A 72,089-nucleotide genomic window follows, 5' to 3' on the forward strand; every position below is an offset into this window, starting at 1 on the left:
TCGAAGTGCATCAAACTACATAAATACAGTAAGAACGTCCGGATACTGTCTTCCTGTACTGCCATACCCCTATGCAGGTCTCCTTTGACTCCAGAAATTCCTTAATTTCATTACTCAAGACAGTATATCCTAGCAAGAACTTCCAAGCAGATATTTTTCCCTGCGAAGCTAGCTCAATCCACTTCCCTCTTCCTGTATTGGCCAGCGTCAACTAGATGGTTTTTAAATACAAAAATACAAAACAAAAACAAAACCCTCCCTAAAGGTCCTGGGTTCATTATGAGAATAAAAATGTAAATTTATCACTGGAGAATTACGTTCCTTTCTATTGCAAAGCCCCAAGTCAAGCTATAAACTATTTCTATGTTGCTAGTGTAGACAACAAACTAGGCACTGGGAAATAACCCATCAGCAAGTGGGGGGACAGAAGAGCAGGATGGTTCCTGCCCGTGGGTCCTTATGCAAACATAAGAGAAGACCCAGAGGCAACAGTCAATTAAATCAGTCATCACAACTCACTCTAAAGGTCTTGAGAAAAGTCAAATATTTATGGGCAACCTAGCACAGACCACCATGTTTACGCTTGGAACAAATCACACAAAGGAAAGGATTCCTGTAACGTGGTTAAAGCAAAATCGTAAGACAGTGGGAAGATTCTGTGAGTCCCATCTTCAGAAAAGGACAAAATACCTTTGAGGCTCCCTTTCCCCAACCCTGAGAGACCTTAAATCTATATCCAAGGGATCAAGACAATAAGGACTTTGTAAGATGAGGAGCTATTTAAGGCTTCTTCAACTTTGCTATGTTTCTCATGTTCTGTTTTCTCTTTGTGATCGCACTGGATGCCTTAAAACAGAAAGGTCTTCTATGTTTGTCTTTGGAGAGTGTGAAGGGGACAAACTTCCAAGGATGGTGGCAGCTTCTGAAGGAAACGAAGATGGATTGACTTCCTAGAGGCTGCTACAGAAGGTCAAGAGACTGGGTAGGAGTTCAGGAGAAACCCCAGAACTCTCCAGGAAAATACATCTTGAAGCCCCACCAACACTGGCCACAGAGCTCTTGGTGCCATATCTCTTATGCCACAGTGCAAAGAAGAGTATCACATTCCCCTTGGGTCTGGCCACTTCGCCGACGAGAACTGCCTTTGGCTTGTAGATTGTCTGAAGTCAGCTTTCTTCTGGGGCAACTTTCCAGGAAGAGGTGCCCCTTGATCTGAGCTTGAAGAAAGCATCGAGCACATAGAAATAAAGAGTGAGGCAGGAGGGCTCCAGCCCAAGGCACAGTCAAGTTTAGGGTCAGAGACGGACAGGCGCCTCCTGGACTCACATGGCTCCTGTGACCTCAAATTGACCACAGAGAGCTCTAGCTATGGAAGTTGTACCCATGCCTCTTACATGGGCTCAGAGATTTCTTCCCCCCAGGACCCAAGGTGGCTCACAGACAAAGAAGGAAATGCTTAGGGAGAAGACTGATGAGCAGATGAATATCCTCGCCCTTTGAGTCCCACTTTCTTTCATCAGGTGTTCCCTGAGCACCCTTGGGAGATGGCAGAGCTCAGAACAATTGGAAGGACAGTCCTGGCTCGAATCCTGCTGTGCCACAGATCTAACTTCTTTCCTGCAAGCGTCAGTGTCCCTAGAGACCCACCTGATTCTCCAACAACACCATGCGGCCCATGTACCCAAGCGTCTCCAGTTCTCTGTACCTCCTCAGACAAATTCGTCTCTCCCACTGCCTTGCCGTGGTGAATGCTGTATTGTGGAGCCGGAATTTGAATCCAGGTCTGTTTGATGGCACAGCCTGAGCCCCGACTCTCCCCCTTAGAGGGCCGGGCGCATCGCTGAAGGTCAACACACACAGAACAACGCACCTGAGCTACTCTTCTGAAACCTGGGCACGCATCTTGTGCACACACACAACTCAAATCCATACCAGCAAATTGCAGGCCAGTTTTCCAAAGGACCAGAAACTGCTCCCAACATCTTGAGGAGAGGCTGATAATTGTGCCCAGAAGCTCCTGCTCACACACACACAATTACCCGGTTTTCACATGCAAATATCCATCTGCACATGGTTTCTTTGGTAAATGCCAACTTCATAGGTGCAATCCAGGTGCCCAAATTTGAGAACTTGGCATACAGAGGTGCACTCAAGCTCTGAGTCAGTTATGGACGGGTATCATTATTATAATTAGTCCCAATGGATACGTCTGTCACTCAATAACAATGGCGGATGATTCTGTCTCACTCCCTCATCTCTTTACCACCCTCCCCCCATTAACCCCCCTTCTAAGAAAGCCAGCCACATCTTGCTTAACTGTCCTCCCCACCCCCACCCTGCCTTTTAAAATGAAAAGCCCAGATGTGGGTGACCCATCTGTAGTGTGTGTCACGTTTTTAGCATCTTCCTTTATTTAGAGCAGGGGAGAAAGGGACTCATTAGACAGGAAGTCCACAATGAAATTAGGGAACGTTTGATCAGACCATTGTCCCAACACAATATGGGCAATGAGGGAGATGCTGGAGTTGGCTGCAAACCCTCACTGCATTGCAGTCTCGGTGGCTTGCTCTTCACTGGCTTCCCCGAGCCGACCACGGAAGGGAGCCCAACAGCTCTCTAGGGGGGATCCCGGCTTCTAAAAGTAGGGCTGCCATTAGCGCAGGCAAATTCTCCCTCTTTCTTTATTATGAAGACTTCATATTTTCAGAGCAATTTTAGAGCACAGAAAAAATTGAGAGGAAGGTGCAGACGTCTCCCATTTACCCTCTGCCCCCACACTTGTACAGCCTCCCCCATGGCCAACCTCTCCCACCTCCCAGAATGGTCATTTGTTAGGACCCATGAACCGACATTGGCATATCATCATTGCCATCGTCCAGATGACCAAATTGACACCACAGTTCACTCTCGGTGTTCATCCTAAGGGCTTAGGCAAAGGGTCATGATGTGTGCCCATCATTCTAGTATCATACAGAGTATAGTCCCTGCCCTAAACATCCTCTGTGCTTCCGCCCCCAACCCCCTGGCAACCGCTGATGTTTGTACTTCCTTTATTATTTTTACCTTTTTATTGATATCATAGAGTTGGAATTCTATGGGATGTAGCCTTTTCAGATCAGCTTAGTAATATGCACTTAGTAATATGCAATTAAGTTTCCTCCATGTCTTTTCATGGTTTGATTGCTCATTTCTTTTTAGTGCTGAATAATGTTCCATTGTCTGGAAGGACCACAGTTTATTTGGCAAATTTTCTCTTCTCTTGTGGCTTCACCCTGCCATAGCAGCTGGGGCATCCGAAGTCCCTGGGAGTGAGGACACCCTGGGCCTTCCCCTGCCTCAGGCTGTTCAGTAATCAGTTGGGGGGAGAAATAAACTCCTTCCCAAGCATCAAGCTTGGCAACAGGCTCTTACTTCGTCTTCCTGGCATGTGAAGGGCAGAGGTTTGCTGCCAGGGACCTACGCCAAGGGCTTGATGCATAAAAGCCATTCTTATATCTCAGTTCCATTTCTGGTATCTCAACTCTTTTATTAAGCAGAACAGAGGTCAGGAATAGACAAGGTCCACAACAGAGACACTAACAATACATTCAAGCTCTGGGGAGGCCATTTGGCTATGAGAATGTCTAGTCACATCTCCAAATACTTAATCCACGATGCATCAACATCAACCAATACTACAGGTGAGCCGAAATGAAGGCACAAAGAGGTGACATCTACAGCCCTGATTTAAGAGATAAAAGACTAGATTTCATAGAATGAAGATGGGATCTCACATCGACTTGTTCACTAGCTTGGGGCTTCAGTAACATTTAACCTCACCTGTGCCAGAGCTGAGAGAGGTTGTCCTACATCCCTGCAGGTTATTGTGAAAGTAGAGCATGGAGGTAGTTTTTGAGAAATCAGGAAAATTAAAACATCGCCTTAAAGTGAAGTGTTTAGTTTTATCACCAACGAAACTCTCTGCCATTGTGACATTAGAATTCATTCCTCATCTGGCGCTAAATCCATTGCTTCTTCATCTAAGTGGCATACAAGATTTGCTGTTATCAAAAAGGCATGGAAAATTCATTTCTTGGTCTAAGTTACAGAGCACAGCGTTGAGGATCAAGCACAGGAACTTGAATATGAGGGGCTGACGATGAAAGTCAATCCACGCCATCGTCAACTGGTCCATGCTCAGCTTCTCGCACATAGTAGGCATTCAACTCACTCCTGCTGAATCAACTAATGAATGAAAAATATGTATGCAGAGAAAAGTCTCCTCACTCAACAAGCACTCAGTGACCAACTTGTGTACACACCCCTTCTGTTTACCCAACACCCAACTTTAATCAGAACTCCCCTGCCCTAAGTCAGTTCTCCCTCAGCTTGCCCTGGAGAACTTTGGTGAGCAACCAAAGGAAAAACAAAACAAAACAAAACATCATAGTCTTACTTAAGCTCCTATAATTCACAGTCCCAGCAAGCTTGTCTCCCCACCAATTACCAGTAAAGAAAGGGGATAAAATATAGAAGCATACAGAAAACAGGGATAGGTGACCACTGACAACACAGCAACCAAAAGAGGTGTCAGGAAAATGAGAAGTGTCTTTATGAGAATCATGAGTTTGAGGTAAAGACCCCCATATGTCACAAACCTTGGGGACATGGATATAGTTTGTTTTTTTAATACACTGTAGTATACAAGTCCAAGTTTCCTATGTTACTGGCTAATAATTAATCCCATTATTACATTAATGCATGACAACTCTGAAACGAATTTGACCCTTTCTTGGTAACTCACCCTGCATTGTTTAAAAGGCAGGAAATGCCTGTGATAAATTTCAGGGAAGCCTTATAGTAAGTCCAGAGCATGCGTGAAGGGTAGTTCATCATAAGAGCTTCTTTCTTGTCTTTTCCATTATCCCTCTAAATCTGTTCTGTGGGGTAATGGTTTCATTTTTCCTGGATGAAACTTCAGGAAATCTCCATGGCTTTTCTGGTTCTCTTAGGTAAAACCTTAGAGTCCAGGGCCAGGAACCATTTCCTTGGTAAGCCTGCAGAAGACACTTACCAACCCTGAGTGATTTCACTGACATTCTTCCTTACTTTGGGAACATTGGTTGCCTTACTCTATAGTCTTCCTTCTAAGATCCCCCTTGACTTAGCCACAGCCTGATGAAGGACCAGGAAGAAGGCCACAGAATGTGCGCAATAATGTTATAGACATTTTCTCTCAACACTTGCATCTCAGGTCCTGTCTCACACCTCTCTGCTATCTGATATCTGTGCTATCTCATTGCCTCGGTCCAAATTTCCAATTTAACATTTGATTACATTGGAAACTTTCCATATAGAATAATATACACTGGGGAGGGCAGTGAAGTCTTTACCAGGATAGTCATTCAGCAGGCAGAATTACTCATATACCAAAGGGTTTGGATAGCTCTTTTATTTTTCCTATATTTGGAAATATCCGAATTTTTCACAAAATACTTCCAATTTAAATCCAGCTGTTTGAGAGCATGTAACTAGCCAAAAGATGAAAAAGTAAAGTTCAGAATAGCTAAAGAGCCCTGTTTTTGCTATCATTACACAGATGCAATGGGACCACATGTGGAATTGTACATCACAAAATCGGATCCAAGGCCAGATTTGAATCCTGAATTTTTCTGTACCTGGAAGAAGCTACTTATGCCTCTGAACTCAATTTCTCCATAAGCAATAAAGAAATTTATGTACTGTATCCTGGGAATCTAATAATGTAAATAACTACCCCTCTTGTGAAAAACTTATATTTTATTTGGAATATAAACAATTTAAAAATGCAACGTATGCCAAAGAACTTGTGTTGGTTTTACAATATGTTCACAAAGTTCTTTGATACACCTTCCTTCAGAAAGTAAACTCTAATTCTCTCTCCCTTAATTTCCCTGTATTTGTAACTTATTTTAGCAAGTAGAATGTGGACAAAATAATAGTGTATGACCTCCAAGATTAGGACATAAATGGCACTGTGGTTTCTTTCTTCCTCTCTCTTAGATAACTCTTTCTGGGAGAAGCTAGACACCATGTCATGAGGACATTTGGGCAGCCCTACGGAAAAGTCCACACTGTGGGAACCTGAGGCTTCCTCCTTACAGTACATGAGGGCGCCATCTTGGAAACAGACCCTTCAGCCCCAGTTAAGCCTTCATATGTAGACACCCCAGCTTATAGCACAACTGCAATCTCATAAGAGACTCCAACCCAGAACCACCCAGCTTAGCCAACCCCATATGCCTGACTCACAAGTACCGTGTGAGTTAACAAATGTCCACTGTTTTAACCCAGTACGTTTTAGAGTGATTTGTTGCACAACAGAGAATTAATAGAATTGACCAGATTTTCTATTTTGTCTGTTCTGAGAATCAACAATATTCATGTGATCAGGGATTTCAGAAAAACAAAAACAGGAAACAGAAAACCCATAAATCTCACTTTTTGAATTGAAAGAATACCATTTCCAGGTTTTTATCATTGAGATAAATGATCTGTATCATTAAGACACAATTCTCAAATCTGGCCTCTTTAAATCAAGAGCTCATTGAAGGTGCTATGTATACCCAGCAAATCCACAGGGAAGTTAAATTATTTTTTAATGAATGGTAAAAGCACAGATTTTCACTACTATAAACTGTGCTATGTACAGGACTGTCAATAAAAACCTTAACAAGGCATCTAGTGCTACTTCTATTCATGCCTTATGTTGGCTCCCTTTTATAAGGCCATCAGTTTGCTTTTTATTTATTTTGGAACCCCGCCTCCCCTTTTTTTTTTAAGTAGGCTTCACTCCCAGCTTGGAGCCCAACACAGGCTTGAACTCAACGACCCTGAGACCAAGATCTGAGCAGAGATCACGAGTGGGATACTTAACGAAATGAGCCATCCTAGGCCCATAGAACTTGTTTCTTAGAAGGGAAAGCAGATACAGGGTTATTGTGAAGATAAAACTTACCTTTTGTGAGAATGAGATCAAAATTGCACTTAAAACACTAATGGATGTTTACATAGCACACAGAATAATGACATCATCTGTCTGTGGGGAGTTGACGATTACATGGCCATATTTCATTTAGTCATGTCAACAATCCTGGGGAGAAGGAACTATTTTTCTCCTTTGGCATATGTGATGGTGCAAAATCAACTCATGTGAGAATTATCTACCACTTACTTCCTCTTCCAAAACTCCAAAGAAAACCCTCTATACGTGAGCCCAGTTTCTCTTTTGCTCTCCCCTCCTAAAGGTGTAGAATCCTTTCTGGAAGGAAGCACAAACAGAAAAGCTGAGGATGGACAAAGTGGGGTGACTGAAAGTTTCACCAGCTACAGTTAAGAGAGTATAAGACAAGTCCTTGGGAGACAGGATGTTGAGGACAGAGGGACATTGGAACAACTGCAGGGTGTCAAGAAAGAGATATTTTTTAAAAATTTGTTTAAATCAGTGTAATTAACATATAGTGTATTGTTATTTTCTGAGGCAGAATTTAGTGATTCATCATTTGCATACAACACAGAGTGCTCATTCTATCATGTGCCTTCCTTAATACCCATCACCTATCCCCACCCCACCCCTGCCTACCTTCCCTCCTGCAACCTTTAGTTTCTTTCCTATAGTTTAGAGTCTCTTACGGTTTGTCTCCCTCTCTGATTTCATCTTATTTTACTTTTCTTCCGAAAGGAAGAGAGGCTTTAATGATTTTACGGACAGTGTATTTGCATCTCCTTTAACTTCATCTGAGACATGTGAGAAATTCAGAGAATTTGTTTTCATTATTTTTCCCTGTTGATTTGCTTCTTCAACACATCATTTTAATTCCTGGGTTTTCAGATGGCATATTTGAGAATGTTCAGGTGCAGAGAGTATATAAATGACCTTCCCAAGAATCCAGATCTTCTAATTAAATCAAGTGTTTTTTCCACTTTGTCACTTGACCTTCTTGTTCACTCACTCAGGCAACAGACAGTAACTGATCACATAATAGAACAGCACTATCTTAGGCCTTGAGGAATAAACTTAGCTGTAGAATCTGTCATTTTGAAACTCCCCAGAAGAGGAGGAGACCTAAATCCAGGCAACTTTGGTTCTGATTGTTCCATGTTTGTCTTAAGCCACCTGGGTGGACCCTTTAATTACCCAGATGCAAAGCACACACCCACCTGTTATTCGGAGCTAAAGCCGGGAAACGACAGTTATACTATGTTTTAGAATGAGAACAAAAACCTTGCCTAATTGTAAATTTTTACCTAGGGTTGAGCCAAAGCTTTTGTTATTTCTTTTGTTGTTGTTCTTTTTATTTTTTGAGTGATTGAGTGGCAGGAATATGCCTTTTCTCTATGTGGATCTTGTGTACCGGTGCCAGTAAACCTTTGTTTCTCCTGAGGAGAGGAGGACGTTTGGGCGTGATCCTCACGTTAGGATAAAAGAAGGCTCTTTTTTCCTCCCTAGGATGTGGGTGTCCTGCACATTACGTTATTTAAGACCCAATAAAACACACTTTGGGAAATTCATCAGTGCTGGAACACCGTTTTCCACTGGGCTAGCCCTCTATGGGCTATTCCCACTGCCTTAGAGGACAAAACAAGAGCCTGGGAAGTAGCCCCAGGCCTGGATGAAGAGGAAAACAGTGACCATTTCTCTGTCTTCTTGGGCAAACATCCCCCATTCCACCTGACTACTTCTTTGAGCCTTTTTTTTTTTTTTAAGATTTTAATCTACTTACTTGAGAGAGAAGGAGAGAGGGAGAGCACGGAGGGAGAGGGAAAAGCAGACTCCCCACTGAGCGGAGAGCCCGATGCAGGACTCCATCCCAGGACCCTGGGATCATGACCTGAGCCAAAGGCAGACGCTTAACTGACTGAGCCACCCAGGTGCCCCTACGTCCTCAATCTTGACATTTTCTCCTCTTTGTGTTCTAAAACTGTACTTTTTTGGTTCTTCTCCTTCATCCCTGGATGCTCTTATTAAAACTTATTTTTTGGCCCTCTTCCTCCACCCAAGTTCAATAACCTTAGGACTTGATTGCAGATCTTTCTCTCTTCTACAGCTACACTCTGACCCTCCACAACCTCATCCAGTAATGGGGTTTTAACTACCATCTCTATTTTGATGACTCTTAAATTTATAGCACTAAATTTATATCCTTGAACTTAAAACTTGCATATCTAACTGCTTTCTCAACATGGCCATATCTAGCTGCTTCCTCAACATGGCCATAAAAATAAGCATGTCTATTGGAACTTTTAAAAAGACCCTTGATTTGGGCCCCAAACCTTTCCTCCACAATATTCCCTTTCCAGTGAAACAGTGCTCACTCATTTGCTCAGTGGAAACTGGGAGTGGGGTTGAAGTCTTCCCTTTTCTTCCTCATTCAGAAAGTTGCTTTTGCTCTATGTCCGATGCACACTGACTCCTTCTTATATCCACTTCCAAGGCTGTCACACAAGGCTATTCCAATAGCCTCCTACTGGCATCTCAGCTTCACCCGCCTGCTAGTTTTTCAACAGCCTTGAGTGATATCCCCTGCTGCATTTGGAATCAAAGTCAAACTCCTTAATATGTTTCCAAGCCACCTGACTCTCCAAGTTCATTTCCATTTTAAATCATTCTCCACCATGCTTTAGCCATGACAACTTCCATTTAGGGGAAGGAAGAAACCTCACCACACCATCCCACATGCCAGATTAGCAGTAATGGCACTGTTCTAAGGAGGGGACGGGTGGTCCTGGGCCTGCTGGGAGACAACAGTGGGATCACAGTGCAGACCCTCATGATGAAGAGACAGAGGCAACATCACAGACTCCCCTCAACTGGGTGCCTGGAATGTAGGCTACTGTGAGAAGCTTGGCGGGCACCGGAGAGGTGAGGGGACATCCGTAGGTAGGTTGTGGCTCCTCTCCCACTGTAATCCACGGTATTAATAGAAAGGTGACCTCACCACCATGTGACAAGCACCTGAGACATTCAGGTTTTGCACCAATGAATCAGATAGAGCTGCTGCCTTGTAGGACTCTCCAGCCTAGTTAGAGAGACAGACAGATAAACAAATAATGGCAATACAGTGGGATAAGTGCTCTCACAGGAATAGCTAATAAGAGCGATCACACAAAGACAGCAGCGGGTAACACTTGCTCCGGGGGGCACTAAGCAGACACGGCTATCAGAGGATTATTCCACTGTGGCTGGAGTGATGGCGCCTATGGGCTTTTCTAGAGAAAATTTCCAAATGATTGCATTTCAGATTTCAATATTAAAAAAAAAAAAAAAGGACTACGGGTATGTGTCGAGAGACAAAGAAGACCATCTTTACTAGATGGTGCTCTTGATTTAAAAGTGCCACTAAAAACATGAATTGGCAATTTTTACCTAAGGGGGCAAAATACCATGTAAGTTGCATTAGGTTTTCTTTGTGTACATTTTCAAGTTCCATGCCATTGTTCCTAATATCATGACCTCTTGAGCGGTATGTTTTTTACTACAGTCCCTGACAATTAAGAAACCACCAAGGGGAGTGGTGAAGGTGCTTTAAGGACCGCAAAACAAATGTCGTGATTTTGACAGTGGCGGGAAGGCAGGCCTGGATCTGTTGAGAACTGTTTTAGAGGCCAAGAGATGCCAGTCAAGGCTGCTTCTCTTCCTCTCCTCTGTGGTCCGAAGGACGCATTTGATTCTTACGGCAGTTTTCCTCTGCTGGCAAAGTGAAAAGGAAAACTTCATCCTGAATATTTGTGATGCTTCTCCTTAGTGGATCAGAGCAGGTTTTCCTAACACCCCGTGGAGAGTTTCTAGGCTTGCTTTATTCTGCAGTAGTCATAATGGAGTAGCCTTTCCAATCTACAGATGGGCCATCATTTTAATACACCAACCATTTGCTAATGATAAGGAGCACAATTAGATTAGTTTTCTGGAGGCAGGAATCAATATCCTGGTGCATATGGGCCCGATTAGCCATTGCTAATTAGAGCTCTCAGACATTAATCAAATACCATGTATGGGGCTAACCAACCAACACAGGAAACAAAAAAAAAAAAAAAAAATCTATAGTCTCCCCTTGAATTCTCTAACCTGGTTCACCTTGAAGTCAGATTCAAAGACAGAAATCCTTGTGTTAGGTCTGCATTAACAGAGCAGGGAGGCTATACTCTTTCATGGGTTCCAGAACTTTCTGGAGCATGAGGCCGATGTGATGTTATCGGGCTCCTTCTTAAAGAAACACAAGCTCCACCCCGCAGCCGGGACACACTTCTCAGGGACACTGTGCCTGCTGCAGGCTAGACCCGGCGACTGGGACTAGCACTCCTAGGCCTAAACAATAAATAAAAAGAAATGCTCACTTACTAATGTATTATTCATGAAATAGCCCAATTGCCCATCATGCCACGTACTTGTATCCATACAATTATTCCTGTGTGTTTAAATAATGAACGTTATGTTTGTGTTTACAAACACAAATCACTCACTAATCCGTATTCAAACCCAAAAGGGCCTTACATGAACTCTTCAAAAACTGGACTTGATCATCTTGTCCACCTCAATCCCGGTACAGTTTCTGTAACGCTAATTCTAAGACATGTCATTAAGCCCTTTAATTTGGTAAAAAACCTATTGGATAAACCAGGCTTGAATAGGGGCGCCTGGGTGGCCCAGTTGCTTAAGCAACTGCCTTAGACTCAGGTCATGATACTGGAGTCCTAGGATTGAGTCCCACATCGGACTCCCTGCTCAGTAGGAAGCCTGCTTCTCCCTCTGATCTTCTCCCATCTCATGCTCTCTCTTTCTCTCAAATAAATAAAATCTTTTAAAAAGGGGGGGGTTGAATAAAGATTCTGCTGATAATGCGGGGTGAATCCAGATGTGATTTAAGATTTGTGGAATATGTTGTCAATAGTTCTAGCACCTACGTTTTTAATTCCTGATTCTTCCATGCTTCTGAATGTTACCCTGCAGAAAACTATTTATGGCCCCGCAAGCACATTCAAGGTCTTCATAATCTCTTTCAAAAACGATACTCGGCCAAAAAGTCATGGTACATGTGCATGCTGTTGTTATAATATTTTTTCTTCAGAAATAGAAGGTCAGATTTGAATGAACTCAAATACCAAAGGCTCACCCGAGATTTGAAATTCACAGCCTACAAGAACCTACACAACCTATCGGTTTTTAGGCTGGAGAAAAGTCAGTGTTCCCAACCATTCTTAACATTCTCAGCTTTAGACTTGAGCAGGGAGGGGGGAATGGAGTTGTGAGGACCTATTTGCAGGGCAACCTGAGTAGCCATGGAGAAAGGAGTGCTAGCAAAGAATACAAATCAGTATGGAATCAAATCCTGCTTGAATCCTAATTCCCAACATATCAGTTGTGTGGCCTAGACCTGTGTTGAATGTCTCTGAACCTCTAAGATGAAGGCAGTGATGCCCAAGGTCACTGTGGGGCTCTGAAGGTAAACATGAATACATATGAGTACGTGCCACAAGGCCTCCCTAGAGTTGGACATCGCCAAGGGCTACTTCCCTGGGCCTCTCCCCTTAATTCTGGTTTTACAGACCATAATGTTTGGGAAAATAAGCATTGTGTCTATATATTTGGTGCCTGGCACTGGGGTACCTAGATTTGACTCAATAAGTCATTATTGAACCAAAATTAACCACCAGAAAAGCCACCAAAAGGACATCTAGGGAACATGTGAATGTTTCTTTTCCCTCTTTCCCAAAAGTCAATATTGCACAGACTCTCTAAGGTAGTAATTTCCAGAAATCAGAAGAAATATTCCAGAAGAGCCAAAGCAAATCCCTCCTGCAATTTCAGGCATTGAAAAGTGTGGTTATGGGGGAAAAACAAAAAAAAAAAACACTTCTCTTTCATTTCTCTGACCTCTTCCTCTTGTAATTTTGGGGATATTCATGCACAGAAAATGTCGGGCAGGGCACAGAAAACAAATACGTTGGGTCTCCAGATTATTTACTTTAGCTCTGAGCAGACTGTTGGTGAAAACAAAAAGGTACCTAAGTAAGGTACGTAGTTATTAGAGGAAGGGCCACGCTTAAATGAGGGACATGATTAATATCTGATGGGATCCTCAAGAGTAATATATCAAATGGGAAATATCTTGAGTTAAAATCAGGGATACACCATGAACTTCCATTTAATTCAAGTATTGAGGGGAGAGGTAAAGCGGGGTATCTCTACAACATGCCTTGGCCATCAAGCCCATAAAGTCAAGGCAAGAGTCAACGGTCAGACGCTTCCCGAAGGCACTGGTCTTTGAACAAGGTCATAGAATGTAACCAAGGACATGGCTGTTATGAGAAATCATATTCCCATTTCTTAAAGTAAACAAATGCAGTACAATTGAGTTTTTAAGAGGACTGCTAGCATTTATAGTGTCCACAGGACATGCTGGTGATCAGTTAAAGTTGAAAAACTTTACAGAAGTTAGAAATGTATTCCCTTATCCTATGTTGACTATGTCTCCTATGATTTAGCCCTTCCCGTGTCCAACCAAATCCCACGGTGACACTTTTTTGCAGGCAAACTGGGAAGAAAAATGACCCACCAAGGAGATCTCTCCTGCCAAGTTCTATGTTACTGTTGGTCTCAGCTGAACTGCTGGGTGATGGCTGTTGTTGTTGTTTTTCCTACAATGATTCTCAATTTAGTAAATCACAAGTCTTTATTTACAACCTGAGAATAGCTAAACTGAATGGTGGGCACCATCTCTTTCTGTGTGCTTAGGGATTAAATCTCTGCCATTTGGAACCAAATTCCCTGTTACAGAAATATTGGGAGTCCCGACATGAACCCAGGGCTCTCCCAGGGACTCCAGAGAGCGGCAGAAACTCAACTGAGTCGCAGCAGAGAGAGCATCTGGCGTCTAAGCCTCCTTTGCTCCAGTGGTTGCTGCATCTTCATTCAAACGGATATGGGCTCTGCAAGCCACTTTGTGCTCTAGAAGGAAAACAACAGATGCCGACCCGCAGGAAGGAGAAAAGGGCTGAATCGTTCCTTAAAACTCCACGCCGCCTCTGAATGCGTGGTTTCATCCCCAAACCCCTTCTCCAGTACTTTCCCTGCCAGAGCTCTATTCATTAGACTCCATCGTCCCAAGTCAATTCAAACACTCCGTCCAAATCTCCCTTAAGGAGGGACTGTTGCGACACGAACACTACACAGCCGTCTCAAGTCTCAAGTCTCGAGTTTACAGTATTGGCATAACTTTATTTATTTTCTTATTTTAAAGATTTTATTTATTTACTTGACAGAGATCACAAGTAGGCAGAGAGGCAGGCGGGGGTGGGGCGTGCGGGGAGGGCAGGAAGCAGACTCCCAACGCCGGGCTCAATCCCAGGCTCCTGGGATCTTGACCTGAGCCTAAGGCAGAGGCTTTAACCCACTGAGCCATCCAGGCGCCCCATATTGGCATAACTTTAAATATGAAACAACCTTCCCAGGCTCTGATTATTGTCACTCACCGCAGTAGGCATATGTCATATTATCTGGTCTACATTGTTTCTCCTTTTCAGACACAAGCCCCCACTATATGAACTGGCATGAAGGTAATTACCCTTCCTGCCAGTTCATATAGCTCCAGGGTATCTGGAGAGAAAATGGCTACTCAGGTAGGACCATCTGAGACCTTCCCTATATTTTAGTATTTTTTTTTAAAGATTTTATTTGTTTATTTGACAGACAAAGATCACAAGTAGACAGAGAGAGAGAGAGAGAGAGGGAAGCAGGCTCCCTGCTGAGCAGAGAGCCCGATGCGGGACTCGATCCCAGGACCCTGAGATCATGACCTGAGCCGAAGGCAGCGGCTTAACCCACTGAGCCACCCAGGCACCCTATTTTAGTATTTGACACTGAAAGAAGATAGTCTTTTTCTCTGAAAGTCACTGTCTGTTGCTTTATAAAGCCTGGAGTTCCCTCTGCAGACTTGCCCACCGCACACCCAAGCCCTGGCCATTTGAAGGTCCACCAAAAAGATAAGTAGAGATCTGATGACATCAGCTAAATCCTTGGATCTAGCCATGCCTGAAGCCAGTTCAACCTCCGTGCTTCCAACTTACGTGGGCCATTATAAAACTTTGTAACTTTCCTGTGACATGCACACTTTTTTTATTCCACAGATCCCTCTTTGAGATTCCTTAATTTATTACTCAACATTTCTCCTACTCCCAAGACTGAGCTGAAAACTTCCTTCGCACACACGTAAATACAGAACGTTGGTCTTTCCTTCTCTTAAGTACATATCGAGCCAATTTTATTTCATGATAAAAGTCCTTGCCTTACCAGTGTAGCTGCCTCAGGGATCTGTCCCCTGGAAAGTTCTAGTGAAACTTTCTTCTTATTAAGGCACTGGGTTCTTGTTTTACTTCCTTAATACAACTGTCTTTAATTTTACTGTCTAGATTTTCCCTTCTACTACTAACTTGACTGGTCTTATTTTCTTTCTTCCTTTGCTGCCTTTTCTTTTAATGTTTTCTTAGATCAGGGGTTATTAACAAGGTCCAAAGACTATTCATTAATGGGCTTCAGGGATTTCAAAATTGTATGCAAGTTCTGCATAAATATACATATGTACACCTGTTAGTTATCAATAGCTGGGTGACAAATTACCCCATAAAGTAACAGCTTGAAACAACAAAAATTATTTAACAGTTTCTGTAGATCGGAAATCCAGAAATGGATTAGGAGGGTGCTTCTGCCTCTCGGTGTGCAATAATCAAGGTGTTGATCAGGGCCCTGTGTCACACCCAAAGACCCCAGTAAAGGAAAATACACTCCAAGCCTACTCACAAGGTAATTGCCAGGATTCAGTTTCTCATGGCTGTTGCCTAGGGACCTTTTACCACTTGAGTTTTTCAAGGGCAACTCACAACATGGCAGCTGGCTTTCCTTGGAATTGACCAGGGACAAAGAGAGACCATGCAAGACAGATTTCACAGCCTCTCAGTAAGGACATCCCATCCTTTCTGCTGTATTCTGCTGGTTAAGAAGCAAGTCGCTGGGGTTAGCCCACACTCAAGCCCACACTCGTTGGGGGTTGGCCCATCATCTTACAGCCTGCCTGCTGCAACATATGGTGAAAAAGGCCGATGATCCATCCCTTTCATCATATCTTTCACCTCAGAATTAATGTTTGTATTTTCTCTTTGTTTCTGTCTCAAGTGTCAGTTTTACCCAAAGTCTTCTCCCTTTTCACAAGTTACCAGAAATCGTCTCCCCAAGACAGGCTGCAGTTTGTCCCCTCTTACAACAACAGTCTCTCTACAATTGTCTTTATGCCTCCTTCCCTTAACATGTTTATGATTCAAGATCTTATGTTGTCAGGGTGCCTGGTTGGCTCAGTGGGTTAAGCCTCTGCCTTTGGCTCAGGTCATGATCCCAGGGTCCTGGGATAGAGCCCTACATCAGGCTCTCTGCTCAGCAGGGAGCCTGCTCCCCCCTCCCCCACCTGCCTCTCTGCCTATTTGTGATCTGTGTGTGTCAAATAAATAAATAAAATCTTTAAAAATAAAAAAAAGATCCTATGTTGTCACTCACTCTCATTACACACACACACACACCCCTTACTTCATTGTCAGTTGTGAGAAGTGGAGTGTTCTGATCATACAGGATAAGAATCTTGTCTTGTAGAACACTGTTCTCATACTTTTTAGTCTCAGAACCCTTTCCACTCCTGAAAATTACTGAGAACTCTAAAGAGCTTTTGTTCATGTAGGTTACATTCACTGACATGTGCAGTGTTAGACATGAAAACTGAGATATTTTAAAAATATGTATTTACTCTTTTAAAAATAATAGACGCCAACAAAGTTCTTTAGCAAAAGTAAAAATACTTTGCTTTTTTCTAAAACAAAAAAATGTTAATAACTGACAATGTTTTACAAGTTGAGAAATCTCTTTAATGTTTGGCTTAATAGAAGACAGTTGGATTCTCATCTGGTTCTAACTTCACGAGTATGCAGTTTGGGTGCGAGTATTTGTCGCTGTTAGAATGAGAAATATTTTATCAGCCTTTTTATGTAATTGTAGATAGTCTATTTTGATACTACACCAAAGTTTGACAATGGTAGTTTCTTAAAGACTTCAGAATGTAATCTGAAACTATAAAATGACTTATCTTCACATTCTGTTACATTAAAATCCACTGGTTTATCTCAAACTTAAAATGGATCTTTTACCAAATGCATGATTTATAACAACATGCATTGGTCCTTTGGGGGGAAAAAAAAAGTATTGATTCACTGAGATACACAGATCTCCAAATGTTGACAGATTTTGTTATAAAATATCAAGAACCCACATTCATAAATATCACAGCCAATCTCATCGTGAACCTCTAAGTATCTGTTGGGAAACACTCATGCCACCTCACGGTGTTTGACACAAAGCTTCCAAAATTCTAATTTTCACTTGAAAGCTCAAATTTTATCATGGGCTATAAATACTACTAGTTATTCTCCTTGAAGTAACAAGCCCACTTCATCCATTTTTGAGGAAATATCTGCCAAATACCCAGTCCAAGTACCCATTGTTTGTCTGTCAGTTGTTTTTTCCAATGAAAATAGTGTTGCACGGAGAAAAAGAGCTAATTCAACACCTTGCTGTTCCTCGAGATATCCACTGAACTTCAGTACACAGCATGAGTTGGAACCATCCATCCCATTTCATCACACAGAACACTAAAAAGATGTAAGGTGTTGAGATTTAATGAAATTATTCATTTCTATTGCTTTATCAAGATCCCTTTTTTATAACGTTTTTATTTATTTGAGAGAGAGAGCATGAGCAGGGGGAGGAACAGAGGGAGAGGGAGGAGCAGACTCCCCGCTGAGCAGGGAGCCCCATGCGGGGTTCAATCCTAGGTCTCTAGAATCATGACCTGAACTGAAGACAGACGCTCAACAGGCTAAGCCATCCAGGCGTCCCTCAAAGTCACTGGGGTAAAGTACACAACCGCCACTCATGCAGACCGCTGCCAATACCTGGAACCCCCCTAAGATGCCGACATTCTACCTGCTTCTGCATCAACAGTGGGAATGTCAATAACTGAAAAAAGCAAATAGCACCTTAGTATTATTTTGAAAATAGTTTTGACTTTATGGACACATTAAACGTGTCCTGGGGACCCCCAAGGGTCCCTGACTATACCTTGAAAACCATTGTAATAAACTGTTTTATATTGTTTTTTAAAAATTCTAATACTTAGTATTACACCGGAGGAGCGGAATTTGATGTATGATGTGCTCACTTCGGCTTATCAACATCTGATGGGAGAAGAGACCTCTAATAAAATTACCTTTGATTTATGGAGCGTGAACCATCCAATATTTCCCAAATGCCACTAATTCACAAGTTTTGCCAGAGAAATAGAGTCATTTCTTAAACTTAAATATTTCAAAAGACCTTTTATCAAGTTGGAAATGAGTAGCACAAATGGAAGAAACGTATTAATGCCCCTAAAATAAATATATAACAACTCAAATCTTTAAAGAATTGTTCATCGAGTGTGCTACCTAAAATCATTCCATGTACCACCATCAACGGCTCGTGGATGTTTTTAGCAAGACTGCAACCCTCCCTCCCTACCTTTGAGCTCATTTGCTTTGCCAAATTCTGTTGTAGGCAAATTTATTTCCATGTTTCTTTTAGATTCTTCTATCTACAGATTGCAAGTCACTCCTGTTGGGAATAATAAAAAAGAGGAAACTGGGGCATTGGGAAACACAAAAGGGAGGTGAAGCAGATGGCAGGGAAGAAATAGAAGGTTGGGCATGGAGCTCTGGGAGGGGTAATGGGAGAGGGGGAGAGGGAGGCCAGAGTCCCTGCATTGCCCTCCAGGGTCTGAGGAGCCAGGGAAATCACATGTGCCTAAAAGGGATTAGTAGATGTTCTTTGGTGTGACCGGTGTGGGGCTCTGGCATTGGAAACAGAAATGCCTACCCAGCTGTGCTAACTAAGACTTGCCACAGAATTATCCCATCTGAAATATCCAAGCCCTTTTGTGTCTTTGAGACTGACACAGGCATCACCAAGTCTAAGTCATACAAACAGAAGCATCGGGGCCGCTGGCTGGCTGAGTTGGAGGAGCATGTGACTCTTGATCTCGTGGTTGTGAGTTTGAGCCCCTCGCTAGGTGTAGAGATTATTTAAATAAATGAAACTTTAAAAAAAAGAAAAGAAAAAAGAAAAGCATTGAGCATTTGGAGGAAAGGAGTGTATCAGTGCCCACGACAAACACATTGTTTCTTGCTGTGTTTTCTACAGTGAATCCAAACAAATTTGAAAGCATCTTGTAACGGGGGAGAAGAGATCATGAAAAGTCTTCATTTAGCAAAAGAATATAATGGAAATTAACAGTATATCTATTATAACCCCCGGACGTTGTGAAAATGCCTTCCATATTCTTATTTCTTCTGTTTTCTTTCTTGCTTTGTGCTAGCACACATATTATCAAGTATTTATGAAGCCTTTTACCGGTTAGCTTGTTACCTTGGTTCTTAAAAACTATCTTTGCCATAAGGCAGTGTTTTCAAGGTCGAACAGAACACATTAGGGGTCATGGGTAGGAAAGGACCTGAGCCCCTCATCCTTCCTTCTGCGACAACGTCTCTGCTGTGACCTACTTTGCATGTCAGTCTTCTCCCAAAGATTTTATCTGAAGATGGGGCTCTGGTGCTATAACAGAAAAAGAAATGTTTAAGCAAGAAAGCCAAGGTCACGAAATCTAAAGTCCCTCAACAGGAATTATCCTTCCAACTTTCAATAGAATGACTAAATGTTACAATACCAAAATGATATGCAAAATAACAGGAACAAGCACGTCATAAAAAAGGATGCCCACACAGCCAGTAGGTGTATGGAAACGTGTTTAACTTCTTTAGATGTCAGGAAGATGCAGATCAAAACCATAAAAGATGCTGTTGTATACCCACCAGAATAGCTAAATTCACAAGATGATGATATGAAGTGAAGGTATTGGGGGAAAAAAGGAGTGGGGACTGGAACTTTCACTGAATGCTGATTGGTGTAACCAATCAGAAAACCAGCAATAGGGGTGCCTGGGTGGCTCAGTCGTTAAGCGTCTGCCTTTGGTTCCAGGTCATGATCCCAGGGTCCTGGGATCGAGCCCTGCATCGGGTTCCCTGCTCAGCAGGGGAGCCTGCTTCTTCCTCTCCCAGTCCCCCTGCTTATGTTCCCTTTCTCGCTGTGTCTCTCTCTGTCAAATAAATACATAAAATCTTTAAAAAAAAAAAAGAAGAAAGAAAGAAAACCAGCAATATCTACTAAAACTGAAAATGTGCATACTGTGCAATCCTGTATTCAAACTCCGAGATATATATCCAATTCAGGGGCATCAAAGACATTCAAGAATGTTAACAGCACCACTGTTAATAGGTAAAAAATAGAGGCAAAACAAATGCCACCAACAACAAGATAGACAATTAAATAGCAGCATATTCTCAGAGCACTGGGGTGGCTTAATTGGTTAAGCATCCTACCCTTGATTTTGGCTTAGGTCATGATCTCAGGGTCATGGGATAGAGCCCTGCATTGGGCTCTGTGCTCTGCAGGGAGACTGCTGGAGACTCGCTCTCTCTTTCTGCCTCTTCTCCCCTCTATATCTCTCAAAAATAAATAAAAAGTAAATTAAAAAAAGAAAGAAAAAGGCAAGAAATTTAAAATATCACCAGCCAGTCATATATCCCTCTCCCCAAAGTGAAATTGAGCTGTTCCGAGAAGCTGGGAATAAAAGAACTAAAATCTGGAAGAAAAAAAAAGAAAGAAAGAAAGAAAGAAAAAAAGAAATATTTTTAAAAATAAAATAAATAGCATATTTCTATAATGGAAAACCATACAACAGAGAAAAGGAATGAGCTACTGCTAGAAATAACAGCATGGATGAAAAGACGCCAAGGGCAAAAGAGAGTCTAACTCTACAGTTTCATTTCTACAATGCTCACAAACAGGCAAAGCTAATGTATAACAGTGGGAGTCAAGGCAAGAATTACCTTTGTAGGGGAAGTGAATGGGGGAGTTCCAAGGAGGTGGAGGGTTTTGGTGTACCACCAGTGTTCTGTTTCCTGATCTGGGGGCTGCGGCTCAGGTTCCCTTTGTGAAAATCAATCAAGGTGTATACACGTGATTTGTGCACACAATTTATTTCCATAAGAAATTTACTTGAAGAAAGGAATAATACGTAGTTTAGTTTTTAATTATGTAGAATTTTAGGATCTCCTAGTGTCTCTGTATTTCTGTGAATCCCTCCCCCTTCAAGTTTATTTTCTAGATTCTAAATCTATTAAAAATTTGCTTGCTTTCTTTCAAAAAGTTGCATTATAATGGATTTTTTACTCCAAGAGCAGAAGAGCTCACTCTCCTCATTCTTGTATGCCTGCCCTGAAAAGATGAATGGATAAACTAATTCAATACATGGGTTTTGAGCACCTCCATGGGCCAGGCACTGTGCTTGGCTCTGGAAATGGGCAGATGAAAGAAGCAGACACAGTTTGAGCCAAGGGGGAGTTCACAGTCTAACAAGGGAAATCCACAGGTAATTCGAAGGTGTTAAGTGCCATCAGGATGCAGGACAGGTCTTGGGAGGGGGGCAGTGTGTGTGGTCACACTGCAGGGTGAATGTCTCTTCTCATGCCTGTGGGACCACATTTTTCTTTCCTATTTTGGAAGGTTGGTTGCACTTACAGTTAGTACCACAGAGCATGACGATTCACAATTGTCCTCTAATTGTTTCCTCTTGATAACCTATCACGCCAAACTGAGTCTAGGGAATTGGTCTGATTCTGTATGTCCTGTTGGGATGAATTCTGGGCAAGAGTTAGACCCTTTAAAAGACCTGTTAGAGGAGCAAGGAGGAACTGGGGAGGGATGTCTATCAAGCAGAGAATTTTCAGGAGAAAAGGGGGGGTGGGAGGTTTGGCTGAGACTCGGGCAGGAGTGGGAAGCTCCTGGGCTGAAGGGACGTCAGAAGGCAGGAGCCTGAGGATGGTGGCCGGTGGTGGTCTCCCAGAGCCTGGGTGTCCAGACTCTCAGAACCTATAGAAGGAAGGTTCTAGAACTCGGTTGAATTCCAACAGGGGAAAAAAAAAAGTCCTCCGATTTAAAATTTCTATGAAGGAAACCAGGATAAATTTGAGGATAGAAGAGGATGCTCCAAAAAACATTCTCTACAGCATTAGGCACTTTCTTGACAACTCGTCGGCGGTGGCTAACACCTTGACATCTTCCTACCACAGAGATTTAAGAGGTGACACCGGGCTCACTGATACGTTCATGTAAGGAACTTGCACAATGCCAAGATTCCCAGGAGCAAAACACCAACAGCTTAGGATCCAGGAGAGAGAAAAATGGTGGTATGGGAGGAAGGCGAGAGAAGGAGGGCGGGAGGAATGGCTCACCACGGCCTAAAGGCACAGGGATGCTGAGAGACAAAGGGACGGGTGTGGTGGTCAGAGGCCAAAAGCGACACTGCCTTCATTTCTCAAATTACCAGAGAATGAGCCTGATTCCAACTCTCCATCTGGTAACCTAACTAGAACATTCTATAACCAGCGGGGGCCCCATCAAGCAGGGATTGTTGTGGCTATTATTATTATGTATTATGTTTTTGATATTCAAATATATCCATTCTGCAACCAATCCCCTTAAATGCCACATCCTACATAAATGCTTTCTCGTTTTTTTTTTTTTTTTCAGAGTTTATCAACTAATTATTTAGTACCCCAGGTCCATCTACCTCTTTACTAGGATACTCAAAACAATTAAATAGCAAACAAAACTCTAGGCATCCTTTTTAAATTCTTATTTAATAGGAGTCAAGGAAATGTAAGTGCCTCCAGAGAGTCACAGGGTTGTGGTTCCGGCTTTTGCATTGATTCTCCGAGGTCGAGCCGCAGGAACCCTGGTCTCCTGACAAACATTAACAGGCCGCGGTGTACGGGTTCCTGGGTAGCAGACCAAATCCATTTCCCAGTTCCGGAGCCTGCAGCCTCGACACCCCTTCTCGTTCCAGACGCTCATGCTCCCATCAGTTTCCTACAGCAGGATCTGTATTTATAATTCATGCTTCTCCTTTGGTTTCCTTTCTAGGTCTCTCCGGTCTGACGCTTAAACAAAATCTCTACCCACAGCAAGCCTATGCTGGTCCTTCCTCAATTAATAATTGATAGTAATGATGATAATCACAAGCCAGTTTTTGAAAGAGTTTATCTTCTGTCATGTATCTAAGGGTCAGGTCTTTTGTAGCTTTGGGGTGGAGGGTACAACTGAGGCGCAGACACAAATTCGTCCCCAAATATCAGTTGCTAAGTTTTACGTGGAGGTTTAAAAAAACAGCCCGGGGAGCCCACAGTGGCAATGTGGGGGGAGAGGGTTGTTTTCATGTTTGTTTTTGTTTTGCCACCGGAAGACACCCCCTCCCTTCGCGCGGCTACAACATTACATTTTGCCACAAGGGAAGGCTCTACCCATGTCTACCCCAACAGTCCACATTTGTCCTCATTTGGATCTGAGTCTACGATCAGGCTATGGGGATAGAAAATATCGCCCCAATGAAGCCAACGAGTCTAGTCTCTATCCTTGCTACTCAAAATGTGGTCCTTGAATCAGCAGTAGCCCCTGCCTGGTTATTAGAAATGCAGAATCATAGGTCCTATGTGAGACCTTCTGAGCACGCGTCTTTGAAGAAAAGTCCCAGGGGATTCACATGCGCTTTAAATTTCGAGGGGTAGGGATCAAAGCCCCCTTCAGAGCTGTGACAAAAATAGGTCAGTTAGGACCCAAAGGATCTAATTCCCAGACCTCTATGTTAGTGGACAGGAAAGCAGATCCTCACAGTAGCTGAATTTGAACCTGGAAGCTGTCCCTTGCCATCGCAAGCAGAAGGGGGAAAGCCTGCATGAAAATCGAGTCCACGCAGAGGTAGAGAGAAGCCAACTAGACCCTCAGTTACATCCCGGAGCCTCTGTACTCACCTGTGCCTAATGCCACATCTGTAATGAGACCGTTCACTAAGTGATGATACTAAGTGATGATACCTGAGATGCTTATTGGCCCTTTTCTAATGAAGGAAATGCAAACTTGGCTTTCTGTCGCTTGCAACCAAAAGAATCTTAAATGATTCCAGACCTCACTAACTCTCCAAAAGAATGTATCCCCTAAACCAGGAGAGCAGACACTTTCTGTCATCCTAAAGACAGGTCTCAGCTAGATGTTTTGACGCTCTTCTAACATCTCCCAGGTTAGGCTTTTAAAATACACACCACCTCCGCGAGGAGGGGGGACTCACAGGCCAAAGGGTACCAAATTGCTTAAAGGTTTCCTTTCTGCTTTTAATATATTAGACATGACCCTTGCTTCCCCTTCTTTTCCTAAAGATGAAAGACTTCTTGGAAATGCCATGCACGCAGCTGTCATTTGGAAATGACAGCCAGCCTGGAGAAGGTTAATGCTCTCATCAAAAATGCCCATCCTCTGAATTGGCTAAATGGACCTTTCTGGTTCGCCTGACTGCTTGTCCCTTCTCCAGGTAGACCCCGCATGACAATGAAGTGTTGTTACAATTTCACTGTCTTCGATCAAGTGCAGTGAGCACCCACATTCTCCTGAGGGCTCCAGGCTCAATAAACCTGATCTGCCAAGCACGTGCCAACAGAGGAAGATCAGGGCACCTGTCCTGGGTTGTCTTCTACTTCCACAGGAATGGAGAAAAAGGGACATGGGGATGGCTGTCGTGGAGACTTTGGTCCCAAACATAAAAGGCGCACTGCTTACTCCATTCCATTGTGTTGCCCATCTCGCCAACATTTCTCAAAAAGGAGCATACCTTGCGTCTCAGAATTGCCTGGGTATGCATTTCTTTTCTTTCTTTCTCTTTTTTTTTTTTTTTTTTTAAGATTTTACTCATTTATTTGACTGAGAGTTAAGAGAACACAAGTAAGCAGAGTGGCAGGCAGAGGGAGAGAGGGAAGCAGGCTCTCTGCTGAGCAGGGAGCCCGATACAGGGCTCCATCCCAGGACCCTGGAATCATGACCTGAGCCAAAGGCAACAGCTTAACTCACTGAGCCACCCAGGCGCCCCTTAGGTATGCATTTCAGCTGTGGGTCCTGGATCCCAGGACTCCTCTTCCAGACTGTCTGAACCCTGGGTTCATTATTTCTATGGTATTGGAATTAATGGGCTTAATAAAGGTCCCTTGTAACTCTGAGATTCAGTGACTCTGTCAAGTGAGAAGGATCATGGCATCTCTGAGAGGCAGGTGGGAACGGGGCACGGTTCACACGGTAAGGAAGGCACTCACCAAGATGGGAAGACAGACAGTAGTTTTGACTCAACCATACAGACTAGTGATTCAGGGTCTAATCACGCCGGCCTCTCAGTGAATGAAATACAGAGCTGGTGGCTTTATGGGATGTTGGGGAATGACTGTGACTGTGACTGTGGACCCAGGAAGAAAAAGCAAAAGTGACTGTGAAAAGGAAGGAGAGGCACCATAATAGCGCTGTGGTCGGCTCCTTACTTCACCAAAGTACAGACATTCCCGGGGGCGGGGAAGCGGGAGGAGCCCAGCATCCTCCTGGACAGAGTGAGCAGGACCTAGGAGCATCTTCAAACGTCATTGACCCTGAAACCAGCTGACAGATTGCCCAAAATGTTTTGGGGCATCGCGTTTTTGTATTTGGGGAGAATTCCACGCCGTGATGAGTTTCACAGTTAGATTTGTTGCTAAGATATGCTGGAACGACTTGACTGCCGACCTGGGCCGGCGTAAATAGATCGGAGCCCCAGATGGATCTGTTCTGTCCAAGGAGCGGTCGTCCACTCGTTTCGGCCTCGGCTCGGAGACATGGCCCGAGTGTGCGGGTTGGGAACACGTGCCTCTGTCCCCCCACGCAGAACACGCGGCTGGTCTGCTCCACGTGCTGCAGGCAGCTGCTTACCGTGCCCCCCGTGGCTGCGTGAGAGCCACACAGACCCGTTCTCTGGCTCCTGGCAAGTCCCAAGGGAACAGTGTCCTGGTTTCCTCTTCCTGCTGAACTCCATCACCGCAGACTTTGTCTTGGGAACAGCAGGAAGGCATTCTTGGGTTGCTTGTTCCTACTGTTATCTATGAGTCTCTTGTTTATTACTAATTTGCAGGGCCAAAAGTCTGAAAGGAATCTCGTGGGGCTAACATGCCTCCATGAAGGTATTGTCAGGGCTCGATCCATCTGGAGGGTGCAGGGGGCTCCTTCCCGGCCTCTGCCAGCTTCCGGTGGCTTCCTTAGCTTCTGGTTGCCCACTCCAGTCTCTGCCGCAGTGATCCTACAGCCATCCCTCCCGTGGTCAAGGGTCTCTCTCTACGTCCCTCTTCTAGGGACACTTATGATTATGTTTAGCACACACCCCCCACCCAGAGGATCCAGAATAATCCCCCTGGCCCCCATCTCAAGGTTTTTCATGTAATAATCACAGCTCAATAATTCTGCCAGGTAAGATACCGTTCACAGGTCTGTGGGTGAGAACAGGCCGGGGGTCATTATCCAGCCTACCCCAGCCAGCTTTGAGATGAGCGCCTCCTGCAGAAGGGACAGGGTAAGCATCGCGCCGGCCATTCCTGGGAAGCAGCCAGCAACCCAAGAGCTTGCCCCGTTTCCATTCTCAGAGAGCACCTTTGAGGGGCTATGCTGCCTCCATCCCAGCTCACAGAGTGGGAGCCGCTACGACCCTCAGAGTCGTATCCATGAAGGGGATCGTGGTTGCAGCTTGACACCAAGAACCGGAGACAGGAAGGAGCCCACCTCCTCCGACCTCATCCCTCGCTCACGCCGGCCAGGTTGCACTTCCTCTCTGTTCCTGACGCATCCGACACCGGCGACAGACAGCAGTCCCCTCTCCGAATCTGTAGAGGACCCTCCCAAGGCAGAGAGAGTTGACTCCGAATTCCTCCTGCCGCTGTTGTATCTCAGAAGACAGCAGTACCAGGAAGGGATAAAGGGGGGAAAAATCGACTTTACAAGTTTTCAGTGGCTGCTGAGAGATGTGTCCTTCTGTGTGCATGAAAGATATGGTTTGAGACAGCCCGACTTTGTGGTCGGAGCAGGCATTTGATTATGGGGCTTTAGGTCTTTTTATGTTTGCCTGGGAGAAGAATTCTTTGTAAATCAATGACATTAGCCATATGAAAAAAAATGACTGATTCTTTGAACTGAATTCCCCACAAAGTCAAACAGAGTCTAGTCTAAACACATTTTCTGAAGTTCTGACATCATTCCATGACTCCACGCCACACTGGAAACTTCCGCTGGTGTTCAGACGGACCCGTCCTTGCTGCCTTGTGGTCTCAAAACCACAGGTCAACATGCGGGACGAGACCGTTTACAGAGTCTCCCAGGATGTACTTCCTAAGTCCCCAACATGTCCCGGTTGACACGTCACTGATCCCATGTCCTCTGGCTCTAGAATGCCTTGCTTCCAAATACTTGACTGCCGAAAGCTTCCAACCCAGGATTACAGATTACACTGTGTTCATTATGTGACCCTCCGTCCCTCTCCGTCTGACTTAGCCTCCCCTGCCCGCCCTCATCTCCCCTCTCCTTCTTCCCCCTCTCCCAGGAAGCTAACCCTTCCTGTAACTTTTCTATCTTCTATTCTAGATCCTTCTCCCCCACAAAAACTTCTGGTCCTGGGATCCTCACTTGCACAATCAAAAAGACCTTACTTGGCTCCAGAATCCCACCCTATGGAATCCCAGAGTTGAAATCATTTCTATCAGCAGCTTTTGGACATTCAAATATTTTGGGCAGAGTTAGACAAGGACAAGCCCAGAAGTAACACAGTCCCTTTGAGGTGGTGACAATGAGAAAAAAACAGGTCTATTTGGTTGGAAAGGAGCCAAGGATTTCCAGTAAGACCAGCTTCAGCTAAAGGCATGCAAGCAACCCTATCATTTATACCACATGGAAGGCCAATACGAAGAGAGCGACTTGGAGAAATGAAATCCACCCTTCAAACCTTCTTGACCTTAAGCATGAAATCCCTTCAGAAGGGCCCAGAAGTCCAAAAAGCAAACAGTATGGTCTATTTTTTTTTTTTAAGCCCATAAATGTGCTTTACCTGCCAGCAGAGCTGTTAGAATTTAATAGGCTCCCTACCCATGCCCAAGTGTTTTTGAAACACCTATTACAAGGGGTGTTTTCAAAACTGACTTCTCCTCGACCAAAAGCAGTGGTAATCAACCCCTCGGAGAAACGGGAAATTAACTGCACGGAGCTGGCTTCAGTGACGTGAACTTGGGAGTTTCTGAGCTGCGGTTGTCGTCATCTCATGGAACTCGATCTGCACAGGCCTATTGGTTCTGCACAAAGAGAAATCTTGTTCGGGACTCTACACAGCACCATTAAATCCTGACCTGAGTCACGTGGTGCCCCAGTGCTGTCCCATGACCCAGCCACCCCCACCCCCATTTATAACCCAAGCGGTATATGAAGGCAGCTGGTCCTCACCCACACTCATGTCATGGCCAACATTGAGAGTTCACAGCAAACCTTGTGGGTATTTATTATTGTTGTTATTGTTCCAATTTACAAACAAGAAAGGGGAGGCTCAGAGAACTTCCGTCCGTTGCCTAATCACAGAAAGTGGCCCAGTTGGGGCCAGAGCCCAAGGCCATCTGCCTTGGGAGACATAACAACCAAGCAATGTTCCCTTGTAACCGTCTGAGGATGCTTGGGCTGACGGATCGCCGGGGTCCTGGCCCGCAGCTGGTCCTCTGATTCTTGTCGTGGTTTAAGAAGTACTGACTAACTGTGGTTGCTCTGTTGTAATTCCTCTCCCCAGAATTTGTGTTTTCTGTACCATTTTTGCCCTGCAAACTGCTCTCTTGCTTGCTTGTTTGCTCTTTCTCTTTTTCCTTCCTTCCTTTCTTTCTCTTCTTTCCTTCTCTCTCTCTTCTTTCTTTCTTTCTTTCTTTCTCTCTTTCTCTCCTTCTCTTCCCCCCCCCCCAATATCTCTTGCCCTCACTCTTACTTCTCCTCACTGGAGATGACTCTGAGGACATTTAGTGAAGCATTTATGCAGAAATAAGTCCAGTGTTTAGAGGATGAAACAAAACAAAGACCCCAGTGACTTTTGCTTCTTTTTTTTTTGCCTTCTTGCCTGTTTGTTGTTGTCATTGTTGTTGTTTTGTATCCAGTATCGTTCTTCAGCCTCCCCCAGACCTCATGAGGTGGATCCATTATTACCTCATCTTACAGATGAGGAAGCTGGAGATCCAAGACCTTAAGTCATCAGTCCAAGTTTACCTGACGCACGAGCAGCAGAGAGAGGATCTGCATCCCACTCTGTGGGACTTGACCACTCCCTTCCTTCCCCTCCAGGGTTCTGCCCTTCTGTTCCCAGAAGAGGACAGCTAGGTGAGCTTCCCTCCCTGACCCAGTGGCCCACACACGACCTCGATGCCGCGTGATTGAGCCCCCCCTCCCCTCACCTCCCCCCACCCCCAGTGAGCTGCTGGGTGTCATGGGGTCTTAGCCCACTTAGCCATCTCTGAGGGAAGGTTCTGGAGCACAGGGGTAGCCCCTGCCCATCGAGCTGGGCAGTTCAGAAATAACAGCTCTCCCTGACTGCAGCGACTTAGCCCCCCAGCTGATCTCCAGCAGACATCGTGAGGCTTGGGGCGCACGTGCTGGCCAGAGAGTCAGCGCGCACCTCCGTCACGGGCCTGGCAACCTTGGCCGCATCTCCTGTGCTCTGTGGCTCAGCTGCCCCAGGGCTGAGGAAGGACCCCCATCCCGGCCATGGATGGATGAGCTTCCCGAGGCAGGCCAGGAGAATTCAACGCAAAGGATGTCCCGAGCATGGTTACCCCAGACCAGGGGTCACGAGAGCTGCGTGGCCAAACCTCAGGCTTCCAGAGACCTCTGTGACTCGTCAGGGACTCATATCCAAGTGAACATAATGAGATTAGCTGACATGACTGGAATAAATAACAGTGGTGTAAATAAAACAACTTGAAATTAATATCTCATTCCAAGGCCACACTACACTTAGTATACAATAAATGCACATTTTTCATATACCCCATGCTTATCTTATTTATAATGCAATGTCACAACATGGTCTTTTTGTGATAAGAGCATTCCTCTATCAGAGGTCAGCAAACTTTTTCTGCAAGGGCTAATTAGCAAACATTTCAGGCTTTGTGGGCACATAGAGTCTCTGTGGCGTGTTTTTCTTTGTTTTGGGGGTTGCTTTTTATGACCCTTTTAAAATGTAAAAACCATTCTTAGCTCACAGGCTGTTCAAAAACAGGCTGCCGGCCAGATTTGGCCAGCAAACCATAGTTTGCCATCCCCTAATTTCAGACATATAAAATATATTATAACCATTTTATTACCGCTTCAGTTTTTTTGTTGTTGTTGTTGGGGTTTTTTTTGTTTTGTTTTTGCCTCAAAAAATTGTATAAGGGGCTGGAGTGGAGGCCAACCAGGCCCAGTCAGACTACATGGAGAACGGCGCATATTCTGTTCTCACTGTCCTGCTCAGTGCTTTCCTCAGACTCCATGGAGACGTGAAATCAGCAGCAGGAGGAAGACTTGGGAAGGAGCAGAGCAAACATGGAACTGTGGTTTGATTGTTGCCTTTGGATGGGTCTTTGGAAAGCATCAGCTCTCCACTTGAAGTGGCCCCATCTGTGCAATGGGTACATTAATAACACCGGCACAGATCCCGGGCAGGATAGCCAATGGGCTACTGGGGTTCCTGTGGTCTGGCACCTTCTGCTCAAAACAACAAGCTTTTTGGTCAATTTCTCCTCTGTGGCTTCCCAATGGAGGCCTTCACTATTTGCTTTGGCAGCAGCGGGAACTGTGGATGGGAAGGTGAGTGATCCTGAGTTAGCAAAATACTTCAGAGTCAGGAATGGCCTTTCTGTGACTCCCGTCCAGCTGTGTTCTGCTCCTCGTGTGCGGATCTGAGGTGACCTTTGACCATACCCAGCTCCCCTCTGCACTGATCCCCTTCCTTGAAACTCACCCAACCCCAACACCTGGTGGACCAGGAATCCTGAGAGCCTTGCTCAGTCTGTCATAGCCCCTCCGTCCTCAGGGCTGTGGCAAGCATCCTGCAGAGCCCTGGTCTCCATCCGGAGGCCAGCAGACCTGGGTTCGAGTTCCCGCCCCCCAACTCATCAATATATAACCTTCGGAAATTCCTCAATCCCTTGAATCTCATGAGATAAAATGACGGCTCTGAGCTAAATGATCTCTAAGGAACTTCTGCCTCTAAATTTCTAATTTCTGTTGAGCCAACCCACCTCAACCCACCCCCAGTAGATGTCCTCATGTTACATCAGTCATTTCTCCCTGTCTGGGTCTTCAACGTCCCTCTCTATCTGTTCCTTCTCCTTAGTGCGGAAATCCATCCCAGTGGCTCTGTTCTTAAACCAGCAGCCCACACCCCACACTGGATCTGCCTCCCCCTCCAGCTCACGGTCAAGGGCCATCTCTAGCTGTCCTGGCAAGTAGTATGCTCCTGAACCCCAGGGTACCCTTCCTCCACTATGGCACAGAGCCCTTCAAGGAGCAGTCCCTGGAAAGTCTGCTTCTCAATCTAACTCATCCCAGCCCATGCTGAGAAATATAACTGGAGGAGCCCAGGGTTCCTCGTTTCTGCATCTCAGAACCTGCCGCGGTGCCTGGCACACAGCAGAATCCTTGTCACACGTTCCGAGTTATACAAAAAAGCATGAGGAAAGAAAAAGGAATAATCACTTCTGGAAAACCACACTCTCCCTCTGCTCGGAAAAACTAGATCTTGCAAAAATGTCGTGCTTGTTTCCCCCCAGTACACGGGGCTCTGAAGCTTTCATCTGCTGGACTCTTGATTGCCAGCCTAGAATGCAGGACAGGATGGAGAGGAAGGCTGAAATCGTTCTTGTATTTTCTAGCCATGGTTTCCTCTTTCTCTTTCCTCTTAAAAAAAAAAATAATAATAATAAGGGGGGGATTAAGAGGCTGAGGTTTTAAGCCTCCCCAGAGGTCAAACAAATTGCATTTTTGCTACAAAGAGGGGGAGGAGGAGGGGAGGGGCAGATGGTAAATCGTTGCAAAGACCCTTCCGGTGATGTCTTTCTCGAGGGCTGGGGGGGTCCCAGCTGGCAAAACTGCTGTCGCACAGGGCCAGCCCCTCCGGTGGGCAGATCCAATCGCAAATAGAGAAACAAGATGTGCCAGCAGGAGCCTCACCAGCTGGGAAATTATTTCCTAATAAAACTACAAAGGGAAGGACGATAACTGGGCACTGCTGACAAGTATTGTTGTCTTGTATCAAAATCTCTTTATAAACCTGTTTGAAGAACAGAGCTGGCTTCTCTTTGAAGTCCCAGTTCAAAGCCGTTGACTTGCAGGGTTCGCTGTGTGGCGGTGGGGGACGGCAAGGGAAAGAGGTCGGGAGGAACAGAGCCAAGCTTGGGGCAAATTCAGAGCTCGGCCCTCTAGGGCCGAGTTTCGGGGTGAGATGTTCAGCAGACGTCCTCGTTATTAATGATGACCCCCCCACACACACACACCCCCTCTGTACCAGGCATTCTCTGCAGACTCTCTCATTCCTAACACCACTGCCCCAAGAGGTCAGTGTCATCACCCTCATCTCATAGATGAGGGACGAGGGGCTGGATTCTCAGCCCTTAGTCTGACCCAAAAGTCACTCATTCTCTGGTTCCTGAAAGTCTGGCCTTCCATAGCAGGTAGCCACAGGGAGCCCAGTGACCAGTTCTGGGGTCTGCAGCACCAAGCTACAGGAGCTGGGACTGATGGGAAAGAAAAAATAAGAGCATGGGTTCTTCTCCCACCAACGTCTCCGTTCAGCCTACAACCAGACTTCAACAGGGGCCCTGTGGGTACAGAAGGGGGGCTCCTACTCTCACGGGAAAGACTGTTCCACCTCCATTTCCCCACACCTGGGTGAAAACCAAGCCCCCAAGGGCAGGAACACAGACCCATCCCAGAGGAGAAGAAAATTTACTATAAATAGGATAAATAGTATCTCCCCTGCCCCCGCCCCAAGAAAGAGAGTGAAGTCCTAATCCCCAGAACCTCCGATTACTGCCTTATTTGGAAATGGGGTATTTGCCGAGGTAAGATGAGGTCCATGGGGTGGGCCCTAACACAATGACTGGTGTTCTTATACAAGCGGGAAATGTGGACACAGAGACAGACACACACACAGAGGGAAGACGAAGTGAAGACACAGGGAGAAGCCTATTAGGAGGCCAGGAAGGTCCAGGGCCACTGGAAGCAGGAGGGAGACCTAGAACAGACTCTCCCTCCCAGCCTCAGAAGGAACCAGTCCTGCCCATACCTTGAATTTGGACTTCCAGCCTCCATAACCATGGCACGATACATTGCTTTTAAGCCACTCCAATGGAGTACAGTTGACCGTTGAACAACTCCGGGGGTTAAGGACACCTACCACCCAAACAGGCAAAAATCTGAATGTGACTCTTGACCGCCCCCAAATGGAACTACCCATAGGGAACTGTTGACCTTCCCGATAACAGAAACAGTCAAGTAACATGTATTTTGTATGCTCAATGTATCACATTCTTCCTTCTCACAGTCAGGTAAGCTAGAAGGGGGGGGAATGTTATTAAGGGAGTCATAAGGAAGAGAAAATACATTTACAGCATTGTACTGAATTTATGGAAGAAAGTCCGCCTAGAAGTGGATCCCTGCTGTTCAACCCCATGTTGTTCAAGGGTCAAGTATATGTTGTTATGGCAGCTTCCCAGGAAATGAGCCCATCTACAACCTTAAAGACACTTGCAAGGTGCAGGAGAAGGACAAACTTCTGACCTTTCTGGAGGCTGCAGAGCGGAGAGGGTTTCCTGGTAGGTGCTGCAGCTCAGGGGTAGGACAGTGGAAGGTGGAGGAGCTGGCTCATACCCAAAATGGGGATGAGAGTTTTGTCCCCACTACGGGTCACCCCCATTTACCAGCTCACAGTCATGCCTGTGCCCGATCATGCCCGAGTTCTCTTTACTCGGATGCCCTTCCCTTCCCCTGCTGCCCACTCTCCCTCTCCTGCTATGTCCCTCCAAAGGCAGGCTCCTTTGTTCTCAAATCAGTGACTTTCTTTTTCTTTCTTGCTTGCTTTAAAGATTTATTTATTTATTTATTTGACTGAGAGAGAGAGAGAGAGAGCACAAGGAGGAGGAGCAGCAGCAGAGGGAGATGGAGAAACAGGCTCCCTGCTGGGCAGGGAGCCAGATGTGGGGCTTGATCCCAGGACCCTGGGATCACGACCTGAGTTGAAGGTAGAGGCTTAAACAACTGAGCCACCCAGGCTCCCCTCAAAACAGTGACTTTCTAAGGGGGTGCTCTGGACTAACAGCAGCAGCACCATCTGGGAAGCTGTTAGAAATGCAAATTCCTGGGCCCCACCTGAGACCTTCTCCATCTGCAGCTCGGCAGAGGGACCCAGCAGGCTACAGTTTAAGGAGATCACAGCATTCTGATGTTGGAGGATCACTGTTGAGCCGAAGGTGTCCTGAGCTGTTGTTTTCCCAAAGATCTCACTGACAGTACAGCGGGGCCAGAAACCAGCTGTCTGTCCAAACATGCCTGTCTCATCCAACTCCTTGTTCCAATAGTTCAGGAACTTAATAGATCGCAATGGAGGTGTAAGGAAACGACTTGAGGACCTCTTTAAGGTGTCTCCTTGAGGGCGCCTGGGTGGCTCAGTGGGTTAAGCCGCTGCCTTCGGCTCAGGTCATGATCTCAGGGTCCTGGGATCGAGTCCCGCATCGGGCTCTCTGCTCAGCAGGGAGCCTGCTTCCTCCTCTCTCTCTCTGCCTGCCTCTCTGCCTACTTATAATCTCTCTCTGTCAAATAAATAAATAAAATCTTTAAAAAAAAAAAAAATAAGGTGTCTCCTTGAGAACATACTAGGCCCCATAAAAAGCCCCCAAATCAAAAGGTTTTGATCTGACAATGCAAGGTTGTGGGTCTTATGACCCTTGGGCTGTCAATTACCCCAGAATGAGCTCGGGGACCTCTCGCAAGCTACACACAAGACCAAGCAAGTGAGTCCTCTTGTCTCAAGGAGATAAAAGAAGTGTTCATACTTTGTTCTTCTATTGTTCTTCTATAAATGGGTGTGAAACTCCCCAGACTTGATAGTGTCTCTCGTGCTCCCCCGTGTTCACGTAGCTTGGATAAGCCTCGCCCCTACGATGCCATTCTGTTCCCTTCTTCCCCCTAGTAGGAAGGGGACTTAGTTGGCAGAATTGTTATGTCTCCCTAACACACGGCCAGTGGCTGGTAAATACTCTGCAGTTCTTCTGCCTCGTCATCCAAGCATGCGGGTGGGGTTGGGGCCGGGGAGGGAACAGGTGCAAGGGACTGTCCTCAGTCATCTTTTCTCCAGAACTAATCCTTCTAAGAACTCCCAACAGTCATGCCTCCTTTCCCAGCCTTTGTCTCCGATGGGACCCCTTTATGCAGCTCTTCCTTCTACTGCTGCCTCATGCTATCATGATCAACTTCTCTGCCTTGATGGCCCCAACACATTCCATCTAGAAATGGGGGGGGTCATCTGGTTTTATCGTGCCCGCTCCCACTGAGAATGGGGGCTCCATGAGCCTGCAATGTGGTCTGTGCCATTTTCCCCAAACCTGGACAAGCACGTTGGAGGCACGCCACCATCCCCCGCTGTCCCTCCCTGCCCTCCCCAAACCGTCCATGTCCATCCCCCTCCAGACGAGCAGCCCCAAGAGGTCATGGTTCTAGCCACCTCCCCGCAACAAGGCAGCCTGCGAAACGGAAGCCGTTCGCTGTAAAGAACATTAGAATGCTGCCCGCCTCGAAGACATCCCGTCATCGGCTTCCTCCATCGGCAGCTTTCCGACTCATAAAAATATCACCTCACACAGTTTCTCATGAACCTGCTGCCAAGAGAGCAGAGGCCACGGCGTTGGGGCGGACAGAACGACGCGGCGAGGAGAAGGCAGGGCGTTGAGACAGGCATCTGTCGTCCCCAGCAGGTCTCCCCCCTTGGCAGAGAATCCTTGAATCTGCTCTACTTCGTACCATGCAAATGAGGTGCTGATGAGGTCACCGCATTCTGCCGGATTATTATCTCTGACATTTTATTCATAATAATTATAGAGCCTTTCCACCTTCAAAGTGCTTTGCAAACAATAATTAATTAATTAACACTCGTAACACCCTGGCGAGGTAGCTTAGTATTATTAATTTATCTCTACAGTATATTATTAGCCACCGTTTCCTCCCTCCCCACAAAAAAAAAAAAAAAAAAAAAAAAAAGAAATGACCGTTGAGCTCCTGTGCTGTGTTTCTCGTCCTTTCTGGGCCAATCCTCCCTGTTTTCCTACTCAGTCTTCCGCTCAGCTCAGCAATGAGATGCGTGCGCCTCTTTGGATCTCACACCAAGCTCGCCACAAGCCATCACCCCGCCAGTCCTGGTCATGGATTCTGTTTCTCTCCCATCCCAGCATCTTCTGTTAATGCAATTCTTCCCTCCCTGCCCCCGACCCCCACTGCCTTTCCTTCGGTTCTACCCTGTTCCCACCTTCTCTCCCACCTTTGACTTCATGTTTGTTTGATCCTAGTACAAACGTATCTCTAACCCCATGCTTGATCTTGTCTTGGGCTCTGTGCTTCCCGGGTCTACATTCTACCTACCAGTTGGCTCCCCATCCATCTATCCTCCTACTTATTTGGATTTTAATTATGTAAATTAGACTTCTCTGAGGGCTGCTTCAAGGAAGGCTATCATTCAATCCCGCTCCTTGCTCCAGCCCCTCATTCTTTATCTCATTTTCTTCTCGGGGCATAGCATCGTCTCCCCATCTAATCCTGCCGCCCTCAGCCCGTCCTTTCATTCACTCCCTGGTTCCTGCTGCGGGTGGGGCTCTGTGCTCCCTCGGGGGTGGGCAGAGGACAACCCAGACGGATGAGGACCCAGGCTCCATCTCCCAAAGAAGGTGAGACACGGGAGGCGATCTGAGAGGCTCTGTGGGAATTCAAGGTGGCGATTCATTGCAATTCTGCCAGGGAGTCGGAAGAGGGGACGTGGCACAGAAATTGCCACGGAAGGGAGGACACTTGGAAGAGGAGTGGGTTGGGTTTTGTCTGATGGAGGAAGAGGGGAAGGTGGTCCCAGGCGTCGGGAGCTGCAGGAACAAGGGGCTGTGGCGTGGGCTGGGATGACTCAGACTCTCATTTCACCTTGAGCCCTCTGCAGGCAGGTCCTCCACTGCCACCAGGGACAGGCAAAGCGGAGAGGGGTGGAGAAGGGAGGGGAGGAGGGGGGAGGGGTCACGAGCCCCACAAGCATCGAAGAGGGCAATGATCGAACCCAAGATTTTCTAGGGAGAATGAGCAGGGACAACTCACTTCACACAGCAGACAGCGTTTCTCTCTGAAAATCTCCCCTCGGCATTTTCACCCTCCCCTCTCCGAAGTCCCTTGAAAACCAACCTGGATTGTTCTTTCCCTGGACCGCACAGCCTCCAGGGCCCAAATCCCCAGCCCTGCACATTTTCCCAGACCTACTACACACCCCCTTTCACAACCCAGAGCTGTTTCATTTACCACTCTCCCTCTGTCACCTCCACCGTCTTCGGGGGATATAGATGCCCACAAACAAAAATGGGCTCCAAGTACTAGGACCGCCACAGATTGGGAGGAATCATTATAAATATCAAATATTTTTTTCCTATGACAAATAATTTTTTTGGTCATGTCTGTGGAATTACAAATGGTCGTGTCTCGCTAAAGCAGTGTGTGTGTGTGTGTGTGCGCGCGCGCGCGTGCGTGCGCACATGCACACATACGCGTGTGCATACACACATGTGTGTATAAAGGATAGTGAATTCCAATACCAGGCTAACAAGTTTGGCTGTTTCTCTGGGTGGTGAGGATTGTATCGGCTTCTGGAGGCTGCCAATACAAAGTATCACAACCTTGCCATGGTGGTGGGGCTTAAAATAACAGAAATGTATGGTGTCACTGTTCTGGAAGCTGGAAGACCAGCCTGAAGGTTCCAGCAGGATTGGTTCCTGTGGGGAGCCCTCTCTCCTAGCTTCTGGTGATGGCGGGCCATTCTCGATGTTTCTTGGCTAGTCGAGGCCTCACTGCTGTCTCTGCCTTCACTTTTACCTGGCGTTCGCCCTGCGTCCCTTGGTCTCCATGTGCCTGGCTTTTTCTCACAACACCAGCCATATTGCCTACTCCAATACGACCTCATCTGAACTCACTACAACTGCAAGGAAGGGCCCACTCTGAGAGCAGAGGAGAGACAACTAAGGGAGCGCTGTTGGGGGGGGGGGCGGTCAGGCTCCCTGCTTGGGTTGATCCCCAACGCAGACCCCCGCCTCATCGCCTCCACCCCACCCCACAGAAGTCAAGCCCCAAACATTGTAACAGTAAGAGTGACCATTAGCATCTATGGGGCATTAACTATTTACCAGGTACTATGCTAAGCACCTAGGAGGAGCACCCCATTGAATCCCCACCATTCCATTTCGAAGTAGGTGCTTACTTGACAAACAATTATTTGACACCAACAGTGCCAGGCACCGCTCCAAGGGCTTTTCAAATATTAACTCATTCCATCCTCCATTGAAAAAGATTTCTGGACCCAAGATGGAGGCCCTCCTGTCCAAGGTGCCCTGTCAGCAAACTGAAACTTGGCTTAGAGAACACCATGTTCCCATGCTTGGCCAGAAAGGCAGTCTCCCCTTCCAGCTTGCCCATCTCCAAATGCCAAAATTTCCCATCCGAGCAAGGTTGCCCAGTGGCTTCAGCCAATCAGGTATTTTCCATTATTCCCTTCCTCCTTCCTTATTGTTCATCTTCTAAAAGTGCCTTGCCTTCCTCCGCATTTGGCAGTACTCCGAAAGGTCATCGTCCAGCTCATGAAGTGTTCGAGAAAGTTTGTTTGTAGCACCTAAATCGTCTTCTTTAATCATTTTGTACTACTTCCTCGCAGCTCCACTGAGATAAGAGTATGCACCTGTTACAGACGGGGCAATAAGATGGCAAAACTCACCGACGTCTTCAACCCAGCCAGTGACAACATCGGGTCTGCCCCCACCCCCGCCAGCGACCCCGGGAAGCGCTCTTCTGCCTCCATAAGGAGGCAAAGACAGCCCCAGCAACCCCAGATTGTTCACTGCTGGAAGCTGGTGTGGTAAGTAAAATAGAGAGAACATTTTGTGGGCTTGGGGCATGGGAATGAGTCTGCCCATGGAAGAAGTGGAGAAAGTGGGGGCGGGGAGGCATATAAAACTTGGGAAAAGGTCTGTCCGTGATGCTAGCTCTTTCCATCCGTGAAGGCCATGAGAAGAGCAAAGACTCTCAAAACCACAAAGATGGCCAAGCACACAGGAGATGATATGCACAAATGGCCCAGTTTCCAGGGAGGTTGGGGAGAGGGAAAGGGATGCTCACCACTGCCCTCCCAGGTCGCTGGGAGAGTCAGGGCTGCTGGGATAGGCAGGAGCTGCCCCTAGGAAAAGGGTGAAGCAGGGGTGCAAGTGGGGTCCTGCCTCTGTGCTCAGAACCATCCTTCACACAGTATCCTGGGTCATTTTTCTAGAACACCAATCTGATGACATCATCCCCACCTCTCCCACGAAGAACTCTCAATGGCTCCCATCACCTCCCAGAAAAACTCTGAACTGGATCAATTTCTCCCTGCTGCCCCCCATGCCGCCCTACATTCTAACCTCCAGCAGCTCTGTCCTGCTACCCCAGACTGTTCCATTCTCCCCTCCAGGGCTGTGTGTCTGTCTGTCTGTCTGTGACTTTTTCCCTGTCCCTCTCCATGCTCCCATTCCCACCTTCTGCATTTCCCTCATCCCCTCCACCTCTTTTCTGCCCACGTGTGCTTCAAGTCCCAGACACTTGACACCTGTCTGTGAAGGGCTTCCCTGACTCCCCGCAGACTTAGATCTACCCCCATCTTTCCTGCTGGCTCTCTCAGGGCCAAGCCCCATATTTCTTAAATTGTAGTAAAAAATACATATAACATAAAATTAATCATCTCAACCATTTTTATCTCATTTTTTTTCAAGAGTTTATTTATTTGAGAGAGAGATCACAAGTAGGCAGAGAGGCAGGCAGAAAGAGAGGGAGAAGCAGCTCTCCGCTGAGCAGAGAGCCCGATGTGGGGCTTGATCCCAGAACCTTGAGATCATGACCTGAGCTGAAGGCAGAGTCTCAACCCACTGAGCCACCCCGCTGCCCCTATTTCATTTTTAATAAGAATTGTCTATATTTGAGGCGTACAATGTGGTGATTGGATATCCAGAGTGAAATGATGACTACGGTCAAGCTAATTACATAACCAGTCCCTCGCTTCGTTACCTTTTCTGTGTGTGTGTGATAAAAGCACCCGAAATCTTCTCTCTTAGCAAATATCCAGTATTCAAACAGCATGATTAAGTATAATCATCACTCTGTACATTAGAGTTCTAGACTTATTCATCCTACAACCCAAATTTGTACATTCTGGTTACATCTTCCCATTTCCCACACCCCCCCACCATTCCGAGTAACCGCAATTCTATTCCCTGCTTCCATGAGTCTGACATTTCCAGACGCCACGTGTAAGTGAGATCATATAGCTTTTTTCTTTATGCGTCTGGCTTCTTTCACAGAGCATAATGTTCTCCAAGTTCACCCATGTTGTTGCGATTTCCTTTTTTAAGGCTGAAAAATATCCTACTATATATATGCCTGTACTCATACCGTGTCTACGTCATCTATTCATCCATCAACGGACACTTGGGTTGCTTCCGTGTCTTGGCTACTGTGAATAATGTTGCAGTGAATGTGGGTTCAAGGTATTGGTTTCATATCTTTTGGGTATAGACGCAGAAGAGACACTGCTCGGTCATAGGGTAGTTCTATTTTTAGTTTTTTGGAGGAACTTCCAAATTTTTTTCCTTAATGGTCCCACCAACAGTGTGTAAGGGTTCCCTTTTTCCCCATGCCCTTGCCAACACTTGTTACCCCATCGTTTTTTGATAATAGCCGTCCTAACAGGTGCGAGATGATACCTCCATCTTAATTATTTTTAGTATACAGTTTAACAGCGTCAAACACATCACATTGTTGTACAAGCCATCTCCAGAACTGTTCACCTTACAAAATAGAAAGTCTGCACCCATTGAACAGCAAGTCCCCTGTCCCCTTTGCCCCAGTGCCTGCAACCACCATTCTACTTTCTGTCTCTGTGAATTTGACTTCTCTGAGTTCTCTCCATCCCTCACTTTTTATTGTGTCATGAGTATAGTATCAGAGTCTATGACTCCATTGTGTGCAGAATATTTTTATTTTAAGCTATCTCAGTCCCACGGTGAGCCCCTGTCCCTCTGGGGTGACAGAAATTCCAGCACGGTTCTTATCGGGCTCACCTGCTCCCGGGGGTTGGGCAGTGATCAGACCTCCTCCATCACTGGAGCACCGGGGACCCCCTCCACTCACTGCTCAGCTTTGCCTCATGCCCAGAGTCCTCCATTGCCCCCAATCCACATGGACATCCAGGGCCAGTGGCTCCTCTGCTTCGGGGTCTCATTTGGACAGTTCGGGGTGAGCTGGGACCCCCCCCCCAGGCCTCACCTCCCTCTAGGTCTGCAACGCCCACATCTTTGTGATCTTTCCACATTTCCTGGCCTGTCTCCTGCCCTTTCATCATGCTCAAAACCCTCTCTCGTCCAGCCTCTGGCCCTTATAGTCATCTCTCTCTCTCCTCCTGAGGCCCTCAAAGGCCTCCTCTCTCCCGTCCACCCCCGGGACCCAGGCATCCTTTCTTCAAAGAGCTTGGGAGTTTTACAAAAGCCTTTGACTTCAAGCAGCTTCTGTTTTCTGCCCTCGAAATATCCCGAGGCAAGGACAGGCAAAGAGCCAATCTACCTGTTGACCTGAGGGAACATGAAAATAGAGCAAAATACAAAACAATCTCTGAAAGTATCATTTGCCATATTTATATATTTTCACACTTTTCTCCCTCCTAGACTCCACCTGCCTTCGGAACTAAGTATTACCTTCTCTTTGTATCTCTACAATGTCTACAACCACGGTAGCCTCTCAGTACACGTGGTGAATGTAGATGAACGATGCATGCCTTACATGAACTCGGGATTTCTCAGCCCCAAACTTCTCTGCCCGTGGTAGGCACACAGGTGCACCAAAGACCTATTCTTGGGCTCAGGCAGGGGGTATATAAGTGTAATCCACTACCTACAATATTTATTTCATCCTTGGGTTTCCCCCACCTAAAAATGGACATGCAATTTGAGGTTGTAAAATATAAGAAAAATATACCTTATTTCAAAACCATGATGTGTTGGGGGGAGGGCGAGGGCAGAGAACCAATAGGATGTCTGCCTGGGTGAGGCAACCTGAACTCACCACCCCCGCAGGACAGCTCAGAACTGGTTCTCCCCCACCTGATACTAACCCCTTTCTGGGAACCTACCAGGTTCTTCCGAGGGCGCCATGCTCAGGGAAGAGAGTATCAAGAGGGAGAGGTTGAATGAATGAACAGGTAAGGGATTTCTCGTTGAAACTGGAGCAAACCTGGACACACAAGGACACCAGGCTCCTCCTCAGCAGCTGCAACCCTGGTGTCGGCCATGCCCACCAACAGCTGGGAGCTTAAGAATTCACGGTCTTCTGGAACCTTGGCCCGCTCTGACGTAAAGGAAGCTACACGGCGCTGCCAGTCTCGAGAAAAATCTCAGCTCCGGCAGGGATGCAGCGTCCAGACGAGCTCTCTGCTCCGGCCATCTGGAATGGCCAGCTCTATGAACTGACCCCCTGTTCATCCTCTCTTATTCACTTCAAAGGATGCCCCATGAGGGAAAGAGACAAAAGGCCGTCAAGGGGACTTGGGGGAAGGGAGGAAACTGGCTAAATAATTAGCCCTCCAACCTTCAAAGTACTCTATAATCATTAATTAATCCACCCAACTGGGATCTGTGGGCAGATGGACGCTCCCACCCACCCTGACACACCCGTTGCTAAATTGGGCCTCGGGGCTGAGCCAGCGCGGGCAAGAGGGGTTGGTGCACCAGATCAGGGAGAGATGGAGACCATGGCACTTTGGGTTCGAGATCCGCTGCTATGAAAAATCTTTGGGTAACCTGAGACAAGGTGGCAAAAATAGACCAAGAGGATTTTGAGGAAGAATTCACCCCAGGGCTTGGGCAAATAGGACCTGATGGCCAGAGGCCAAGAGTCAAGAAGGTAATGGCCCTGATTCTGCAAGGAGGCTGCCCCCTGAGGATTGCATCTGAGTCCCTGCCCCACATACCCCCAGGAAGCAGGCTCCTCAAACCATAAGGACCCCTGCCAGGACACCCCCCACCAGCAGCCTTAACAGCCATTGGCACCACCTTCAGCAGAGCCCCTGAAGATAGCCAGGAAATACGTCCTGGACAGACCTGTGCCCTCCAGCAACAGGGCTCCACCAGACCCGCCCACCCCTCCACTGTGGATCCCACCGCAGGTGAACTTGGCTGTCTGGGGGCAACGTTCATTGTTCTGTCCACTTTTTCAGCAGGTCGCCCATCTGTCCCTGGGCAGTCCTTGCGGTATGACCAACTAAAATAGGGTTGTGGGTTCATGTTTCTCCCACACAGATGAGCTCCCACCCTCCAAATCTTTATTTCCTACTGATGCTCACAAGGGAAATGAACGGTGTGCTCGAGATGTCACGAGGGAGAGAAACGGCTGATTTCCCAAGAGTCACAAGATGTTGTTCATCCCAGCAAATTCTCAGGAATGCCTGGGCCTGGGGCTTGCATTCCCCAAGCTCATTCTGAAGTTGTTCGGATTCTGGGATAACGAGTCTTGCTAACGAAACTTACAAGAGACTGATAGGCAACATCAGAACGAATTATTCTTACGATTACGGTTACTGCTGAGTACTTCCTGCGGGTCAGGCATTGGGCAGAGCACTTTTCTGTGTGGCGTAGTATTTCCCTCATTCCTCACACTAACCCTAAGAGACAGAGATTCTTCTCATCTCCGGTTTTCACAAGTGGATGTGGAACCATCTGAGTACAGGAACTTGTTCCAGGTCTTTGCATCTTGTCAATGGAAGAGCTGGTTTTCCAATTCACAAAGGACTCCTGTGTTTCTGTTCTGACCACTCCTCTCTGTTGCCAAGACAAGCGTTAAGTGCCAAGCAAGGAGAAATCGGTGCCACCTTGTTGGCCCTCCTGCAGGCAGGCTTTGGTGGAGAGTTTGATTTCCAGAAAGTTCCTCCTGGTCAGTGAAATCAGAACACGGGAAGAAGCACAGTGATTTAAGAAAGTCAAGGCCTCTCTCTGTTGCTACGGTCTTCTCTCCAGGCCACTCCCACAGAGCACGACCTTCTCCAGGCTCAGGGGGTCCGATCCAGGCTCCTTTTTCTATCTGTCCCCTGCAGGCTGCCACCTGCTTCTGAGGAACCCATCTCCAACATGGCCATGTTCACCCTGTGATTTGCTGCTCCTCTTTGAGGAGTCCTCACACAACTGTGGTTCTCAAAATAATCTTTGCCAAAAGTGAAGGAAATAGTGTACGATTCTATTACAATTCCATTGCATAGGAGTACCTAGAACAGGCAAATTCACAGAGACGGGAAATAGAATAGTGGTCGCCAGGGGCTGGGAGTTGGGGGGGAAAGAGAAGTCATTGTTTAATGAGTACAGGGTTTCAGCTTTGCCAGATAAAAAAGTTCTGGAAATAGGTAGTGCTTGTGGTTGTACAACATTGTGAGTGTACTTAATGCCACTGAACTATATACTTTGAAAAATGGCTAGGATAGTAAATTTTACCTTACGGATCTTTTATCTCAATGAAAACATCTTTTTCTTAAATGGGAAGGAGGCTGCTTTGTCCAGCACACCCTCTGAAAAGAGTCTCCCCCAAGCTGAGTGATTGGTTCCCCTCCACTCCCCAGGAGGTGCTTCCTGATTTCCAAGGGATGGAAAGATGGGACCAGGCAGGACAAGGAACAGAGAGAAGTGGGGGCTCTCGTGGGGCTCCCAGAGCTCCACCCCCACCTCCAACTCTACAAGACTGGCTTGTACCTCGTCCCTGTTCCCAGGGCCACAAGCCTCCATTCCAGGGCTCAGCCATCTAGCCAAGGAGCCACTTTCTTGGAAGCTGTCAGGGTACGGCTCGTGGCCACTTTATGGTTCCAGAAATATCTGCAACCTTGTTTCGGGTACCAGAAAACTCAGTGTTCCTGGCCCTAAATCTGCAAAGAGGCTGCTTTTTCAGGGTTCGGGGGGGGGCGCAGGGGTGCATGAAATAAGCCTTACATCTATTTAAGAAAGAACAACACTCCATTTTTCAAGAGCCTGCGCCTTTCCTCAAGGCACATATACTGACCATGGGCCAGGGTACCAGGACAAAGTTCACATCACCTATTCCAGCCCAGAAAAGACAGCAGCCACCTTCCCAATCCCTCCCAAAACCAGGTAGCAGCGTGCAATGACCCGACCTGCAATCTGCAGACTCTCACCCTCCTCGGAGACTTGGAGGACCTCAGCTTCCCCTCCTGCAGCAGCTCTCACACAGCCCCTTCCCCCCTCCCCGCACCGGCACCCCACCCCATGCACCTTCCACCCCGGTGGGCTCACAGGTGCGCAAGGACTGTGGCAGGTGGCCCTGTGACTTGGAGACACAAGCAACCCACAGGGCCTCACGAGGCCGGCTTGGTGTTGGCGCCAGGCATGCTGGAGATGTCCCCACACCGGCAGGAAGGAGGCCTTGACCTCAGAAGCCTGCCCAGGACAGCATGTTCAAAGCCCGCCTAATCGCTGCCTCCGACAGGCGCTGCCCTGCCCAGCGGCGGCGGCGGGCCCCTCCGTCTCAGGTCTCCCGCCGCCCGCTGTCTAGGGCTTCAGAGAGTGCTGGTTTTATGACTGGAGCTGTCGGCTGGAGAGACACATTTTAAAATTCATGACCTTTCCCATCAGGGTTCAGAAACGGATCAGACTCCAAGATGAAAGCTCAGTTCATTCTTTCACCGGTCCTGCCCCCCTGCACACCCCCTTTCCGCCACTTCCTCCCCGAGCTTTCCTTCCCCCATTGTCCTCTAGGATCTTTTGCATTCGTCCCAGTTTTAATCCCCCCACCTCATAAACCAAAGCAAAATGAAAATTCTCCTGTTTCCAAATGGAGCGTGTATTGCGCACCAGACTATCAAAGGTATCTCCCTTTGTCAGGTAGGGAAAGGCCACCGAAGGGGCTGCTGGGCAGCAGAGATAGAGCTCAGGTTGGAACGGAGAGGGGGTCAGGAAGCAGGGGCTGTGGCCGGTGCATGTTTCCAGGCAAGGCCCTGGCTGGGGTGGGGGGCATCCACCTGAGGCTGGGGGAGGTGGAAACACCACTGGGGCCCAGCAGACAGGCTGGCAGCCACCCTTCGCCGCAGACCCTGCCAAGGAAAATTAAAGAGCAATGTGTTTGCTTCCTGACACGAGTATAAACAACAACAGAGATCCTCTGGGCGGAATTCTTGCCGTGCGATTTCAGGCGGCCGGCCGTCCTCAGCTGCCCCTTCCCCGCCGTGTCTCCCTTCTCTGTCCCTTCCCGAGGCCGTCTGGGGAAGGCATTGCCCAGTATCCTCATTTATCCCGGGAAACAGGAAACATAAATCTCCTCCCAGACACGGTGGCCGCACAGGAGGCGCGCAGACTTTACTACAGCCGCAAGAGGCGAACAGGAGAGAAGCAGAACCTGCCATCGGCAGGAGGGTCGGCCCTGTGACGGAACTGACATATCTGAGCCGAAGCAAGAGACAGTGTGTCCGCTGCTGGGGAGGAACAATAGGGAACACGTAGCCAGAACTTAGCTGCGCCAGGCACGTTCTGAGCTCTTGACATCAAGTAGCTCATTTATGCCTCATATCAACCTTAGGAGGCAGACCTTATCAGCGCCATGTGATAGCTAATGCCATACACCAACTCAGCTAGGTCACAGCACCCTTGGTCAAACACCACTTTAGCTGGTATAGTGGTCAAACACCACTCTATGAAGGTACATTTTAGACGAGATTAGCATTTAAATCAGTAGACAATAGGTAGAGCAGATGACGCTTTAAATGTGGGTGGGCCTCATCTTATCAGTTGAAGGTCTGAAGAGATAAAAGACTGAGGTCCCCTAAGGTAAAGGGCTTTCTGCCTCCAGACTGCCTTCAAATTCCAGCTGCAACATTAGCTCTTCCCTGCATCTCCAGCTTGTTGGCCAGCCCTGTCGACTTCAGAGTTGTCAGCCTCTACAATCACTTGAGCCAATTCCTTAAAATAAATCTCTCTATTCACATACATACAGATAGGATTAAGTGTGTTTGTTTATGTATGTACAGATAGGATTATGTGTGTTTGTGTGTGTATGTATGTACACATACATGCACATGCTATCTGTTCTGTTTCTCTGAAGAACCTTAATACACTCTTCTTTACAGACAAGGAAACAGAGGCACAGAGAATTTTATTCCCTTGCCCAAGTCCTCAAAGCCAGTAAGTGCAGCATGCAACCTGAATTCAGAATCTGCTTACTTACCCAGACGCTCACATGCAAGAAGTCATAACCCATCATCAGTGAGCTAACGTGGGGAGGGAAGTGTCATGGAAAATGTGTTCAAGTAAACTTTAGCTGGACCAGCATACATGGACAGGACAGACTTTGAAATCAATGAGATTTGTTTTCAACCTCGGCTTCAATTTGATGCCCGTGACTTTGAGTGTGTGATTTAAATCTCTCCGGGCCTCCCTTCTCCTAATCTGTAAAGTACCATAAAAACTTCACAAGGTTATTGAGGGATTAAATGGGATAATTTTGTGTGCAAATAGTTATTTCCCAGTGTGCGAGGAAAATCGTGTTCTAAGCCCTCATCAACTTGACTTACCAGAGTCTTCTGTAATTTCCTCCCAAAGTTTTTTCAGTTCATCAAAGCCACGGACCTATGTCAAGGGCAGGGTTCCCACAGGTGGAGATCACTCCCACCTTGAGTTACTACCTCCTGCAGGGACAGGCTGGGTTTCAGAGCAGGGCCCGCTGTCCAGGACCCTCATTGGCATTCCTCCTTTGGGCTTCCTCTGGGCCAGCTAAACCTGCCAGGCTTCTCTTCCTCGTGGGGATGGGACTGCTCACCTGGGGTCCTCCCCTCACCATCCCCATCCCTAGCCACCCATCTACTACCTCTGTCTCCAGAGGCTCAAAGCCTGATAGGGGGTGAACAGGGCTCCTGGGTTTCTCTCTCCAAGGAAATAAGCAGGTACCTTCTCCCCCAGGAAGAGGAGCACAAGCAAAAGGACATTTGGGAACAAGATCCTTTGCCAGCAACAACTCTGTGGTGGGCCAAAAGAACAGGGAACCCAATTTGGTTGTTTATGTCTTGGGTTTGTTTTCTTTGTTGCTTCTGTTCTAGGCTGGATATGCTCCATGTGCTGGGAACCCCAGCAAAGTGTCTGACCTGCATCTTCTCATGTGAATCTCCCACCTCCTCCCTTGTGCTGTCATCATCGTCTCCACAATATGAAGAAGAAAGCTCAGATCCAAAGAATCCAAGCAGCATACCACTGCCTGACGAAGAGGGAAGAGCCAGGATTCACCCTTATGCCCGTCTGACTCCAGAACCCTCACCCTTAACCACCTTTATCACGGGAGTGTTTACCTATTTCCAACAAACTTTAGTTTTTGTTTCTGGAAGGTGGAGACGTTCCATCCCAGCTCTGTCTCTAAGAAGGCAAATGGCTTTGAACCAGTCACTGAATCAAAGGAGAGACATGGAGCACAGTAATGATGTCCAGACTCTCCAAACACTCACAGCTCTTAGAATGAGTAGCCAAAGAGCCTGAACTAATACATTTATACCACCTCCTTCTCAACGAGTACTTGCCGTTAGAGAAAATTCTTAGAAATCAAAATAAACAAGGATATTAGGGATAAACTCTCTATCAGATTCACAGATTGTGTTGCAAAACTTAATGTGCTCGTCTTTCTCCTTTGAATGGGAACATCTCGATCTAGGATATATGATCATAATATTGCTGGGAGGGGAGTTAATACAGACAGGCCGAACACATTTCCAGTCCCAAGACTTTTCTCTGAAGTCACAGGCTTGATAATGAGCATATTAAGTCTGCCCATCTCCGCCCCGCACCTTCACCCAATGAGCAACACAGAAAAACACTGGTCTTTTCTATTCCAAAATGAACACTGGGCATCTCTCTTTTTAAAATGCTAAAAACAAAAATAAAATGAAATAAAATAAAATGCTGAAAATAATCATAGAGATAAATATAACCAGAAACAGTTGTAGAGAAGGGGGAAAAAGAGAATGAGGGAGAAATCTGATAGACCCTCTATCTCTTTGTACCTGTCCTCTCTCCTTTGGCTTAATCCACGTCTTTTGTGACTACAGAAGCAGAGGCCATGGCGGACGAGGTCTTAGCCCCATGCATGGTGAAGTCACTTCCCAAAATAAACAGGGAATTCAGGACACGCTGGTGAGGCCATTGAAATCAATTCAGCTCAACATGTGCCCTGCTCCGTCTTATTCCCTACACCTTGGCCTTGGACATCCTTACCATAAGAAGTCTATCATTTTGATGAGGCATGCCAGGCCATCAGTCAGAAGAGGGTCCCTGTCTCACTCCAATGCACACACTCCAGAAATCTCTTGTTGCTTTCCTGTTTCATTTTTAGCCATTTTAATTCCTGTGTGTATTTATTTATGTATGGCAAACGCATAACCCAAGTGTTCTCCCCGAGGCAATCAAATCGCAAAAGACTGAACCTTCACTTGTTCTTCCTGCAAATCTTTACCAAGTGCCCACTATGTCAGCAGGTGTCTACACAGACACAAAAAGACGCGGCCGCCGCCCTAAGAAACCACCTGTAGGAATCAACTCGGGGACCACCTCCTCCAGGATGCCTTCCCCAAGCCCCGGGTCAGGATGAGAAGCACCGCCTCTGGGTCCCATGACCTTAGATCCTTCTGCACCCACGACCTGCCCCTCCCGGCTGTACCTGCCGGCTTCGTGAGGCTCCAGCTAGAGTCGGGCAGGTTAAAAAAGGCTGCATCTCACGGCACTCTTGGACAAAGAATTGTAATAATGATGACGAGAATGAAGATGTGAATGATGATACAGCAGGGGAAAAAAGGAATCCCTTTCTCAGGAAGGATTGTTTTCCTCGCTCCGTCTGCCCCACGTCTCTGCATGCGCCTCCCTGCGCGCTCCTCGGGGCACGGCGCGACTCTGAGAGGATGACAGCATGATGTCAGTTTCGTGCGGGGTGCTCCCCGCTCTGATTTGCGCCGTCCTACCTAATAGACTTCAGCTGCATTGAAATGAAAAATGGATAGGAAGTAGATCTTGCTGCTAAAACATATGTGTCAGAAAATCATTATGGGTATTAAATTACAGCAATAAAATGAACCAGAACTAATTTTGCAAATTAAGATCCAATAAATTTTTTTCATAGCCACACCTTTTCTTTAAAAAAAAAAAAAAGTAGCAAAATAAGATTCAGCCTAACGGTATTAAAATGGAACGTAAAGGCTTTTGGGGGTGGAGTGGGGTGCGGGTATGGACAGAAGCAGAAATTTCCATATGACAAACACATTAGCGTTTCAGAGGGTGGCCCGGGAAGGCTGTTCCTCCCCCGTTGGAAGAACACTGCCCCTGTGCCAAACACTATAATGATCAGTTTTTTAAGCTGACATACCTATGTATTTTACATGCAAAATTTATGTATACATATCCCCCTTCCTCTCTTCTGCTCCCCGCCCCACCTCCCTTCTCCCTAGACAAGGTTCTGCTGACACCAGAAACTAGTAAATTTCTAAATTTCTGACAACTGCTTATTTTTAGAAGAGACTATTGCTGCCGGTCAAATTAACACTGAAGCTATAAACAAATCTTTAGAGCTTCGCCTGTTCTGGAGAATAACAGGATGTCTCCCTACACCCTCCAGCGCTTGGAGGAGCCCGTAATTAGCTCATTGTCCATGAATAGGTACAAAGGAGGCGGAGCCCGCATCCCCGCTCCCTTTCAACCTTTCCACGGGAGATCCTGGGGCAGATGTTAATTAATTAAGTGAGTAACTTCCACCATCTCCTGGGAACCCAGTTGCGTGCCACTCCTCGTTCCAAAAGGGACAGTGAGGAAGAGGAGGCCCGGCCAGTGCTCACAGAGTGGGTCCTCCAAGAAGAGGGAAAAACAGGATTCACTTCCCTGCTGTTGCTTTCCTCCTGGCTCCCGCTCTGGCAGAACTTCGCCCAGCCGTTCTGCTACACCCAGCGAACCAAACTATTTATAGCCACACAATCATTATAAATAAAGCTGTTTATAACACCGAACCTTGGCCCCGGCGTGACTTAAAACTGTAGACTGGCAGTTGTGAATTACTCTGTTACAGGCACAAGTGTGACTACTGACGGATACTTCCTCAAATTGTGACAAATAATGACAAGTTTGTTTGACAAACATCCCACTGACATTCATCTGATTTTGAATAAGTGGTGCTGCTTTTTAATTTGGTCCCTGAGGTCTGGGATCTCAGGGACTTTCTTTATTCTTTTTCTCTCTCCCCTCCTGCCCCCCCCACAAGACTCTGTCCTGTGTATAGCCGCTTCTCCCCACCCCCCTGATCACTGGGAGGGATTTGGGGCTGCTTAGGGGGAAGCTTATTAAGTCCGCAGTTTCTCTCATGGGACAGTTCTGCTGTTGGGGCTTTGCGAGGGCTTGGGGAGTTTTGTTAATAACACAACAGTGATGGGGGGGTGGAAATGTGGGCCAGTCCTCTGGTGCTCGATAAAGGCAGAAGGAGGAACCCCAAGGGAGTCTTGGTACTGCGGGGAGCTGTCACCTAGAAATGCTGGGGGTTGGCTGCACATGAACCAGTGAAAGACAAGAGTCTGGACAGAGGGACTTACCTCACCAGGCACCTGATCTGAGAGATCTTGACTGGTCCTATTTTGGGTCCCCAAGCTGGGGTTCTCTCTTTGGGTGAGCTGCTATAAATGTATGTCAGGGGATTTCAGAATGCCAGAGGACCTTTGGCATGTAATTCACCCTTTTACTGGGAGAAGAGTTAGTCAAAGTCTCCCACTATGGTTAAAGCAGAGCTAGACTAGAACTCAGCTCCCTGGGCTCCAGGCGGGGGTTTCTCCTACCATCCTTGAATTGATTCATGCACGTAAAGCATGTGGAACTGTTCCTGGCCCCCGGCAACTATTCCCTGACTGCTAATTATTATGGGAGTGGTGATTTTCATACAGTACTTTCCACTGCTAGTCTGAATTCCCTCTTTGAAAGGCAGTCTTTCAGGGCTCCCCACCTTCCATGGTCTGTCTTCTCTGTCTGATTTACTTTTTTTTTTTTTTTTTTTTTTTTTTTAGATTTACTTGTTTATTTGAGAGAGAGAGAGAGCAAGAGAGAGAGCAGGGGGGAGGGGCAGCGGAAGAGGGAGAGACTCTCCAGTAGATACCCCGTTGATCACAGAGTAGATGTGGACCTCGATCCCACGACCTTGAGATCATGATCTAAGCTGAAACCAAGAGACGGACGCTCAACCAGCTGTGTCACCCAGGCTCCTGTGATTTAATGCTTATTTATAGGAAGTGCCCAATCTCGCCTCCCATGCCCACTTTTTCCAATTTATCTTAAAAAGGGCTTTCAGAGCTATGTCTTTAATGTCATGACACAGTTGCCCATCCCCTCCCTCATCTCCCTGGCCAGGCCAGAAGCACAGTGACAAGGGTCACTCTCAGACATTATAAGGACAGGGCCCACCCCTGAGAGTGAGCCTCTTCTTGCATTTGCATCCTACCTGCTTCTCAGCTGCTTTACCTTAGTCCTGACCCTACTCCCTCCTCCCCCAGAATAAAAACCCACCAGTAGTTCCATATTTTCCTGAGTCACCACAGGCTTCTCCCCTGGAGGACAAGGTCCCCACCTCCTTCTCCAGTTCCAATCTATTCTTCATCACAAAGCAGACTCTCCACTCTTCCCGGAATATGCCCCCTGAGACAGTCTCCTGTTTGCTTTGACACGGATGCCCTCCCTCTGCATTATAAAACCCACACACACATCTTGCAAGAGTCCTGGCAAATGCCCAAGGAAGCCTGTACTGCCTGATCGGGCAGCTGCAACCCTCTTTCCCAGTTTCCCAGGAATCCCAGTTACCCTTCCGTGTGGGTCTCCGTCCGCTTCTGTCCCGTCTTCATCCCGCGTTAAGGTTACCGTGAAAGTGTTTATGTTTCATCTTCTTCTCTAGAAGTTAGGAGCACCTCTTTTTAAAAGCCTCTTGGTATCTGGCATAATGTAGATCCCGAAATACAAAACGTCTCAAAAGTCGGCTTACTGAAAGGGCAAGCAGAAACGACAACAACAACAACAACAACAAAAAACCAGTATCAACTGGTGTACATCCACTAAGATGTATAAGTCAGTGGCAAACCCTATCCTGGGGTCATGTGACTGACACCAGCCCAGGCTTCTGCCACTCTGGTTCCATGAGGGATGCCCACCTTCGCCCTGACCCGCAGTGACACATACTTGAAAGAACTGAAAATGAGAGAGAGCAGATAACTGGCCAGACTGAGGCAGTGAAAGATGCTGAAGGACGAAGAGGCAAGTATCTCATTAACCCATCAGTCAGCGGGGCCCTCAAACGTTTATTTCGAGCCTGCAATGCTCCTGATACAGAACCACCCTTCAAGGATACACGTGTTCCCTGCCTAGGGGCATGCACCATCGCCACACTTGCTATTTGTCTCCACACCCTTCCAGCTTTCATGATACTAAGCCCCTTGGAGCTCCCGGTCTCTTGTTGACCCCCCAGTTCTGATGTTTCTGATGAAAGAATTTGAAGCTCTATCTAGCCTCTCCCTCTGAGCTCTGCTCTCCTAGCCTGCCAGGCCCCGGGGCTGCTCCAGACCCCCGTGCTACCCCGTGGACACCGGACAGGAGTCACCCATCAGAACCAACCCGTTCCCTGGAGGAGGAGCGAGGGACAAAGCATCAGCTGACCAGCTGACAGCTAAAAAGGAAAATCACAAACTGAGCACTCCTACAAGAGCCCTTTCTTCCTCCAAAGCCACACGGGAAGGAAGGCGCCAGGCTGGAGAGGCGCTGGGGGTCCCTTTGTGTGCTTCCGTATTAACACAGTCACACTTTGCCATGCAGATGTCACTTCCAATAAACACCAGGGCTTTCCCGGGCCTGGACTCTAATTGAAGGAATTGTTACTGTTGGTGAATGGCTGGGGAATTAATTAATGCAAAGCCAACCACTCCATAAATGGCTGCTTTGTGAGCGGTCTCCGAGTCCCGGGGACCTCGATTCCTGTGGTCAGCGCGGCCCCAGGTCTCCGTGTCGGCCAGGGATATTTGCTATCACCGTCTGCCTCTTTCTAAAACTGCCAGGGGACAGGGGAACAGGGCCTCATCTGGAGTCTGGTGGACACAGCCAAACATCCTCTGACTTCTCTGCAGCTGAGCATATAGTGTGGAAATACTGTCCCCTCCCCAGGTTCTGGATTTTTCTTGCACCACCTTCCTTTTTGAAGAAAGGCTTTGCTTGCAAGTTAAAGATGGGAACAGGAGTGCGAACAGATAAAAAGTCTCTTCTCAACCCTCCTCACTCCTAAACTGGTTCCTTCAGCTTTACCCAGGTGCAAGAACACACACGCACACACACAAACACACACACACACACACACACACACACACACACATGCTCTCATGCCTAACAATGCCACACACGCACAGTTTTTCTGACAGGAATGACTGTCTCCGCCTCATTTAAAAGTCAGTTCCAATGAACCTTTTGGGTAACCTGCTTCCTAGGAATAGAGGATCCAGGAGGAAAAGAGCTGATCAGTAAACATGCCAAGCCCTCTGCCTGATACACACACACCTCACTGAACCCACAGGCTGGGTGTTTTCATTCTTCCCCCAACTTCTGTATATGGGGCATGTCCAGACCCCACTTTTGTTTTTGCTTTGGTGGTAGCTTTGCAGTCTCCTCAAGCTAAATGGCCAGTCCTGAAATCCTCCTTCAAGCTTTAAAAAAAAAGAAGAAGAAGAAGAAGAAAGAAAGGTACCATGATGCTAACAATGGTGGTATTAAGGACAGATTTTGTTTTCTTTTATGCATTGTGGGGATATCTAGATATTCTACAGTGAAGGTTTTATATTCAAGAAAAAGAACTGCCTGATATTAAAAAAAGAAAGAAAGAAAGAAAATTATTTTAGGTTTATAACATCCTTCAAGATCCTGAGGTTTGCTTTGGCAGCTTTATCTGATTTTTGCAGAAGGGGCGTTCTGGTCTTGAAAATTAGCCTGGGTCATAAAACAAGGAGGCTATGACATTCCCTGAAATTGGATCTTAAACCACTGGTTTCTGTCTGAACTTAGTGAAAAAGCAGTCAGTAAAGGAGAATTTATCTTTGGAAGCTCCATCCTCTCCTTTCTGTATTCTTATCCCTCATCCCATGCCCTTACCACTCTTACAGTTCCCATCACTTTCCCTGTTTTGCTTTGTTTTTTTTTTCTCCTTACTATTCTTTTTTTTTTCCTCCTTACTATTCTTTTTTTTTTTCTCTCCTTACTATTCTTCCCCCCCCCCTTACTATTCTTAAAACACTTCAAGGTTGGGGCTTAGTGTCAGTCATTTACACTATAGTATGAATTAGAATAATCAGGATTTATTTAGCTACATTATAAGTGTATGTTTGCATTTTAATTCTCAACTCAACTGTATAATGAAAGGTATGGTCTGATGAAAGCAGTCCTCACCTCTGCATTTCTGAAACTAGACACCTAGCTTCCTGGCTCTTTTGTTTGTGGGAAAGGCAGGTCCCTAACTGCAATAAATGTTTCCATTTTAGCTACAGAATATCAGCATTTAATGTCTCTGCCCCTTTAGAAACAGCACACACTCTGGAGAGCCTACTAAATGTGGGAATGGTTGAAATAATGTTCAGTCTGTGAAAATATTCACAGATCCAGGTCTTTTCAAAGACAGTATTCTGTATTCTTACTTATAAAATCATATTTGCTTCCCAAAGATATTGAGTACATATACCGAGTGCCTAATAAATAAAAATGAGTAATGATTTCGAGTGCTGAATTTTGGACACAGAAGGGGAAACTGTATCCTAGAGCATTTAAATAACCACTCAAGGTCATTCACTGGTCAAGGTAGGGCTTGGCCAAGAGAAGGGGGTTTCTGGTTCCTGGGTTCGTGTTTCAACACATCATCTCTCAAACCACCTAATTCAAGTCCCAGACAAATCTGACAGCCTCACGTTGACGCTGACGGGAAGGTTCAGAGTGACCCTCCTCATTCTCTCTCCTTTTCTTTGGGGGTAATTCTTGGCAAGTAGGCTATGAAATGAGGTTGAGTGAGCAAACACCATGTGGCTGACCCTGCTAACTTATTAGACCATACTCTGCAGCTAAATGGGCAAAAATGCAGAAGGAAGAAAAACTTAGAATGAAACAATCGCTTGTCTTTGCTCCTATTTCCCTCATTCTGACCCACGTCACGGCGTGGTCAGTCCCTGGTTATCCACACATTTTCTGGGACCGAGAGAAGGGGGAACAGGGGGGATGGAACTGCCAAGAAGCTTCTCCAGGGCTCACCCCTTAGGAAGAGTTTCCCAGGGGAAATCCACCTCCAGCCGAAAGGCTGAATTCACGATAGCCTTGCATTACTTATAGAGGAATGGTTGATACTCTGTCCCCAAGGTTAGATCTGGGGTCACCTTCCACCAGACCCCATGGGGACTGAATCTAGGCCCCCTAGTCATCGTGTATCCTGTATATTTGCCACAGTACCCTGTCTGCTGTCACCTAAAGCCCACATCAGATCTTGACCTTGACTTGCCAATGTGTGTTACCTAAAGAACCTTAGTACCTGCCATTTATAGATTTGTTCACTTATTCAGCTAAAATATGGTAAGTGGTTACTGTATACCAGGCACTGGGCCAGGCTCCTGCTATATAAAGAAACCAGACACGCAGCTCTTGCTCTTGACAAGCGGATGTGAGAATCGGAAAGGGACAAATGACAGAGAGCCAAGTTAATTTATACCCAGATCGACAAACGCCTCTTTACTCTTGAAGACTCTGATCAGACATCGCCCTCTTCAAAAGGCTTCCTGCCCATCTGCAAGCAGGGTGTGCTTCCTCTCTTATGCCCTGCTAATAGGCGGGTTGTTATGCGACTACAGAATTTTTCATATTGTTAAAGTTATTTCTATGCACCTCTGCTCGATTTTTGAGACTGTATATGAAAAGGCAGGAGGATGGATAGAGGAAAGGCAGAAACTGCTATTTCACATCTCCAGACACCCACAGTATCTGGGAATTTTCAAATGGTTGGATGGATGGACGAATGGATGGATGGATGGACGATGTCCAAGCTCTCTTGTCCTCTTCATAGATTTCCTTGACCCAAATGCGTGTCCACATGAGAAATAAACTTTCCTCACAGCTCCTTAATATATAGAGCATGATTATTTCAGGTTCATCATGCAAACTTCCAGAATTTGGAGACGTGAAAGGCTCATCTCACTCCGCCAAAAGCTCATTTGGTTGTCTTTGTTTATGTTTCTCCAGGAGGGTAATTAGAGTACGTGTCAGCATATGTGAGTGTGGGCATGTGTCAGTCCTCACGGAATTGGGCAACGTCCCCCATAACGGGGGTCCCTCCAGTGGGTCTCAGCAGCGATGGAGGGCATGGAGGGGTGTGCCAGGAAAATGGGGAGATTCAGCCTGTCAAAGCCAGTCATATTAAATCTTAGTGCTCATTCAGTGCTTGTCACAGAAAGAGAAATCTGATGACACCCGAACATCAGAACGGTTATAGAGTGTGTTAAATGGCTTATTAATGTGATTGTTGAAAATTCCACACAGAAATGACACTGGTTACAACCAGAGCAAGGCAGGCCTGGCTCCCAGCCAGCTTCTCCCAAGCTCGGCCACCACGGCAGGCCAGGTGGACAGGGGGGGTTCCACTGCTACCTGGCCTGGCCTCCTGCCATCATTTCAAAGCTTTCTCTCTGTCTTGTAATCTGTTTCTTGAAAGAGAAGCCTGGCAGTCTCCCCCTGCCGCCCCCTCCTGTCATGAATGTTACCTGTCTTTACAAGTGGAATAAAAAATTTTTACACCACAAATAAACAGAGCTTGGAAACAATTTTTCTATTCTATTTTTGGTAGGAAGGGTACCTATCAGAAACATTCCATGTTGGTTTAGGGGGGCCTGAGTAAGAAAACTCTTCCGTAGGCTAAATCCATTTCATTTGATACCCAAGCAACAATCAAAGAATCTTAGGGTCATAGACCTTGAAGGAGACCGAGCCAACCTTAAGTTTCTCCTGAAAAGTAAGTGAGCTATGGCATGGTGGACTGGATCGACAATCCAGGGGTCCTGATGGCCAGCCCAGCTTATCTCCCACTCACCTCACCCCCCACTACCTAAAAATCCAGATGCCTCACTGTTGTCTTTAGAAGCAAGAAACCCAGGTTGCACTCTTGGACCTGGCCTTGGTCCCAAGGACATCTCTGACATTTCCCTGCCGCCCCCTGCTTATATCTCTGAGGAGGGATGCTTGGCTCTCTGAAGTGCCATGCGGGCTCTGCCCCCACCCTGCCCCAGGTGTGTGAGGACTGAGCCCCTGTGAGGCAGGGTGACCACAAGCTGGGTAGCACTAGACACTCCCTTCTCCCCCAACCCCCACCCAGGAAACAGACGTCCCAAAGCGGCTTGTTACCACTGCTTACTTGGAAGGACAGAACCTTCCCTGACTGGGTCCTTTTCTTGCAACCCTTGGTAGTGGCAACAGATGATTTCTCAAAGGCCTGGATCACCCCGTATCCCGTTCTGTTTTTCCCTGACACACTCTCCCCTCGTGTGCAAAGCCTTGAAGTGATCTTCTGGTCAGTCTCAGAGCCTCCTGCCCTGCAGGCCCTGGGTATGAATTACACAGAGGTCCTGGGTATGAATTACACAGAGCAAATGACAAGCCCCTGCTAGTCTAACTCTTTAGCTGACGTTGGAGCTCCCTTGCCTTCCTCAAGACCCATGGAAATGAAGATCTGCCCTCCCGGGCTTTCTTGACAGTTCAGTTCCTGGCCTCCACCCACAGGAATCCTTTACCCAGCCCTCCCCCCATCTCTTCCTTGCAGCGCTCTGAGCCACGCTCTGTGCGTTGGTTTTAATGGCTTTTCTTGAAGGCAGGTTACCCTCTGTATTAATTTCCTAGAGCTGCCGTGACAAATTACCATGATCTTGGGCACTTGAAAGAACAGAAATGTACTCGCCCACCCTGCCAGAAGCCAGAACTACAAAATCAAGGTACAGGCGGGGCCATGCTCCCTCTGAAGCCTTTAGAGGAGAATTCTCCCTTGTCCCTTCCAGTTTCTGGTGGCTCCAGGCTTTCCTTGGCTTGTGGATAAATGGTTCCAATCTCTCCTCTCTTCACATGGCCTCCTCCTTTTCTTCCCCTGTGTTCCTTCTGTCTCTTTAAGGACACTTGTCACGGGGTTTAGAGCCCACCTGGATAACACAGGGTGATGTCATCTTGAAACCTTTAACTGAATTATATCTGGAAAGGTCCTTTTCCCAGATCAGGTCACATTCACAGGGTCTCAGGGTTCGGATATGGATCTGTCTTTCCAGAGAGCACCATGCAACCCGCGACACCCTCCTCCAGGAGTGCCACTCAAATCCTGCTCCCCGGCATCAGAATGGAAACCTTCACTTTGGAGTAACTCAGCGATTCAGCCGTGAAGCGTTGAGTGCTGCTTGGGCACTGGAGGTTGGATATTAGTTCGGTATTAGACACACCCGGTGAATAAGGCATGGTTCCTGCCCTCGAGAAGTTCTTCGTCTGACCCGTCAGGCAGAAAAGCAAATAAGTCATTACAATACAACTTGAGAGAAAAAAAAAAAAAAGAATTGGAAAAGTCCCCTCCCTCACGAATCTGATGGCCCATTTCCCTGGCAATTCCATATTGCAAACAGTGTCACTCTCTTTTTGTTCCTGTGCCACAGAAATCTGCTTAACCAGGAAAATGAGAACGGATGGAGGAAGGGAAGGGTCATGGGAGACAAGGGAGGTTTCTTCCCTGAGGAACTTTCTTTAGACTGCGGATACGTCTGTCTAGAAAAAATAATGAATACTGTTTTTCTGAAAATAAATAAATTGGGAAAAAAAAAAAATAAAGCAACGGTGAAAACTGAAAAAAAAAAAAATAAAAAAAAAAATAAAAAAAAATAAAAAAAATAAATAAAAGTAAGGGCAGACGTTTGGCAAAAACAGTGCACTAGGGGCATGACGTTTCTGATGTCTGAGCAGAGAGCAGCTCAGAGACAGAAATGACTCACACACAGGCAGGAGTGATGGCTCCCTGAAAAGCTTTCCACATATTTGTGCACAAATCGACACGTTGGCCGGGTGCCAAGGAGCAAGCGTGCGCTTTCACTGTTGAATTGTTTAAGCATTTCAATACTTGAGTTATGCGAGGCCATATCTGAGTTCCCATGTGAAACCTTGCATGTTTAGCGCTCCAGATAGGAGATGGCCTGGCTCACAGACAGAGAAATCAGGCAAACGCTGTCCTCCGCTTCAAAACAAAGACTCTAAAAACCCTCTCCTAAATTCCTAAGGGGCAGGGGAAGGGAGGTGGAGGGGAGGGAGGGTGTGAGACATTATTCAGGATGATAAGGACGCCAGGTGGAGAGAAATAAAAAAATAGACCTTGTCAAGTAGTTCTAGAAGGTTCTTTCTATAGCAAAGCCTTCCACCATTTAGGAAGCCAATTGTGGATAATACTTATCCTTGAGAGCCGATAAATACAGACATAAAAACGACAGGCAAATAGACAATGTACAAATTGGCTGGAATATTGTGATTCAGAAATAATCACTAGCTAGAGTGGTTCCTTTGCTCTGTACTTCTAAAAACACACTTAAGTAGTGTGACTTTTTCTTAGTGAAGACTCAAGGAGTAAAACATAGATAATCATCCTAAACCAGCCCTTATCTTCAGGGCTCTGCCATTTTCTTTGAAAAATAAATTATGTCCCAGAACAGTTCTAAGAAAATTGGCAGAGATCCACCAGCTGTCTGAAGAAAGTTAAAACTGTAAAATTCTCTAGCCATGCTTTGCTGACTCTGCCCAGCATAGAACTTCTCGGTTCCAGATAAGTGGCCCTTAGACAACACCATGTTGCAATTCCAATCTTTGCACTTAAATGACTCATGTTAAATCCTGAGTGGAACATCTTGACCAATAAAAACAATAATATGCATAATTGTAATTACGTCCTCAGAACTACAAAGGAGAACACCACACACCTGCTCACACAGCTGAGAAATACTACGAAGTTGGAGTTGATCTGGCTAAGTCCCAGATTCTCTGAGCTTACAATGTAGCCAAAAGAGGAAAATGCAAACTGACCTTATCTAGCTCTTAAAGATCAGGGTCACCCCCCAGCTGGACACTGGTTTCCCTTTTACAAGTAAGTTCCCCACAAAAGTTGGTTCTAACCCATTTCTCATTTCTAATTCAGTCTGCCAGAAGAAGCAAGAAACCCCATCCTCCAAAGAACAGAGAAATGCAGGTGGTGAATTCTGTTTACAGATTTCATTTGAGAAAATGTCAGTGTAATGTGCTGTTCATCAACCTACCATGGCCATCCTAGGGGCTCCTGCTGCTGCAGACTGTGCCCATTGTATCCCTCCACCTCCCACCTCACCCCAGGACAGGGGCTTGAAATCTCAGGTTCACCAATGTGGCTGCCACCTCTTGCCCTAAGCAAGATGAAGTCAATAAGACCAAAATGTAAAAAGGCCAATGGGTCCATCCATTTTCACATTATGTAACAGATTAAAGGAAGGTCTTCATAAAGGTATGCCCATGTCCTGGACCTGTGACTATGACCGTATTTGGAGAAAGGGTCTTTGCAGACATAAGTAAGTTAAGAATCTGGAGATGAGACCATGCTAGATTATCTAAGTGGGCCCTAAATCCAACAACAAGTGTGCTTATATGAGATACAAAGAGGAGAGACGCATAAAGAAGAAGAGAAAGCCGTGGAGAGATTGAGGTAGAAATTGTCATGTCACAGGTATAGCCAAAGAATGCCTGGGGCCACAGGAGTTAGAGGAAGGATTCTCCCCTGGAACCTTTCCCAGAAGCACCAGCCTCCACCAACTCCTTGATCTTGGAATTTTGACCTCTGGAGAGGATAAATTTCACCCAAGTTTGTGGTAATTTGTTATAGCAACTCTAGAAAACTCATACCTCTTGCTTCATTTTCAAGGACAAATTACACTCTCACGATCCAAAAGGCCACATCATGCTATGATCAAGCTCATAGGTTTGGTTTGAAACCTCCCACTCTTTCATTACATAATTGGTCATATCCCTCAAATTGATCAGGCAATAAATACGCTTAACATCTATTAATTTGTGGCAGCAAGCACAAAGATGAGCTAGAAAATATTGCTCAACATATGCTGAAAGTTTTCACTATGATTCAGGATGAATCTACACCTGATAGACATATCTGAGGTTGTTGGCCCTCAGCAAATGAATCTCCTTTCTTGGCAAATCACATCCCACACTCACAGAATTGAGCCTAAAGACCTGTTGGTGTTGTTTGACTTTTCTCCACCTCCTATTAGACTAGTTATAATTGATAGGAGCAGAGACAGACCTTGACCAAAGCTGGACCAACCAAGCTGCCTCTCCTGGGAAACTGAGGTTGGGCTGAAGGTAGTTCAGCCAACTGAGCTGGCTGGGTGTAGAGGAGAGGGAAACGCCATCAGGAGGCCATCTTCCTGCGTTTTTACAGATACTGGTCAATCTGGACAGAGAAGGAGGGGACAGATGCCAGCGAAAAACAAAGATCGGAGACACAGAGAGGGTCCTCTCTGGCTTCCTCCTGCAGCCCTCGGATTTGGTGTAATATTCCTATATTCACCTTATACCTTCTTTCTGGCCTGAGCCAGTTCAAGCTGATTTCGGTGGTCAGCAACCGGGAGAAACTTGGTTGAGACCTGAATGAGCTCCAACAATTAAAATTAACTAATAAAAATTTACATTTCACAACAGATATATGTAGGGATAGGCTGATCTATCTGTCTACCTCTCCAGCCACCTATAGACAGACATCTGCATTTCTTTATCGATATACAATACATACAACGTTCCTTGGCCGAACTCAAAGTCCTTCCGGACATAAAAATTTAAGAAATCCTTCCTCTCAGTTAACATCCTTATTTTAAAGGACCTGGTCATTGTACTCCACCCCTTAGCCTTGAATTAGAATTTAATAAGTGTTTATTGCATGCATACTAAAGAGGATCCTGAAGACTTTTTTTTGAAAGTCCTCTCTTCCCCCTTGAAGTACTCACGACCTAATTAAGATGATAAAATACACGCTGTGACCTAGTGTGGGTATCTCACCTTGTCACAATTACTGGCAGTTTTCACCTTTCATTAATCGAAAACTTCTCCATACCCCTAACCACTCACACATTTGACACTGACACCTCTCAACCCGCTTTTGTCTGCCAAATTCGGATCTTTATAAATCAGCTGAGAAAAGAGCATTTTGAGCGATTGCGTGGTACTGCTGTCAGCCAAGAGCCAAGTTCTGGAACCGTTACCATTTTTTTCCCCTGCACAGCAATGCTTCTGCAATTACTTGAAATCTTTTATTACGCCGTGCCCCTACGGTTTTACAAAAATAAGTGGGGAAATGGAAAAATGAAAGCACTTCAATGTAATTCTCATGAACTTAACACAATCAAGACAAAGGTGGAACTCGGGGAGCCTGACGCACTTAAATAGTCACCAGATTTAAACCAGTGAAGGAAAATAACAAAACGAAGGAACTTTTATGAAACGGCACGAAGCCCGTCTTGCAAGAGGGGTGATAGAGGTTGGGGACGGGAATCCCTCCCCCTTCTCTTGTTCTGCTCTCACACATCGCTGTGAGCCGGAAACTTCCTGAAAGGCTTTGCTGATGGGAGTGGTACCCGGTTGGTGGACTGACAGAAGGGACCTCGGGGGCTGGAATCGGACGTCCCCTCCTACCTGTTTTCTCTGAGGCCCTAAACTGACTGCCCCCTTCCTTTACGATGCCTTCAGGTGAGAGCTCACCATTGGAGTCTTGGTCTAGGCCAGTGGGTCCTGAACCAGGGACATTCTTGCCCACCAGGAGGCATGTGGCAATATCTGAAGATATTTGAGTTGTCACAACCAAGAGTAAGAAGGCGCGCTACTGGCCAATGGTGGGTAGAAGTCAGGTTGTTAGTTGCCTCTAAGAACCCACACAGGACAGCCCCCAACCACAGAACTTCAAACAGTGCTGCCCAAGCCAAGGAAACCACTAGCTCCCAAACTCTGTTCTTAATTTAGGAACTCTCTTTCCATTGTAAAACTCTCTGAATCCAATGAACCTCTCTCTGGACGATGAGTTATCCTCTCTAATTTGTGTGGGGTAAGTGGCTGTCACATAGAGGAGGCAGGGGTCGGGGATGAACTAAATGACCACCGTTTACTGCCCGCTCACTACGAGTTGGCTGAACTCGGCTCCATGTGCTTTGCAAACGTGACCACGTTTAATCCTATGAGAGTCAAATACAGTAGGTCCGCTACGGTCCTCACCTTACAGATGAGAGATCCGTGGCTCGGAAAGTTGACTCTGTTGTTCAAAGCGACAGAGGTCCTAGGTGCAGAGCCAAGGCTGGAAGGGAATTTGACTCCAGACCTGGAGGCTGCGTGAAAAGCCAGAAACACAGATGATGTTCCCACACAGCATTTAAAGGAAGGAGGAGGAGGAGACGCACTGGGGGAGACCCAGTGGGTCAGGAATAAGTCACGCATGTCCTCGGCGTCCTTTGTGCTGGCCCAGCTGCAGAAGCTGTAGTCCAGAGCCCCCGGACTCAGACCTGGGTTCGAGCCGCAGCCCCGCTGTTCAGGGCTCTCACATCGCGGCTCTCTCCCCCGCCCTTGGCTCAGGCTCATCCCATCCTGTTAACCCAGAACTTGCTTTGTGCAAAAGCTGCAGAACTGTGAAAAGGAGCAGAAAGCATGTGATACGTTTAAATATGCCGGAGCGACATGCTGACCAGCGAGGTTTGTTTATTAAAATCTTGATGTGGGATAAAGCTCCATTGAGCTGATGTCAGCTGGTGTAGGAGAGGCCCTGTTCCCAAGATCGGGCTGCTGCTCGTCTTCCGTACTGAGCTGACAGAGGACATTCTGGAGAATACATTATGCCAAAAACATCTGTATGATAGAAAATCAACAATGAAAAGCAAGAGCTCCAAATGGAGTTAGTACTTTGAGAGGCTTTTATCTGTCAATAGATTAAACTGCTATTTTTATCTAAGGAGGAAACTAGAGAAGTGAAAACCAGTTTACGAAGAGCAGAGCCAGGCCCACTGTCTTCTGCCAAGTTATTTTTACGCGCTCGCAAGGGAAGGGGGTGGGTTTCTGTTTTGTTTTAATCGGCGCTTTAAAAGAAAGTGCTTAGAGAATGACCTTATCCCGAATCAGTCTACGTGGGGCTGATTTTTTGTTTTTTCCCTTCTGTTTTTCCCCTACTGGAATGTGTGCCCTGAAGTGAGACACTAATGGGTTTGTATCTCATGAAGAATTGGGCCCCTTAAAGGCTTTCCTAGTTCCAAACTCTGGAGCTGTCACAGGCATAGCCGGGTGTGACCAGAACTAAATTTGTCACCAACACCCTCGTGAGGACAGGAATAATACCAATAATAAATTGCTAACATGTATCAAGCACTTACCCTGGCTAGGTATTTCCCATTCATTATTCCATTCAATCCTCACAGCTCTGTGAGCTTTGTCATGTTTTGATCTGGCAGTTTTTACATTAACATTTTATTCAAGTGTTACACGCATGCAGATAATGGCACAAATTCTAAGTATGGAACTCGGCGCATTTCACAAACTGAACGCACCACCTTGCAGGACAAGAAACCCAACATCTCCCACCCTCTCCTGTGCCCACCTGCCCTTATCCCTCAAAGCGAACCACGTCCCAACCTCCCACAACACAGAATGAGTTCATTGAGCTTTAATCTGTATGTAAGTGGCCCTTACACAATTGGAAACTTTTTGCATCTGGCTCCTCTCTCTCAGGCCTTGTGAGATGCATCCACATCCTTGTGTGTGGCTGTAGCGGGTAATTGCATTGTGTGTCATGTGTGGTTGTGGTGTGTAACCATGCTGTGTGTCATGCCCAGCTGTGGTGGGTAATTGTCTTGTGTATACTATGTGGTTGTGGACTCCTTATTCTCCCAGCTGCAAAATACTCCATTGTGTGAATAGGCCACAATTAACGTTTCCATTTCATTGTGGATGGGTTTTACTCCTGTTTTAAGCTTGAGGTTGAAGTTCAAGGTTCAGGTGGAAAGTTGAGAATATGGAGACTCAAGAATTAAAACAAAACAAGAAACAATCTTGTCCAAGTTCACAAAGCTAGTAAATGGTAGATCTGGGATTGTAGCTCGAGTTGGCCTGACTCCAAAGCCCATGCTGTTAAGCACCGTGTGGTCTTGTCTTTCAGAAAAGCTACTTGTGCAGGGACATCTCCCCAGTGGGTGGAAAGGTCTTTGGTATACAGAATTTGGGAGGGCCACAGGAAGAGATATTTGAATAATGTGCCATGAATCCAAGTCTGCCCACCACTGTTGAGCTCATTACCTTCTCTGGATGCGTCTCTATGCCTTTGGGTCCTGTCTAACACTTTCTCCCACGTGCGTTACTCTGTTAGACCATCCAATAGCCCTACAAGGATCTCAAGCACCATGGGACTTGACTGAGTAGCAGACACTGAAACACACTATGGCACCTGAGACCAGGAGATATGTAAGCCAAAGAGGGTGTGGGGCATGTCAAGTTCAGCTGGCACTCATGTGTTGGCTCCCTCTCCCCGCTCTCCAATATTTCTCCTACAAACAGTTTCTTATGCCGTTGCCAGGTCATTCCCATGGTAAGCATCAAGGGCACATCCAGCGAACTGGTCCACTATTAGGATAATTGTATCCTAAACAGCATTCCTGTATTTTTTACATGTTCTCAAGAGGAAAGGAGAAAAAAAAAAAAAGAAAGAAAGAAAAAGGAGACTCCCAAAGAATTACAGCACAAGAAAGGAAATACGAAATCTTGCTCTCTTCCTAATTGTTTGTCCTCTTCAAATGAAAAGTAACCCAATAAAAAGGTTTATTTTTATTGGATTTTGTTATTATATATTTATTTTATCATATGATATATATTTATTATTTATTATAGATATTTATATTATTTTATTTGATTTTATTATTTTATTATTTTTATTGGATTGTAAAGAAGGAACATCTATTTTAGGCAAATTTGGGGGGGCCCAAGATTTGGATCCTTCTCGACCCTCATCATCATAAGTGACTGTGGTTAGAGACACACAGAGACCAGCCACCAAAGAACTAATGAGAGCCTTCAGCACAGCTTTCTTTCACTACCTTTCAGCCTAGCTCCCCGGTGATTTTCGGCAGACAGGCACAGAATTGGTCATGATGTGTGTCTACTAGGTCGTTTGGCCAGTTCACAGCTGACCATGCAGCAAATGCTCAATTATTATGGGCCAATGAACCCTGCTTGTTAAGATAAAAGAATCCTTGGATCAGCTGAGCTATAGGCCGTTGTTTCCTTTCCATAAACACCACTGGCATTTCCAGGTATTATGCCAGAAGAAGCCCACCTTGCTTTGCAGCATCTCAAGAATGCTTGGCCTCTCTCTATGACCGCCCCCCAGCCCCCGAAGGAAAGAAGAGGCTGATGGTACTGGCCAACTATACTCTCTTATTAGGCTTGCTACCACAAAATACTACAGACTGGGTGATTTGACCAATGGAAATGATTGTCCCATGGTTATGGAGACTGTGAAATCCAAACCCAAGGTGTTGGCTGGGTTGCTTCCTTCTGAGGGCTGTGAGGGAAGGATCTGTTCTATTCCCTTTTCTCTGGCTAGCCAATGGCCGTTTTCATGTTCACATTGTATTCTGCCTGTGTTCATGTCTTGTGCCAAATTCCCCCTTCTTATGTGGACACAGTCATATTGGAAAAAGGCTTACCCTATTGACCTCACTTGATCATGTCTGTGAAGACCCTATCTGGGAAGGCCACATTCTGAAGTACTGGGGATTAGGACCTCAAATAGGAATTGTAGGGCGGACACAACTCAAGCCATAACACCAGCTCCCACAGAAATTTCTTCTCTCCCCAACGCATAATTAGTTCCACTCTCCCATGAATCTAGGGTCTACATTCTGTATGCTCTGATCTCAACCAAATAAGCTTACTGAGGAAGTGGGAGTAAATGTGACATGGCCCAAACTCCGATTTCTTTTGGTCTTCTGGTAACTTATCACATTGAGAAATGACATTTGGGTTGTCAGGGTCTCCTGTGGTCCAAGAGTTAGAGGCACCCACAAAACTTCTGCTTTGGTCTTCCCAATCCCCTTCCTCACACCCAATGGTCTCACCAACCGGACCTCTGCCTTCACGTCACACAGGCTCATTCTTCCCTCCCTTCATCGATGCGACGCAAGCTCTTTCCTCCTCTTTCTTTGCCCCTTCAGTGATCTTTTAAGATCTCATTCAATTCATGTCTTCCATGACAGGCGCTTCTCACTCACATCATCTGAACAGACAGCATCTTGTTCCAGTTTGTGTTATGCGATTTGATGAAGGAAAATGGCGGGCATTTTCTCTTTCCATCTGCGATTTCTCAGCAGCTCCCCAGGGCTGTCACTGACATCCCAGTTCCATGTCTCGGTTTCCTGGAGCCACGGATTTCTCTTCCAGGTATCCTGCCTTTGAAGCTGCTGCCAGGCAAGCACAGACAGAACAGCTTGATCACATGGATCTCTGACTGCCCCTCTTTTCTGATGAGCACAGGAATTTGGGAGATTTTACCCATGGTTAAATGAGAGGAGAGAGGGAGTCAGTACTTCATTTTGACTTGCCTGAATGAAAATAGTATTTTTTTAAAATCTTGTTTTGTCTCCAGTCCTTATTTTTGTGATGTCTTTCCCTTCCAACCAATTTTAATTTTAAGAAACTACTTCAACCCTTCAGAATGTCATAAAAAAGTCCCCCTGTTCAATTTGCAAGCAGAATCAAATTGCTGGAAATCATTCACATGGAGAGAAAGGAAGAAATGTGCTATTGGGAATGACTTGTGAAGTGTTTTAAAAATATAACATTTGACCTCATTTCTTTAAAAAATGTAAAGCTTGGGGATTTCTTCTGTGAACTTAGAAGTGATGAATGGATGGGTGGGTAGATATATATCGATTAGGGGACTTCAAAACCCATTGCAGCACCTGGTTTAGTCTTCCCAGGGAATGAGTACCTTTCTAGCAGAAACTCAGGTGCTTAGAGAAACACATACACTCTTTCAAGATGGGAATCCACTCCTGACAGCACTCTTTGCTAATGGATCTGATTACTATCCCCAATTAACTGATGGAAAACCGTAAGAAGGAGAGAGAAAGGATATTCAGGTGCCCAGCTCCATATCTGATATATAACTCTCATTACATACATTAGACAAATTTTAATCAGTATTGAAAGGTATAAGGGCAACAATGGCCATAAAAGCTCTATTTCCTCACTCAATTAAATTCAATTCACTCAATAGCCTGATTTTTCATACCAAAAAATAAGTGTGTCTTGCTCCAGTTAGTAGATATGATATGAAAAAGCTATGTGTTCAACATACTGTGATACGTACCTTGGTCATTCCTTTGTGCAATGAAAATTTATTGAGTATTTATTATGTGCAGGCAATGGAAATAACTTCCAGTCAGATATGGGATACAGAAATGTTAAAGCAGTTGCAGTATAATTTATAGGAACATGTAGGCAAGTCTCCTGATCCAGTCTTGGAGGGCAGAAAATGAAAAAAAAAAAAAAAAAAAAAAAAAAAGGTGTTATCAAAGCTGAGTACTATCTGAGATGAGGCCTGACGTTAGCCAGAGGGATTGCATTAACCTAGAAGTGAGAGGAAAGTGGTTGAGTAGAACCTTGACAGAGAAGATGGAGAAAAGTAGTCAAATTGGAAAAACGTTAGGAGGAAGAGTCTGCAGGACTTGGTGATGGCTTATGTCTTGTCTCATAGGTTGTGGTACTGAACAGGGGAGCAGATGCAAAGGTGATTTATTTTGCAAAGTGAATAGTAAGACACTAATCCTCCTGCCTGGTAAATCTCTGTTTTCACACGTAGCTGCCTTGTTTCCAACTGTGCGCTGTTGCACAGCAGCTTTGATTTAAGTGAGTCTTTTTATACCAATGAATTTCTTCCGCTGTCTCATTCCGAGAGCCTAGCTGCTAAGACAGATACCTGAATTTAGAGTGAACGTCTTCTACCTTCAGTCCTTTACAAGCAGGAATCAGAGACTCTTTTAAGCTTCATGCAATGAGATGATGAAGGGGCGTGTGGAAGGCGAGCAAACACTAATTTGTTTTGTGTGGCTAAGGCATCATCGAAGTAGCGACTTGGTAGTAGTGTGTTAGATACTGGAGATTTTCCACGTGAGCAATGCCCCTGCTTTTGAGCTCACAATGTAGTAGAAAAGATAAACTGGGTGTGATAAGCGACATCATGGAGGCATGAGCAAATGTCTGTGAGCACCAACGGGAGAGCACGTGCATTGAACCTGCACTCAGGGAATAGCAAGGAGGGAGGTCACTGGCAGGAGCAGGCAGCAAACCTGGATAGAGGGATTGGCCAGAGTCACTCAGCTGGAAGGGTGCTGAAGGGAGCTCCAGGGGAGAAAAAAACATCAGGAACAAAAAGTCCAAATGTGTGAAAGTAAAGGGAAGAGTGGAGGATGGTAAATAGACTGCGTGCTGAAGCCAGAGTGGGCAGGGTCATTGAGGAGAGCAATGAGAAAGAACCAGAAGGATGGACAGGATGAGGGGCTGTGAGTGCCAGAGAGAGGATCTGGAACCACGTGCCCTCCGTGGGAGCCATGGGCGAATGTCAAGCAAGGAGCGACAGGACCAGATCTGCCTCTCAGCTGCCCCATGTCTGTGATAGATTGGAGGTAAGAGAGAGAAATGTCAGGAAGGTCAACTTGGAAAGAAGCCAATGAAGATCTGAGGAGGATCTGAGCCATGGCTTTGCGAGTGGCAATAAGCAAAGGAACAAAGTCAGCTGATATTTCTGCAACAGGATCTGGAGAAGTTGGTGACCAACAGCGTAGCAGCCATGAAAGCCGGAAGAGAATCTAGGGCTTCTGTCTTAGTCCACTTGGGCCACTATAATGGAATGCTGTAGACTGGGTGGCTCATTAACAACAGGAATTCATTTCTCACGGTTCTACAGGCTGGGATGGCCAAGGTCAAGGCTCCAGATGAGAGTCAGCTTCCTGGTTCATATTCCTGTCTGGTCACTGTAACCTCACATGGCAGACGTGGAAAGAGGCTCTCTGGGGTCTCTGTTACAAGGCTCCACCCTCATGACACAATCACCGCCCAAAGACCCCACCTCCCAACACCATCACACTGGGGGTATGTTTCAACACATAAATTTGGGGGACACAAACGTTCAGTCTCTAGCAGTCTCTACTTTGGGCATCTCGTCATTAGGAGAGAGAGAATTCAGGGATAGGGGGGAAAGGACGCTGTGTATCTAGGATGTGAGTTATCTTCACATCCCTTTGGAGGCCAGACAGCTTCCCAACATCCAACATTCCCTTCCAGACTGGACCACGTGAGTCTCTCTGGCTTCTCTGGGTGGCACTAGGTCAGAGTTGCTCTTAGAATGAGCAATGGACACGTTTTCTAGTTGGAGGTGTGGGGGTGCCTGAGTGTCACCTGTACATATGACACAGGGGATGTTTTTAGAGGAAGAGGGTAAGAGTAAGAGGACAGAAGGTAGAACACTACATGGCTCCAGCATCAAGAGAACACAGGAAAAGAGAAGTGAGCAAAGGAGATGC

Source organism: Neovison vison, chromosome 1 (assembly GCF_020171115.1).
Source record: "Neovison vison isolate M4711 chromosome 1, ASM_NN_V1, whole genome shotgun sequence".
NCBI lineage: Eukaryota > Metazoa > Chordata > Mammalia > Carnivora > Mustelidae > Neogale > Neogale vison.